General features: G+C 38.1%; 1 long non-coding RNA gene across 1 annotated transcript; it reads left to right on the plus strand.

The window, feature by feature from the left end:
* The first annotated feature begins 43,762 nt into the window (after positions 1-43,762).
* LOC132538318 (uncharacterized) lies at positions 43,763-51,804 on the plus strand. The gene is made up of 4 exons (XR_009549712.1): positions 43,763-43,800; positions 49,291-49,398; positions 50,565-50,688; positions 51,484-51,804. It is a non-coding gene; the product is annotated as an uncharacterized LOC132538318 (long non-coding RNA).
* Positions 51,805-72,089: the final 20,285 nt, after the last annotated feature.

Genomic DNA, 72,089 nt, shown 5'->3' on the forward strand with positions numbered 1-72,089 from the left:
TAGTCTTTTGGATCTCCTCTGTAGTGAATGTTTTGTTCATATCCTCTGCCCATTTTTGGATGGGGTCATTTGCTTTTTTGGTGCTAAGTTTGCTGAGCTCTTTATGTATTTTGGTGATTAGTTTCTTGTCTGATGTATGGCATGTGAAGATCTTCTCCCATTCTGTGAGGGGTCTCTCTGCTTAAACCTGGGTCTCTCTGCTTAAACCTGGGTCCTTGCTCATTGTAATGTGTGCGTTCAACCAGCGGCGCCACCACCCAGCCCCTCAGATATAAATTTTTATCAATTCTATATAACAGATCTGAGGTGACAAGCTGGCTCACTTGGATAATATACTTGTTTTGTCATGGACATAACCCAGGCAGAAGTACCCCAACACCACACTGAAAGTGTCAGTAGGTTGATGTATATTTGTTTATTTGTTCTGTTTTTGTTTTTTCTGCCTCTGTCATTCTATCTGAAACAAACAAACAAAAAAGTCAGCCTGGAATGGTCAAGCCCCAGTGACACACCCACCTCCCCCCCAAAAAATATTCTCTGATAATGAAAATTTCATATATCCACTAAAATATGTGGGTACTGAAAGATTAAAATATGACTTGAGTGGCATTAAGCAATAGCAGACAAGTAGTGACTACAGGGATAATTATAGAGAAAAATAAGCTAGAAAAATGAATATTTAAAAACTGTATTTTTTAAAGTTACCATTAAAATAAAATGCCTCACATACATGAAACCCAGCAAAATCAGCATAGCAAAATCTTTGAGAAAAGAGTTAAAGTGTACAGTATCACCTAGGTTTCAGATTAAAGTTGGAGGAGTACCCAGCTGCAGCAGACCAAAATAGCACTACCAAAGCTTTGAAACTAAATTGACATTCAAACCACAGTCCATAAAATGAATCAAGACATGTGTTCATGGTTTATGGCACACAAAATATATAAGTTAAAAAGAAACCAGATTCATTTAACATACAGCAAAAATGTGAAGGAATCAATTCAAATTCAATACAAAGAGCCAGGGAAATAGTAGTTAAATGAATAATAATAAAAAGAAAGGCAGCATATGAAATGCCAAGATGGCATGTAATTAATTATATTATAAGAGTTTTTTAAATTTTTATTTACTAATCAGAAAGGAGAGAGAGAAATAAAGAGCCAGACATGACTCTGGTATATGTGCTACCAGGGAGTAAACTCAGGACTTTGTGCTTGAGAGGCCAATGCTTTATCCACTGCACCACCTCCCAGAACCACATATTACGAGGTTTTTAAAGCAACTGTCATAGAATTGTTCTAACAGGTAATTGCTAACACCCTTGAACTAAACAGAATGAAAAATAGAAAATCTCAGTAAAGAAGTAGTAAGCATCAAAAAGAATACTGGGTGTAGGGTGGGGGTAGACAGCATTATAGTTATACAAAAAGACTATTATGCCTGAGACTCAGAAGTCCCAGGTTCAATCCCTTGCACTACCATAAGCCAAAGCTGATCAATGCTCTGGTAAAAAGGGGGAGAGAGGGGGGGAGGGAGAGGGGAAGGGGAGGGGGAGGGGAGGGGTAGAGGGAGGGGAAGGGGAAGAGAGGGAGGGAGGGAGAGAGAGAGAGAGAGAGGAGAATAATGGGGAATAGACATCTTAAAACAGAAAAATACACAATTATAATTTAAGACCCTGCCCTCTGTAATATAATAAAAATATTAGAACAACTTGAAAGCATAGCAAAAGAAATTAACCAACTGAACAAAAAAGATACATATCTTAAAAGTAAATTGAACTATAGAAACCTAGTAAATAACTACAAAATACATGATATTTGCACCATTAGAGTTCTAGGAAGAGAGGAGAGTCTGAAAAATATTGGAAGAAATATGATTGAAAAATTCCCAAATTTAGTGAAAGATATATACCTACAGATTCAATAAACTCAGCAAACTTAAAAAATAAATGACATCTAAACAATTAATAGTCAACTTTTTTGAAAGTTAAGTAGAAATAAGAAAATTGTGAAACTATCCACAAAAGTTTTACAATACTTACAAAAATAGATGAATTATCTAAATAAACAGTAGATATGACACCGCAAAAACTTGGGAATAAAGAAAAGAAACATTAGGTAATAGCTAAGAAAATGTGATAGACTATGAAATTTCTCTGAAATTTAAAAAGAATTGATAGTTAAAAGCAAAAATTATAACATTACCTGTTATTGTTGCTCAGTATATGTGGGAATATTTTATAACTATATCATAAGTAGGGAGAGTAAAATATTTAAAATGGTGATTAGATTTGTACATTCTACGTGAGTGGTAAAGTATGAATAGTTGAAGATGACAAGTTAAATATGTATGTTATAAATTATTTGACAAGAGGAACAGAAACACTACAGATAAATGAGAACAAATGGACTAAAAAATACAGAGATAAAAAGAAATCAACAACTTGGTGAGTTTCCAGGGCATAATGGATAATTCTACTCAAAGTATAGTCATGTTACCTTACAACAGTAATGTAATCTGTAATAGACATTATCAGGCAATTTCATCTTTGTGAAACATTATAAGGTATATTTATACAAACTTAGATATTATAACTTACTCCATATCTGGGGATAGTATATTGTTTGTTTACTTTGGCTGACATTTGTTGACATTAACATTATTAACTTTTTTCCAGTACATACAGTCACCTTAATTTATTTTTCAGGAACCAGTTTTCTTTAATTTATTTATAAAATAAAATATATAAAATATCAACAAGGGAGTCGGGCGGTAGTGCAGCAGGTTAAGCGCATCTGGCGCAAAGTGCAAGGACTGGTGTAAGGATCCCAGTTGGAGCCCCTAGCTCCCCACCTGTGGGGTGGGGGGGTGTTGCCTCACAAGTAGTGAAGCAGGTCTGCGTGTGTCTTTCTCTCCCCCCCTTTGTCTCCCCTCCTCTCTCGATTTCTCTCTCCTATCCAAAAACATCAGTGGCAACAATAACAATAAAAGCACCAAAATGGGAAAAAATGGCCTCGTGGATTCGTAGTGCAGGCACTGAGCCCCAGCAATAACCCTGGAGACAAAGAAAAAATAAAAAAATAAAAAGTAAATAAATAATAATAATAAAGAAACTATCAACAAAAACCATAGTATAAAAGGAGTAAAATTCCACACATTTCTCACCACCAGAGTTCCATATCCCATTTCCTCCACTGGATACTTCCATATTCTTTATCCCTCTGGGAGTATGGACCCAGGATCATCATAGGGTGTAGAAGGTGAAAGGTCTGACTTCTGTAATTGCTTCTCTGCTGAACATGGGTGTTGACAGGTTGATCCATACTCCCAACCTGTGACAGAAGCATTATTATGATGCGCAAGACTGTGTATTGGTAAATAACACATAAGTGATTATCAAGAGGTGGTGATTAAACAATTCTATATCTTGATTTATTATTATGGTTACACGCTTCCATATATGTGAAAAGATTACATAGAGCTATACAATTCTCAAAATATACATCTTAAAACTGGCCAGAGTCTAAATAATGCCCAGAGTTTTGTTAAAAGTATGTACTGCTACCAACTGCTGACTTTGACTTTGATAACAGATTGTGTAAGATACTTGAAAGACTGATTTAAGGGTATGATAACCCTATATTTTGGCAACTTCTCTGCAAGTCTTAGATTTCAGAATAAAACTATTTTCAAAAATGTGGTGAGATCAGCTGATTTTTAGTTTCATTTAATTTTTATTGAATTAAAGAGCTCATGTGGATAGATACATACATTGCTGGATAGTATGGGTCAATATTAAGCTCTGCCACTTTCCTTTGTTCTTATTCCTAAATTCCTGAAGAGAAGTTTCATATATGAGAAACTTAAGCAAAATGTAAAATGATCCATATTTTTAAATGACTCAGTCAAGTACAATATTATTCAAATTAGGTCACAATGAAATTCAGGGTTTGGAAAATGATGCATTTAATACAGAATGGAGAATGATGTTAATTCCACAGGTAAAGTGCAAAGATATTAAAACTCATAGCCTTGTTTTGTGAGCTTGATGAATAGGAAGAAGCCTGTAGTTGTTTAGAACCTTAATTATCTCTTTTTACTGACAAAAACTAAGCAAGGTACTACCTCCAAATCCCTAGGAATGAACAGTTGGTCTTTTGACTTTCTCTGCCAGAATAACTGACTTTTTATCTTTGCCAAAACAGGTTAAAAGATCACCTCTTCTCTCTGAACCTACATAATTCAAACTCCTCTCACTTACAGAAGGTACTTTTGTCTTCCCTTTTCATTCATTTTCCACTTTCTCCAAAGCATCATCACTTCAGATGAAATACATCAGTTCAGAATGAGGAAACTTCCTCTGGGTGCCAAATCTACCTCCAGTACCTTCCCACACAAAAGCAAGAAACGGGGAATTGGGCGGTAGCACAGTGGCTTAAGCGCAGGTAGTGTGAAGCTCAATGACTATCATAAGGATCCCAGCTCCACAGCTGCAGGGGAGTCGCTTCACAAGCACTGAAACAGGTCTGCAGGTGTCTATCTTTCTCTCCCCCTCTGTCTTCCCCTCCTCTCTCCATTTCTCTCTGTCCTATTCTAACAACGACGAAATTAATAACTACAACAATGAAAACAAGGGCAACAAAAGGGAACATAAAATAAATATTAAAAATTATTAAAAAAAAGCAATAAACAGATCATAACTAATTTTTTAAATTTGATTGGAAGCATTGAAGGATGGATATGCTTATGGTTAAGACAAGTTGTTTCTGGGCCAGCAGACTAGCGTGGTTGGATACTATGCTGCTCTGTATGTATGGAACGCAGGGTCAAACCCAGTTTCCACTCCACAGAAAGTTGTTTTGCTACTGTAATGGTTTCTTTCATTCTTTTTCTGTTCCTGTGGGGGGAGTTGTTTCCAATTCTTCTTGCCAATCACCCTGAAAGTGGAGATGGAAGTTGTTGTGACTCCCAGCCTCAACAATAAGTTAAACCTGGTTTTCCATAGTTTTTCAAAGGTGGGTTTCTGGGGTTCTCTTCAGTGGTGTATGGTGAGAAGGGTAGTGAAAATTAGAACTGCCATTGTTTAGGATTGCCAATTCATGGTGCTAATAAAAAAAAATCACTTTCAATTGGTTTTCATCACTAAGTTATTTTTTAAAATATTCTATGTATTTATTTTATGTAGTGAAAGAGATACTATAGAGTCAATAATTACACAAAGAGACAGAGGTGAGAGCACAGCTCAGCTATGGCTTATGGTGGTGCAGGGGACCGAACCTAGGAATTTCAGGGTCTACGGTATCAAAGTCTTTTGCATACCCACTAATCTGTACACTGAGTCTTCACTATTTAAATTCTTTTAAATTTATTTTTGTTTTTGTTTTATTTTATTAAAATTTGTTTTGCCACCAGGATCAACACTTGGTGCCAGCACTGCTTTCTTCAAAAATAAAAAAATCAAAAAAAAAATGAATCCACTGTTCCCAGTGGCCATATTTTCCTTTTTTTTTCCTTTGTATTTTTTATTTATAGGACAGAGAGAAATGTAGAGGGAAGAGGAGATAGAGAGGGAGAGAAAGACACCTACAGACCTTCTTCACCACAGAGCTGGGGCTCGAACCCTGGTCTTGGGAGGATGGTGATATGTGCACTTAACTGGGTGAGCCACTGCTGGGCCTCCACTGTTTACACTCTTAATTGCTGGTACATTCACTTGTTGCCTTTTACCTGGGGAAATGATTTTTATCACTTGCCCCTCATGCTTTCTTTTCTGCTTTTTCTTCTTTTTGTACCAAGAAGCAAACACTGATCTCACTGAGAAAAATCAAGTTGAATAAATTTGAACACCCAGTTTATTTTTATTGAAAAATCTAGCAGCATTTAGAAAGTTATAATTCTTTTAACAAGGGAGGAAAAAAGAGATAGGAGAGAGGGAGAGGGAGAGGGAGAGGAGAGGAGAGAGAGAGAGAAAAGAAAAGAAAGAGAGAAGAGAAGAGAAGAGAAGAGAAGAGAAGAGAAGAGGAGGGGAGGGGAGGGGAGGGGAGGGGAGGGGAGGGGAGGGGAGGGGAGGGGAGGGGAGGGGAGGGGAGGGAAGGGAAGGGAAGGGAGGGAGGGAGGGGAGGGGAGGGGAGGGGAGGGGAGGGGAGGGGAGGGGAGGGGAGGGGAGAGGAGAGGAGAGGAGAGGAGAGGAGAGGAGAGGAGAGGAGAGGAGAGGAGAGGAGAGGAGAGGAGAGGAGAGGAGAGGAGAGGAGAGGAGAGGAGAGGAGAGGAGAGGAGAGGAGAGGAGAGGAGAGGAGAGAAGAGAATGGGACCAGACTGCTCATCTTTGGGATATGGATGTACTGAGAGTTAATTTTTCAGGAGGCCAGGCAGTCACGCACCTGGTTAGGTACATATAGTACTAAGCACAAGAACCCTCTCAAGGATATGAGTTCGATCCCCTGGCTCCCCTCCTGCAGGGAGGTTGCTTCACAAGTGGTGGAGCAGATCTGCAGGCGTCTCTCTTTCTCCCCCTCTATCTCCTCTCTCCACTACTCTGTGTCCTATCCAATAAAGTGGAAAAAAAATAAAAAATGAAAGACCACCAGGAGCAGTAGATTCGTAATGCTGGCACCAATCCCCAGCAATAACCCTGGAAGCAAAAAAAAAAAAAAAAAAAAGAATTAAATTTGCAGCCTCTGGGGTCCCAGGCATGCAAGTCCTATGCTCTAGTGCTAAGTTGTAACCTTGACCCCAGTCTAGTTCCATTACACTTTGCAAGCAGAGATAGGCTCCGAAGGCCTATCAAGAAAGCTTTAATAGAAAAGAGGCCAGTGTAAAGTAATCATCCACAAGAGAAAAAAGAAAAGTTCACTGAAGGACAACAAGAACATGCCAGTGAACTCTATTCAACTTCCTGTTCACTAAACTGTGTGCTTCTGTGCTTGGTCTTGAGACTGGTCAACCTGCAGTAGCAGTAATGTTATTGAACTACCTGTTTGGGAATGCAAGGCACATCTCTTCCATCTGTAACTGACCATTCCCACCTGTTTAAGGTAATTGGTGGCGGCTTCCTGTTTGGGTTAATTAGTGAGGAGTGGTGGAGTATGAGAGCTTCTTTTTCTTTTATTAACTTTCACAGGCCTAGAGTATGGACTCTGCAGGAGCATGGGATGGATACTGGTTCCCTCCTGAGTTCCTGATTGGTAAAACAATGCTTGTCTCTGACAGTATTTAGGAATGTGTTGTTCAATAAATTAGTTCAAAAATAGAAATGACTAATTTTTTTTGAGCTCAGAGATAAGTCCAAAATGAACTGAAAAATAAATTCCAGATCAGCACTAATAGCAGCAGTTACAACATACATGAGGATTGGGGAAATTCCACATGATAGCACACCAGACTTTCATGCTTAAAATACCAAAGTTTCAACGTTGAAACCTCAGTGCTATGAGAAACCATAGAGGAGTAAAGGCTCTTACCTCTTTGTTTGTATTAAAATAAATGACTATATCTTTTAAAATGGTTATGTTTCCTATCCTGGGACAAAGATCTTCCAAGAACACCTAGAGAGATTCATCTCTATTTAGGTTTATATAATGAAAACCTAGGATAGTGCCTTTCAGATCATTAGTTTTAAAAAAAAAATGCTCATTAATTTTTAAGCAATGAAGTAAGAAAATTGTGTGTCTATATATGACTTCGTTTTTTCAGGGACTGAAAGTCAGTAAGATTTATACAAAACAACTTCCCAAACAAAAAAATAAAATAAATTTAGGTGCAAATTATTTTTATTATAGAATATATTTTCCCATATTTACAAATCTTTATCTTCTAGTAAAAACAAATATGGTTCTAGAGTTCTTGTCAAAAAATATCCTCTAAATCACATTTATGATAATATAGTTCACCAATATTTATCTTCTTCCTTCAATTTATTTATTTATTGTCAAATCTGGGGCTTCACACAGGCACAAATTCACTCTGCTAGGTTACCTTTTCATCAGAGAGAGATATAAAGAGTAGGAGAGACACCCAGGCAACAAAGTTTTCCTTAGTGTCCTAGGACCTTTTATTTGGTGGGGGGTGAGGGGAATGGGGGAGTTAGAACTTGGGCCACACCTATTCTCTCCAAATCTCTTACAGGTATTATTGTTTTGAAAGTGATATCAGAAACTCCTTAAATTCTACAATATCCTCAAGCTTTACCTAGTGGCAAGTCTCCCTTAGGCCACAATGATTATAAACTATTCTTTTTAAAAACCTGAAATAGAGAATTACTTGGTGGAAGTTTTGGGGAAGAGAAATACCAGCAGTGATCAAGTCACTCAAGCAAACTCGAGAGCCAAGTAGGTTCTCACATATATGTGCGACACTGACTAAAGAACTTGGGACTTCAGAAAAGGAAATTATTGTGCGTATTCAAAAGTCTTCATCATGTTATTTAGTTCAGTTTTAATTACTGGGGTCTTTTCTATATATTTTCTGACCCCTGCTTTACTGACCCTGTACTCTTAGAAAATGCCTTTTTTTTTCTTTTTAGTTCCCAGGCATTCACCAGACAGAGATGATGACTAAAAAAGAAAGAGAAAGAGAAGGAAAGATAACACAGGAAAAAAAAAATCTCCATGTGCATGTGCATGTGCTTGAACCTGCAAAGCAGGCACCTTCTCTGGCAAGATATTTTGTCAGCTCCAAAATAAAAACTACTTTTATAGTCTGAATTATGTGGCAATGGTGTAGGACTTTCAGAAGACATATTAGCTGATCTCCTCACATTCATTCTTTGTCCTAAGACTGCTATTCACTGTATTTTAGGCAAGGCATTTCTTATCTCAAGCATAAGGTTTCAGCTGCTAGAATATTTTGTGACTCTCAACCAGTTTTCTGCCTTAAAGTCGTTATACTTGTTCCATGAAAATACACTCGGGCCAAAAAAGTGGCACAATTAACATTTACTTCAATACTGTCAAAGAAGCTCTATCCAAGATAATTTTATGCTCTGCTATAGACAGACACATTGTACAACCTTTTTTTTTTTCCAGGGGATTTTCTACTGAAAATAAGAACTGAAGTTTATCTTATAAAATACAATTGAACATACGAAGCATTAACATTTTAAGAGACAATGTTACCCTATCTCTGGAATCTAGCTGCCCAGTTAAATATTTGGCAAATATTTCTTACATAGAAGTACTCAAATTGAATGTTAATATTCTCTGAACAACTTCATCAGTCTCTAAACTCCTTTTCAGGTTTTCTAAAGAATTTTGCTTTTCTATCTGTTCTCACCTCTTAAGTCCATCAAAAGTGTGCATGGTCTTTCTTATCACCTATAATAAAGCAAGATCTTCTTGAGTTACCCAAACTCCTGGGTATTAATTTCTGACTGGTAAATTGTTGGGGATGAAGGAAATAAGAATATAAAAATCATATTTTCCTCTTTTAGTTAAAACTTTTATTTAGAGAATAGGAAACTGACTTAAAACTATGTGAAGGTTTGAGGAGAATTTCTTAACTTTCTATATCCAAAGGAGGTATTCTTTTTAAGTAGTCTTAACTACAAATGTTTTAGTGCAGTCTCAGTAACAACTACTTTGTTATGCATTTAAAACAGCAACAGCAGCAACAAAGAAAAAATGAAGCTCTGTTCAGTTCTGACTAGTACTGATGTTGGAGATTGAACCTGGAACCTCTCTCAAGCCCTGTGCAGTAACATTTCACTATATCCCTGGTCCCCTGTGGACTCTTCGATACCAATAGAGATCACAAAATCCTACAGTCTCTTCCAAGACTTCAATTTTGGGGAATAGGACATTTTATTTATTTTACTCACTTCTGTCACCAGTACCAAGAGTAGTGTCAGGTGCATGATATAGCCTCTTTGAATATGTATTGAATATATGAATAAATAAAATATAACAATAATAAAAAAGAGGCATGCTTGACTGTACCTCCTTAGTATATAATCATGAACAAATGCTTTGTGAAATAAGAGGGATACTCATAATTAGCCCTAATTTCTTTCCTACTCTCAAGGTGGGTGTTCATCGGGCAGGGCATACCAACCCTTTCTAATTGATGTTTTGAAAACTCCTCTTGCCAAACATTAGTGACTTTTGTCCTGCCATGTTTACATACCTGAACCCAAGCACAGGCACTTTTTGAAGTTAATTAAAGATTCACTTATGTTAAACATTTCCGGATGATAGCAAGAGACCAACTTGACAGACAATAGAAATAATCTCTAGTACTTCCCTCTGTTATTTTTCTCAGACAGGTCTTGAAGGTTCTGATCCTAATGGGATTGATAGAAGGAAGATAAAGTGATAGGGAGATAGTGCCATTCTGGCTACATGAGAAATGCAAGTGAATTCAAAGACACAGATCATCTACTCCACCCTTTGTATATCTGAGTGAACATTATCCAGGACAAATGTAAGCCCATGACTGCTCCTCCTCCACTAACCCCAGTCCTCATGATCAACCCTGTGCCTTTTTTTGGTGTGTATTTCATTGAATTGTTGCTATGTGTTTGAAGGTTAATTTTATCACCAGCATTAAAGATAGTCTTCTCATATTGTTTCTCAATTTTTTTTCACCTGAAATTATCCCATTTTTCCCCTCCCGTAATGACCTGATTTTATATTTATCTAAAATTGTATTTAAAAACAATACAAAAAATAATACTCCTTTTTATTTTACTTAGAAATTATGTTTATCAGAGTTTCTCATCATAAAATAAACTATTATATCACAAGATATTGAGTTAGTTTCAGCCCAAAGAAAGAGGTTTAGTTAATCCTAAAGAAGTATACTATAGTGGTTCGGGAGGTGGCGCAGTGGTTAAGGAACTGGACTCTCAAGCATGAGGGCCTGAGTTCAATCCCCTGCAGCACATGTACCAGAGTGATGTCTGGCCCTTTCTTTCTCTCCTCCTATCTTTCTCATTAATAAAATAAATGGGAAATCTTAAAAAAAAAAGTATACTGTAGGTCCAGGTGGTAGCACACCTGTTTGAGTACACAAGTTATAATGTACAAGGACCCAAGTTCGAGCCCCCAGTCCACACTTGCAGGGGAAAGTTTTGCAAGGGGTGAAGTAGTGTTGTAGATGTCTCTCTGTCTCTCTTCCTCTCTATCATACCCTTCCCTTTCAATATTTTTTAAGCACTTCAGTTACTCCAAATAGCAGCCCAGTGTGATTTTTTAAAAAAAATTGGTACCCAAGCTCCATATGAGACAAATTAAAAATTCTGTATTGTTACGTGGAAAACTGAGAAATGTTATGCATGTACAAATTATTGTATTCACTGTCAAATGTAAAACATTAATCCCCCAGTAAAGGGGGGAAAAGGAAGAAAGAAAAAAAGAAAAGAAAAGAAAAAAAAAAAAAAGTCCAAAAAGTTTTAGGAAAAAAAAAAAACTAAAAAAAGAAAGAAGCATCTAAGGATCTCGGAGAGGGTAAATGGGTAGCTGATGTGAAAGTCCCATTCTCTTTGTATATGTTCACCCATTAAGGCCTCCTCTTCTAAAAAGAAAAAGACAGGAATAGTAAAAAAAAAAAAAAAAAAAAAATCTAGGCTTTAAAGAGATTTTAGTACATGGCTAGGGTTAAAACTACTACATAGGAAAGTATATAAAAACCATTAACTATTTAGCCCATTTTGGAAAGCTACTTTCTGCCCTAATCTAGCTTTCTAGCCCCATTATCAACCATGACATCATCTTACCAGACAATATTTTTAGTCCACCTGCTGTTAGCTATCAGACTCAGGCAAAAATTGCTAAGTCATGGGACTCTTGGAGAGTACCTAAAATAGACTTCCAAGCTTCTTCCCATCTGAAGATCCCTAATTTTATCTGCTCTATTCCTACCTTCGGGTTCCTGTTTATTTAACAATTTGTCCTGCTTTATATCTTTTTGCCTTTCAGCAATCAAGTTACAGATCTACTAGGATGCCATGCTGATTCCTTGGGCAGACAAGCTCACCAATGTCACCTGAAGTCTCACTTTCCAGACCCCTACCCCACTAGGGAAAGTTAGAAACAGGTTGGGGATATGGATTGACCTGCCAAAGTCCATATCCAGAGGAGAAGCAATTACAGAAGCCAGAGCTTCTGCTTTCTCCCATAAAGAAATTTTGTCTAAATGCCCAGAGGAATAAATAATAGGGAACCTTCTAATGGAGGAGATAGTACCGGAACTCTTGTGGTGGGAACTGTATAGAATTATACCCTTGTTATCTTACAATCTTATTGACCATTTTTAAATCACTAATGAAATTGTTTTAAAAACCACCATATAGAATACTATTTCTAAAGCAAATGTAAAGAAAAAAATTAGAAACAAAGCAAACAAACAAACAAACAAAATAAAATTAGAAAACAAAAGAGCTTGTTGGAAAAATTCATCAAAGTTACTAGAAATATTCTCGAAAATGTTGACTTGGGTGCTAGTAGTAGTTGTAAAGTGAAGGCAAAGGTGCCCACTGCTCCCTCTTTCCTGAAACACCGCCAGTTCCAGAGCACTTATCAGTAATAAAATAGGAAACAGAAGCATGAGTTACATTTTTAAATAGTTAAAGAATTAAATTCTCTGATTTCAATTAAAATACGTACATGATACCATTTTTTTCCCCCGTTGCTATTTCTCTGGTCAAATAAATGCGCTTTTGCAGACCCTTTCTCTCCTTCTCACACAGTTTTGGTGTCATCCCTTCTCTCAAGCATGACATTTGCTGACTTGCAATGACAATTAAGGTAAAAAAACTGTTTACTGGTAAGAGGCACATATCTCAGTCTGCAAGATTTTCTCCCAGTCCTGTTGCCTCTGGAGATTCATCCTGGCCTCCTTGTTCCTGGCTGGCTGGTGTTACTTCAGGACCTTAGGAGAAGTGATGTTTCTAATAAAAATGCTCAACACTGGGAGTCTGGCGGTAGCGCAGTGGGTTAAGCACATGTGGCACAAAGCACAAGGACCGGCATAAGGATCCTGGTTCGAGCCCCCGGCTCCCCACCTACAGGGTAGTTGCTTCACAGTTGGTGAAGCAGGTCTGTAGGTGTCTTTCTCTTCCCCTCTCTGTCTTCTCCACCTCTCTCCATTTCTCTCTGTCCTATCCAACAACGACGACATCAATAACAATAATAACTACAACAATAAAACAACAAGGGCAACAAAAGGGAATAAAATAAATAAATATTTAAAAAAGAGCTCAACACGTTGCAGATGATACAGAACATTCTAAGTGAGCAAGGACATTATTATATGTTAGAGGAATCTATAAGAAGAAATGAACAATAAAATGTTGAACAGCTATGCAAAGTTTTCCCAGTTCAACATATTTATAGGTTCATGTAAAAAAAGAAAAAGAAAACTTTCATGGGTTCACTTTGATACATTTAGTTTATTTTGTACTAACTTACTTATTTCAGAAAACAAATATCTGTGCTTCACCCCCCCCCCCCCCCCAGTTATTATGGCTTTTTGAAAGATGAACATCACACAAGACACAAGACCTTAAAAAATCAGGTACTGGGGGCCAAGAGGTAGCACAGTGGGTTAAGGGAACATGGTGCCAAGCGCACGGACTAGCATAAGGATCCCGGTTCTAGCCCCGGCTTCTCACCTGCTGGAGGGGGTGGGGTGGGGTGTCACTTCATAAGCGGTGAAACAGATCTGCAGGTATCTATCTTTCCCCCTCTCTGTCTTTCCCTCCTTTCTTGATTTCTCTCTGCCCTACCCAATAACAACGACAACAACAATGATAAACAAGGGTAACAAAAGGAAAAAAAAATAACCTCCAGGAGCACTGAGCTCCAGTAATAACCCTGGAGAAAAAAACCCAAATAATAGATAAATAAATAAATAAATCAGGTGCTCAGTTATCTAAGTTAAGAATCAGCAACCAACACAGATACATCTTAGCTGAGTGGATAAAACAAATCCTTTGAAGGCCAAGCCTATAGTTCAACTTCTGTTCTGGCTTTAAATAGCTGTGTTAGAGAAATTCTATTCCCTAAGTAGTTTTTCAGATTCTATATCTGTAAATATAAAAATATATCTAGTAAGAATTGAGCAATGTCTACAAAGCTTCTAATACTGAGCCTACTGCTTGGGGGAAATCCACACAATTCTATTACAAATAAAAAAATAGATAACATTAAATTTTCTTAGAATTCAAAATATTTGAGGAAAAGACTATTACATTGAAATAGAGAATGCAAATAAAGCTATAATAAAGTCCATAACTAAAAAAAAAAAAAAAACTAAAAAGAGGATCTGAATTACTGTTTAGTATGTGGTTTAGTTCTGGGACTGCCATCATTAATAGTCTGACGTTGGGCAAGTTAAGTTACCTCTCTGGCTCTCTTATTTCCTTACCTGTAATGTGCCATTATTAAAAGAGATTAGGTATTTCCAAGTTCTGTGAGAATAACGGGAGTCATCAAATGCATTTTGATATGTAAAACAATTCAATAAAATTGGAGTTTATACCTTGATAATGCTGCTCAGACTAATAATTGTTGTTTTAGTAGGGAATTGCTTTCAAATGATTATTTTTCACTCAGATGGAAAATATGGCCAACCATTACATTAAGAATTTTCAAAGAGATCATAAGATGAATATTTAGTTCTTAAAAGGATGGATATTCATAATACTTTCTCTTTCCCCTCTATCCCTCTTTCCTCACAGTTTCTTTTTGTCCAATAAAAGAAATAATAAAAAGAGCCAGGAGTGGTGGATGCATCATGCAGGCACTGAACTGTTGGTCTGCTTCTAATTCTGCTTCTAAGACCCCTTCTATTTTGATCATCACGTTAGGTTCGCTTGCATTGCTTAATGCTGTGGTCTATTTACATAATCATTGTTTTGTTTGAGACCTGCACTGGTTTAATCCCCACTGGTTCCCGCTCTTTTTCCTCTCCTAGTCACATCCTGTTTTCCACCCTTTAATCCCCACTGGTTTGCTGCTTTTTCCTTCTCGCCACCCCCTATCCTATGCACTTCCTCTTCCTGACACTTCTGCCTCAGGAGATATAAAGGACAGGATTTTCTAATGAATAGAGATTAGATGGATTGCACTGCATTCTCGCTCATCAATAAAGATTGAACTGCATTCTCAGCTCAACCATGAGTTCCTGGTCATCTCTCTCCCACCTGCAAAGCTAGCCTGGCATATTGGCGCTTGAACAGGGACCAGCACTGAGCCTCAGCAATAATCCTGGTGGCAGTATAAAATGAAGTAAGTGAGTAAATAAAATGGAGGTGTCGTTGCTGAGGACAGGGACTCGGTTTCAAGCTATCTGGGACACCAGAAATATTTCAGTTTAGGAGAGAGTGGTGGGGTATGAGGTAATTAGAAGAGAAAATGTGATCTTATTTCAGAGCAGAGGTTTTTGTTACCAATTCTGGGAGAAATAAGAGTAAAAAGTCATAAAACTTACAGCTAGTTTCACTGATTTCATGAAGATATTTTGATTTAAGATTAGATTTATGAAATAATCAAGATACTCAAGGACCTGAAAAAGCCTTTTGTCCCCATTCGCTGCAGGTATCTCTCTCTCCCCCTTCTCAGTTTCTCTATTTTTATCTGACAGCAATACAGAAGGACAAAAGGAGAACCATAATAAAAAATTAGAGCAGAAATCAGTGACAAAGAATTTAATGAAAGGAGTGAAATTACAACTGATGATGCAAAGATGCAAAAGAACATGCAAGAATATTATAAAAATCCATTGTTAATAAATTGAACAACCTACATGAAATTGATTCATTCATCAGCTATCAGGCTTGATCCAAGAGAAAGATGATAGTTTGAAAAGACCAATAGCTAAGTACAGAAACTGAAACACTGATTAAGAGACTTCTCAAAAATAAAAGACTCTACAAGCCAAAAAAAGACTAACAGCCATTCTTAAACTTTCAGATGAGTGAAGAGGGGGGTACACTGCCAAATACATTCTATGAGGTTAGTATCACTCTGATCCCAGGCAAGAGAGAACTCTGCCAAAAACCAGAATTATATGGGGAGCTGGGTGGCAGTGCAGCAGGTTAAGTGCACACGGCACAAAGTGCGAAGACCAGTGGAAGGATCCTGGTTCAAGCCCCTGGCTCCCCACCTACAGGAGGTCGCTTCACAAGCAGTGAAGCAGGTCTGTAGGTTTCTATCTTTCTCTCCCTCTCTCTTGTCTTCCCTTCCTCTTTCCATTTCTCTTTGCCCTATCTAACAATGACGACATCAATAACGACAGTAATAACTACAACAACAATAAAAAACAACAAGGGCAGCAAAAAGGGAAAATAAATGAATATTAAAAATAAAAATTTAATTAATTAATTAATAAAAATATAAAACTACAGACCTATATTACTGATGAACAATGATGCAACGATCCTTAACAGAATCTTGGCAAAACAGATTCAACAACATACAAAGGGAATAATCTATCATGACAATGTAGGATTTGTTTCTGGATAGCAGACATGGTTCAATATTCATAAATCAATCAATGTAATATACTGCACACCCATTTATGATAAAAATCCTTAAGAAAGGCTGGGGAGACAACTTAATGGTTATGCAGAAGACATTCATGCCTAAAGTTCTTAGGTCCTATATTCAGTTCTCAGCATCACCATAAGTCAAAGATGAGCAGTGTTCTGAAGTTTCTGTATTTTTATTTCTGTATCTCTTTCTCATTAAATGAAAGAATTAAAAAAATAAAATCTTAAGAAAAATTTGAGTAGAAGGAAAATTCCTGAATATAATAAAGGCTATATGTGATAAATCCATAGCTAGATTTTTCCCTGAAAAAAAAACCTGAAAACTTTTTCCCCAAATCAGGAACTAAACAAGGATGACCATTCTTAACACTGCTATTCAACACTGTCCTAGAAGTCCATGAAAGTACAATCAGAAAAGATATCAAAGAGCTCATACTGGAAAAGAAGAAGCTAAACTATCATTAATTGCAGATGGCATCAAAATATATCTAGGAAACATAAAAATTCCACCAAAAAAACTACTGCAAACCATCAAGAAATTCAGTAAAGTAGCAGGATACAAAAATCAACACACAAGTATATGTGGCACTTCAAAGCACAAATGATGATTCAGAGGAAAGGGAACTGTAAGAAGAGAACCATTTACAATCGAGCCTCAAAAGATAAAATACCAAGGAGTGAATCTAACAAAGGTGGTGAAGGCCCTTTACAATGAAAGCCACTGGACATTGTTAAAAGAAATAGATGATGATGCAGAAAATTAAAAAATATCCTTGTTCATAGATTGGAAGAATAAATAATTAAAGTGGCTATCACACCAGAAGCAATCTATAGAATCAATGCCATTCCTATCAAAACTGAAATGATATGTTTCAAGGGAATTAAAGAGTTATGCAAATATTTGTGTGGAGCCATAAAAATCACAAATAGCTAAAGCACTTCTGAGGAGAAAGGAGAAAAAAAAAATAGATGTATTATCTTCCTTGACTTCAGTTTATACTACAAAGAGACAGCAATTAAAACAATGTGGTACTGAACAAAAATGGATATTCAGAACAATGGAACAAGATGGAGAGCAGAAAAATAAAACCAGACATTTAAGGGCACCGAATATATGACAAAGGGGCTAAAGTTGTTAAATCGTCATGGGTCATCTCCATCAGGAACAATATCATAAAGCCACTTGTGGGCCTCTACAGGACCTTGCCCTCAATGTAGAACAACAGTGGTAGAAATTACCCCACTCTCCAAAGGGAGGCTGGGTCAACATACTCTGCTACTGGAGGAAGACAGGTCCTGAAATGATTGTAGCCTAGAATGTTCCTAGCTATGACCGTGGAATGTGATCTCAGACCAACAGTGATCCAAAGGTTACACAGACAGACTCCTTTGCTAAATATGAATAGACATGCGGCCCAGGTTTGATGGGGTTTACAGTTAACGGAATTTATATATATATTTTCCTCTATTTGGGAGCTACTCTCTGCCCTGATCCAGCTTTCTAGTTCTATTCTCAACTCTGACAGCATCTTCCCAGATAATACTTTTAGTCCATCTGTGTCGTTAAGGTTCGGGGCTCCAGCAGGCTGGGCTAGCTTTGCGGCGGTAGACAGAGACGACCAGAGACACATGGCTGGGCAGTGAAGCTTTATTCATGAGCAGGCAAACATGTACTCTCCTGTCTTTCCGCTCTGGCGGCAGAGAGAGACCCTTAAACTAATCACCACGCAGATCTGTCCTGCATCCCCTCACGCGGCCGCCAAGAACTCCGGAACTATGCAGCATAGGGGGCGGGGAGAAAGTGAGGCGCTAAACTAGCAAGGGCCAAACCAATATGAAACATACCAACATATCTGTATGTTAGCTATTGGGCTCAGGAAAAAATTAGTAAGTCATGGGCCTCTTGGAATATACCTATAGTAGACTTGCTAGTTTCTTCCAACATGAAGACTCCAAATATTATCTGCTATATTCTTACTTTTTGGTTCCTGATTATTAAACAATTTGTTCTGATGTATATTTAGTGATTGAATAATGGTCAGCTAGATTGTGGAATAAGAGGGGTACAATTCCATGTAATTCCCACCACCAGAGTTTCATATACCCTTCCCTTGTGGGAAGAATCCCTAGTCTTTATCCCTCTAGGAGTATGGGCCATAATCTTTTTGGGGTACAAAAGATGAAGGTCTGGCTTCTGTAATTGTTTCTCTGCTGGACATGGGTGTTGGCAGGTCGATCCATACTCCCAGCCGTTTCTATCTTTCATTGGTGTTGGCTGTGGTGTGCAACTATACCCCCATAATATTACAGTGTTGTAAATCACTACTAATACACCAAATACATTTCTTCTTTAAATAACAGCATGCTGAAGTGAAATCAATAAGTAGCAAAGCTTAGGCATAAAAGGGAAAACATGTATTACAGCTTCACTGCTGCAGTAGTAAATGTTTATTCTTTCGTTTTAAAACTGAACAAATTGGCATGCGGACTTCTTAAAGGAAAATATTACTAGGCTGGTCTGAAAATTGAATGTATTTTTAATTTTTGTGAGTGATCCAGGAAAAATATTGCTGGACCCACATTGTCACTAAATTATTTGACTCAGCCTGTGTGCATCCAAGACCTCAGTCTATGATAATGACAGGAAACAGACACTTAGTATATCTTACACAGCATCAACTCTTCAGGCAACTGGAAGAGTAAATTAAGAGAGCAGTAGAACTTCCTTGTTACTGAGATAAAGGCGGTAGAGAAACTGCAGCGTTTCAAACTTATCTTTCAAACCTTATCCAACAATGAAAGAAGGTCTGTTGCATTTAACTCAAAGTATATTCTCAGCTATCCCCCAGACCAGTAGTAACGTTATCTGAGAATGTGTTGGACATGCAGATTCTCAGGCCTCATCCCAGCCTTACTTAATCAGAAACACTAGAAGTGGGACCCAGTAATGTGAGTTCATAACTTAAGAGCTTCTGAAGCACTTTAATGGTTGCAAGCCACTGGTAACTTATTCACTCAGCAATTTTGAAAGAACACTATCAGCTACGTTTGTCTTCCAAAAACGGACTAATTCCCAACTTCCTCACTTTTAAAAAGCCTTCAGAAGGAATCACCATAATTTAAGTGGCTTGAGCTCTCAGAGAACTGCTGAATATGACCATAAATAAAAATTTAAAAACAATTAGAGAGGCACCAGAAGCTCTTTTTATCCTCTTGTGATCCTCTAAATGCACTGAGGACTTGCCACTTGGCTATTATAATTTTATATCCACCACTATATCCAGGTTCTTGGTTTGCAGTATGTGCTTTTCAGAACCAAGTGCCTGTCATTTTATGGCACCATGGAGTGATTAATAAAGCCTTTTATATAATGCACTGGATCACTATGTGAACACATCTTGTTCATCAAGTGAAAACGGCTCAATACAATACCTGCAGGCCAGCAAGCAAACACAGATTTTTTTTTTTTTTAATTCCTTCAGGCATGTCACTGGGGTTTGGTGCATACACTACTAATCCACTGCTCCTGGAGGTCATTTTTCCATATTACTGAACAGGACAAAGAGAAATTGAGAGAGGAGGGGGAGGTAGAGAGGAAGAGAGAAAGATAAACACCCTCAGATCTGCTTTGTAGCTTGTGAAACACCCCCTTCTGCCGGTGAGGAGCTGGGATTCAAATCCCGGTCCTTGCACAGGTCTTTGTGCCTAGTACTATGTGCACTTAACTGAAAGCTCCACCGCTGGCCCCCATACAGACTATTTCTATGCGTGCAAGTGAAGGGGTGGGGAATCGGTTTTAAGACTAAGATAAAGCAGACTGGGAAGATTATGGCCCTTATAGGACATATGGTAGGGAGAAGTGGAAAGAAGCAGAAGTGGGAAGACTACAAGACTGCTTCTAAATTTTCATCTGTTGGGAGCCATGCAGTGGTGTGCTGGGACATAGTGCAAAGTGCAAGGACCAGAGCAAGGATCCTGTTTTGAGCCCCTGCCCCCCCCCCTGCAGGTTGTGGGGGTGGTGATCACCTCACAAGTGGTGAAGCAGGTCTGCAGGTGTCTATCTTTCTCTCCCCTATGTTTTCCTTCTCTTTCAATTTCTCTCTGTCCTACCCAATAAAATGGAAAGAAAAAAAAAAAAAAAAGATCTCCAGGAGCAGTGGATTCATAGTGCAGGCACCAAAACCCAGCAATAACCCTGGAGGAAAAAAAAATTTTTTTTTCATCTGTTTAGATCTTGAACCAGGTGGTCTCTTGATGAATGTATACAGTGGCTCATCATCCTGATTCATTGACATAACCTCAAAACAGGTCATTTCCCATTCTCTGTATTTACATAAATCAAAACAGCACTTGTAAATAAACAACTGTACTTGTGATACCAGTAGTCATTATCTGCTCTATGTTCCATTTACTAACTCTTCCATTGGCATCGCAGCTCAGTATTTGAAGTTCCAGTTGATTTCCCTAAAAGGATGGCTTCCAGGAAGGTGGAGACACAGGCAAGACTGGACATTTCTCTTGCCCAGAGGACAGTCCACTTAGTGATACTATCCCCATGACACATGTTACAGTTAGTTCATTTCAGATCATTTACACGATTTCTCTCAATATAGTTTTGTGAACTATCAGGTTCATGAATTTCCCAGACCATAGGTTCACTGTAGTGCTGCTTACAGGCGTAGTAGCTGGTTTTCTCAGTCCATACTCATCACTCTTTCCTCAGTACTATCTACTCATCACTGCTCTACCTTAAATTCATGACAGTTTCTTAATGAGCCTACCATAAGCCCAACATCATGTCTTTGCAGGAGGGATGCCTCTAAGGATTGAAAGAAGAAAAGACAGACTTTCCTGGGTACTTTATTCTATTAGTTGAAGTCATGTGTTGTTTCTTGTCTGCACAACAGCTGAGAGAAGCGAACACTATTCAGTTTAATTACACTAGCTCTGATTCCTGCCAATCTCAATGTTTGCTTTCAGAACATTCAGGAAGATACTCTTTAATTTTTCCCTCTCGTTCTCTGAATATAGTGTTCCATCATTATCATCAATAACAAAGTTAAAAAGTTATGGAATTTGTCTATAATGTATCTGATGCCTTCATAACGACATTACATCTATATGATAATTTAAATCACAAAGAAATTTTGTTCATTTAAACTACACAAAAACTGTCATTTTCAAATGACACTGAAGTTTAGAGGATTACTTATTTGCCTAAGACTTTATGCTTAACTAGTGGTTGAATAAAAGTCAAACCTGATAATTTGTACAGAGCTGTCTCTTCCAGACTAGCTCTTGCCCTACTAACTCTAATTCAACCTCTAATTCAAGATCATCTATCAAAGGAAATATTCTATGATGTCAATTAAAAATTCACGCTGTGTTTTCCCTACTTCCACCACCACCTTCCAAATCCCCAAACCCAATACACCTTGAAGTTTTATTCTGGACATGCTATTTATTTCTTGCTTCTGGCTTACTCTCATGTTGGGAGTGGTCTTCTTGTAGATCAGAGGAGTCATGACATACTCTCAGTATTTTCCCTTTAGAACAACTGTTTTTTATGCTGTGACTATGTTTTAACTATAATATATGAATGAAATATGCTGAAATCATTTGAATTCCATCTGGTTACTTGACAATGCAAGATATTTAGAAAACAAGTAGGAGATTCTTGAAATAAGGCAAAGGGGCATTTGAGTCCAAAACACATGCTATAATTCCTCTACTAGTTGATATTTACTTGACTGACAGAGTGTAAGTAATGCAGTTAGAAATAGAAGAACAAAACTCTAATCACAGATTTAACTCTCATTGACTCTATAACTTTGAGGACATTTAAAATATCTGAGCATCAATGTCCTTTACTTAAAAACATTGATAGCTGTAAAGCTATATATGATCTTACTTGAAAATATGATTCGTAACAACAAATATTAAAATGAAGTGACAATTTGGACAAAAAATTTAAAGTCAAAATGACTATTAATAAATAAAGTTTCAAATTCATTCTTGGTTAACAAAAAATAATGCATAGCATGGAGGAGAGGAAAGATTATGTATTTACAAGTAGCTGCTTCCTGGTGTTTTTATATTTTCAGTTGAAACAGAAAGCAAGAAGGGTCTCAGTAGATCTATTTCACAATAACCCTAAAGTACTAAATGAACATACTTTAGAGACTTATGGTTTTTATCTGTCATATGAGCCTAGATAACAGTGGAAAATTTAGCAAACTTGGTTTTTTACAGAGGGGTGGGCAGCATTCTAGTTCTGGTATCTCACAGACTGCTCAAGCCCTTGGTTTTCAAGCTTTATGTACAGTGTCTCTGTTAACATTGAACTGATAGTCTGAGAAAGTCTATCAAACAAAAATGTTCAGGATGTGACTTGGAGAGATTACTGTCTTTCACCAACTTTATTTTATGAACTCTTCCTTATCTGACAGTGTTTTAGTTTTGTTTTAGTGTATTACACGGTAGAAGGACACTGGACCAAACCATTGTGGTGAGACTCACAAAGTTTTAAATATAATCCTGGGTCATAGAGAAGGATTCATTGTGTGTAAGAGTGAAATTCCAGTGATGTATATTCAAAATAGAACACTGTTATTAAAAATTGAGATGACCTGGGTCCATGCTCCCAGAGGGATAGAGAATGGGAAAGCTATTGGGGAAGGGATGGGATATGGAGATTGGGTGGCGGGAATTGTGTGGAATTGTACCCCCCATCCTATGATTTTGTTAATGTCTCCTTGCTTAAATAAATTTTAAAAAATTAAAAAATAATAAAAAAATAATAAAAATTGAGATGAAAATGCTTGATGTTGTTGGGAACTCATGTGACCACATAAAAAGTTACCCATTTTTATCATGAATAGGCCTTGAATTTCATCAAACATATTTTCTGTGCCTATTTGCAGTAACACATTAGTAGGTTAAATTAATAATAATTTATTTCTAAAAAGAAAAGTCACATATTGTAGCTAATTGCTAAAATGAACTATAAGAAGGAAAAAACAGGAATATTTATATATTGAACATCACCACACCTACAACATATTAATTCATAGGGGTTTCTCGGGATGCATTGGATCGACCTTCTCGTGGTGCATCCCATGAGTACCTATTCATTGGGGAAACTGACGATCCTTCCTAGCCGACTGAATCCACATGGATCCCAGTCACTTTCAAAGCCAGCAACAAGCAGCTCCTGACAGCTTTCAACCTGACGCTGTTGACTGGCTATGGAAGAAGGGCAAACGCTAGAAGAAGAACAGGGGTTTCTTTTATTTATTTATTTATTTATTTATTTTCCCTTTGGTGGCCCTTGTTGTTTTATTGTTATAGTTATTATTGTTTTTGTTATTGTTGTCATCATTGTTGGATAGGACAGAGAGAAATGGAGAGAGGAGGGGAAGACAGAGAGGAGGAGAGAAAGACACCTGCAGACCGGCTTCACTGCCTGTGAAGCGACTCGCATGCAGGTGGGGAGCCGGAGTGTCCAACGGGGATCCTTACACAGGTCCTTGCGTTTCCGCCAGGTGCTCTTAGCCCACTGGGCTACCCCCCCCCCCCCAATCCATAGGAGTTTCTAAACACTTTCTCTTTTTTTGAAGTCAGTAATCGATTCAGGCAAAATTGTAACTGGGGAAGGGGAGAGCAGAGAGCAGAGAGTAGCAACATACCCCTTTAAGGGCACACAATACAATACATAAGGAGGACCGTGGCTCAAGACTTCAAAGAAATGAAAAATTAAAAAAAAAATTTTTTAAAGACTCTGTTGCTTTGTGAACGATGGGGAAATTATTCACTTTCTGCCTAGATACTGTTAGGTATATATAAATATATTACATTAGTTTTAATTTTACTCTTCCATTGTTTGTGTTAGACAAAATTTAACATTTTGCTGGGCTGTGTGGCATAAGCTATGAACTTCTTTCAAGAAGCTTGAGTTTTAATTGAAGATAAATTATACAGAAACTATCAAGACCCTTAACTATTCCTAGAGCATTAGTAAATGCCAGAACTGTGTTAAGTGCTCTTAATCCTTAAAACAAACTTATAGGTAGGCATTATCATTATCCTCTTGATCAGCCGAGGAAGTTGAGATTTAGAAATGTAACCTACCTTCCAGACATCTACAGCTAGTAGGCAACAGAACTGGATTCTGAGCCAAGTCATGTAGGGCCCCACATCTTTACCCCTTAGTCATTGCAAATGATATTAAATCTCACTACCAAATACATAATAAGCACAACACAGGTGGAATCTGTAAGCTTTTATGAAGTCATGAAATAAAAGGATAGTTTTTATTTTATTTTATTAATAATTGAGAAATTTTTACTAATTCAGCATTTTGTATTCTTTTGATATAAGTTTCATAAAAAGAATCAGATGCTCTTATTATAATTAAAAAAATTTTATTAGTGATTTAATAGTGATTAACAAGATTGTGAGATAGCATGGGTACAATTCCACACAGTTTCCATCACCAGAATTCCAAGTCCCATCCCCTCCATTGGGAGCCTCCCTATTCTTTATCCCTCTCTAGGAGTATGAACCCAAATTCTTTATGGGGTGCAGAAAGTGAGAGTCCTGGCTTCTGTAATTGCTTCCCTGCTGGACATGGGCATTGGCAGGTCAATCCATATCCCCAGCCATCTTCTCCATCTGGTGGGGTTCTACCCTAGTGGCATAGAGCTCTGGAGAGGTGAGACTTCAGGCCACATTGGTAAGGTCAGATTTTTAAATGATGACTTTCTAGAGATAAAGCTTGAATATTTTTTCACTCATCAGAATGGCTGTAGACTATTACCAAAGAATGAAATGAGAAAACTAACAACACTAAGTGTGTTTTATTCTAGTTTCGATCTTTAAGCGATACATCATCTTCTTTATAAGCTGGTCTTTCTCTATCCTAAGCATACTTCCCTCCTGCATCACTACTTTTGCCCTACATGTGCTAAATGTCACTGCCTAAAAATCTGAAGTCAAAGAGAAGCAAATTTAGTGTAGTATGAATTCTCCCTTTTTATCTGAAGAAGTGGCATTATGTGGACAAAGGGTCCATTTTTTAGTGACTTGCTTCCAAGTTTGGCCATGACCACTTGTCATTGTCCCATTTGCCTTCGTTTTGGACCCTGTGATCCAGGTGATGGAGAGAAGCCAATACCTTCACCACTCGCACTAGGTTATCTTACCCTTTGAAATCTGTGTGACTTTCAGTTGTGTTTTCTCTATGTAGGCCAGGCTGATTGGGACCTATTGTGGGTTTTTAAAATCTGATCCATGGGGTTTGTAATGAATCTCTTCCTCTCCTTCATATTCCCTTCACTTTGCTCAAACATATCTCTTCAGCATTTGTTTCATCTTGTTCTACTGAACAAGCTCCACTCTTTCATCTAAACCATTCCCAGGTGTCATCCAGTAGTCTTTATACTGAGAAAGGTCCTCTTGCTACTTTCATTCTTCTCAGAGCCTACTGAGCTGAATTCTTTTGTTTTTGTTTGTTTTGTTATAAAACAGTGTATCTGACAATGAGAACTTCAGCAAAGATTTTAAGCCCAATGATTATCGCTATATTTATTATTTTCCTTTTCTTGTAGTGATAGTTGTCTGGTTATATTCTTTGCATTGTTATGTGCCCATAATGAATTTTAGATTTTAGACTTCCAGGGAACAGGAATTCTGTCTCCTTTACTTCCTGTTAAAAGTATACCTTTTTGAGTTGTACTGTGTATATTTGGGCAGTGACTTCTATTTAGCTATTAGAACTAATGGATACAATTTAAAGAAAAACAAGATAATGTGAGCTTTTGAACTGCTTTTGTGGAATTCATTTATTTTTCTTTCTGTGTTTTGGCTAACATATGTGAATTTTATGGGATAGCCATACAAATTCTACACATTTAAATAGAATAGTCTGAATTGGTGAAAATTTCAGATTGCAGTCATTTTAAAACGAAAGTAATTGTATTATTTTCAAGAATGTAGAAGTGATATGAATCATTTACAAAGTACTAACAATATTTGTCCAAGGAGACCTACAATATAATATAACAGGAAACCATACTGAGCACAGGAAACTCTACATTTCAATTCTAGTTTTGCCACATAGAATTTTTCATTCCTAGAGAAGTCCTTCAACTTTCAAATTGTTCCAGTCTCTTAAATCCACATCAAGGACTTGCTGAGAAACTGCAAACGAAGCACTAACTGGAGTATGTTGAGAATGTGATAAATGTGCCACCTTACTTTTTGAAAGGTTGTTTCATAATTTCTTGCCATAATCTTCCATTTGTAATGTATGCAGCAAGTTTTCTCTTCAGATTTTCTTTTCTATTTTTGTTTTTTAATCTTTGGAATGACCTGTGTATGTCCATCCCCCCATTACCCCCACCCCCACCCCCAGTCACTCAAACTCTTTCATTCTGAATGAGAAGCAAAAACAGAAGATACAGAGAGGGAAAGAGACACCATGTCACAAGAGTTTCCCTGAGAATCACAACTCCCTTGTGGTCCCAGTGATTAAACCGAGACCATGTACATGGCAAACCCATGCACTCTACCCAGTGAGCTATCTCTTTGTCCTACCCCTCACATTCTTTTAAAGAAATTTGTGAGCTAGGTGAAATAAGGATAGTGATACGGGAGTATGAGGATTAAGAAATTTTCTGATTCCTCAGGCCTGTATTCTAAGGCCTTGAGTAGGAAAGTAGAGTCTGGGAGTAGGAGGTTTGATGACTTGTTCTTTACACATCACTGACTGTAGTGGTATTCAGAATGGATGCTTTTCTGTCTGTTAATTCTTTTTCCCCCTCTATTATAATTTATCCTATAAATTATCTCAGAATTTTATTTTATTTTATTTTATTTTATCATTTTATTTATTAACCAGAGCACTGATCAGATCAGCTCTGGCTTATGGCAGTGCGGGAGATTGAACCTGAGACTTCAGAGCCTCAGGATGAGAGTACGTTTTCATAACCATTGTTCTACCTGCCACCTTCCCACCCCAGAATTTCTGTAAAAGCAGGAATGGGGACACAGCTGAAGCAGCACACTGCATAGAGATTCTTTAAAAATGGTGCTGCCATTTATTCTCAAATCAATAATGTAGAAATAAAAATGAGAAGCTTATCAGAGAGAAACAATTGTGAAATGTAATAGGCTTTTTTATGATAATCCAGAGTTTGAGATTTTGCTTTTAATTTGATTTTTAATGGGTAATGATGAAAAATGTATGATTCCTGAAGATGTGACAAGCATTCTTACCTTGGTAAAGAGGGTGAGGGATCTTCATCAATACATTAGTTGGGAAAAAGAGTTGAATTCACCACTGACCAATAGCAGATAAAATAAAATTCCAATTAAAAAAAGAATTTTTTCAAAATCTAATTCAATCACTAGTGGATGACAGAAAGTTCAGAGGGTAGAGTCCAATATTAAGGTGCCTTTGAAAGCTGAATCCTTCTTGTGTGAGAAAGCTGTTAGCTAAATAACTCCAGAAGGTCTTATGCATCTTAGCAGCATGCTTGTTTGTTTATTGTTTATTTACATTTATTCTAAAATAATCACTGAAAAATTGTTACTATATTCAGAAGTCCTTCTGATTCACTTGAAATATCTTGTTGCTCTTTAGGATAGATAAATGAGCTTTTCTTTTCACTTCTTCAAAATATATTTTTCCAGAGCCAGTCATCCCACATGAAGGTTTATTGATAACCTTTCTATAACTCAGATATATATACCTGTCATTAATAATGTGCATTTCCCCTTATATCTGTTTTAATTATTAACATCAACTTGTCCTAAATATAAATCTCTTGAAATGGATTTAGGCAACGAAGGAGATAAGTTGTATTTAATGGCTTTTAGACTTACAGAAGGACTCTGATAGGTTATGTCTTTTCTCATATTTATTTTCCACAGTAGATAGAGAAGCAGATAAGTTTTTTATTCAAGTTTGATTCAGAAGCAATGTAAACAGACAATAGCCAAATACTAAAAGAAAAATAGAACTCTATAAATGTTCAAGTGAATTAATCTGTTAAGAAAATTGTCCTAATTAACTTGTATATATATATATATATATGCACAAAGCACAAGGAACAGCGTAAGGATACCAGTTCTAACCCCCCGGTTCCCCACCTGCAGGGGAGTTGCTTCACAGGCAGTGAAGCAGGTCTTCAGGTGTCTATCTTTCTCTCCCCCTCTCTGTCTTCCCCTCCTCTCTCCATTTCTCTCTATTGTATCCAACAACAACAACATCAGTAACAACAACAATAGTAACTACAACAATAAAACAACAAGGGCAACAAAAGGGAATAAATAAATAAATATTTAAAAAAACCACTTTTTGAAGGGCCAAGGCAATAATACCATTGGTAGTGAAATAGACTTTTATGTCTCAGACACTAGATGTCCTAGATTCAATCCTTACCAGCATCATAAATGTTTTATTTCTTTTAATTAAGCTTATGTGTCTTTAAGGGTCAATGAGTAATAATATATCTATTGAACTTCTTCCATGATCATATGTCTTTGTTTTAGCAAACATGATGTTTTCTCCTTTATTCACATACCTCACACTTACTTGTAAATCTTCCACTTTCCCAGGGAAAAGCAACAGATTTCAGTGCTTCGTTAGCCAAAGTTAAGGTAGCTTTCATTTAAGTAACAGTGGTTTTTAGAAGTTGTGAGTCTTCCTCAAGTATGTAATAGACTAGATATGGCTGAGACATACGCATCTTAACTCTAAGAGTTCAGAGATTAGGTGGAAATTATTGGTAGAAGTAGATTTTTTTGTACTAACGTAGGATACAGTTTTTAAAATCTGAACAGCTTTATTGAAAAGCAGTGAAATTTCTGTTCTTAGAAGTTTGTTGGTTGACAGATCACACACAAACACACACACACACACACACACACAATTATATTGAAGAACATGCATATTTGATTCTTAAATTCAATTGTTGAAATAAGATGGGACCATATAAAGTTGTTTTATTTTTCTTTGTATTGTATGAACATCTCTTAAGTTTCTTTATTTTTTTTATTGTTATTTTTAATCTATTAGTTTTTTTTAAGGTGATCTGACTGGCCATGTAGCTCTGTAGTAAAGAACTCCCCTATCTTGGGGAAAATGTTCTAGAAATTTCATATCCACTTTCCAAGGATCCTAGAAGAGAAATTCTTAGCCTGAAAGTAAGAGGAGAAAAAGGGAATAAATTGGTACAGTGACAGATACACGATACACACCATTTCATTATAACTCCCTTACAAGTTCTGGTATTGTCTTCATTTTTTTTTCTATGAAGAAATTGCACTAGGTTATGTTGTAAAACATCTACAAGCTGAATTGAACAGTGCAACTGAGAGTCTAATCTGAATTCATTCTCTACTTGGTAGTCTCTTCTCCCAGCCCCTTCATTATGATACAAGATAGCTACACAGGGAGGCTGGTTACATTACTATTAAGTTGATTAATCAAATAGATTAGTCAATTATTTCAATAATTTTATATCATTTTATTGGGTGTTTATGGTTTACAGTACAGTTATTGACACATGGGTAAAATTTCTCATCTCACTATGACAGATGTCTGCAAAACACTCTCACCCCTAAGGTAGGTCCTTTCCCACCAGGAGCCCAAAGCCCTTCCCTTTGCCCCCTTCTTCTTCTCCTTCCCCAGAGTCCTTTGCTTTGGTGCCATACAATAAACCCAGTCCAAATTTTACTTTGTGTTGCATTTGTCTTTGTTTCTTAAATTCTGCCTACAAATTACAATATCCTATACCCATTCTTCTCTTTTTGGTTTATCTCACTTAACATAATTCTTTCAAGCTCCATCCAAGATGTGGTGAAGGAGATGACTTCACATGCATCTGAGTAGTATTTCATTGTGTCTACATGCTACAATTTTCTTAGCAACTCACCTGTCATTGTGCACCTGGTTTGCTTCCAAGTTTGTGTGATTGCAAATTGTGCTGCTATGAATGTAGGTATGCACAGAATTATCTCCATCCTCAAATAGCCTCTTCTAGTAAATGGGAGTTCCATTAGGAGGTAAAATAATGTCTGACAAAAAGATACCAAATTAAAGTAAGTGTGAAGTCATATGTCAGCAACATTTTTGACCTTTCAAAGGTTTAAAGGTGGGTTAGAGGTATGCACAGTTCTTTGTTTATGAGTTAGTTCTGGCTGCTCTCCAAGTCTCAAGGTAAAGAAAGACTTTATCACTAGTGAAACAACAAATATCACCAACACTGGTATTATATCTGTCTTTACAAAAGTTTGCCAAGTAAATGTTCACATAATTTGATTCTTTTTCTTTGGAGTTCTATTCTAGTTACAATTTTAGTTGATTTAAGAAAATCAACAGTTATTCTTCTCCCAGAAACAAGCACACTTAGAAACATAATATTTTATCTTTGAAGGAGTAATATGTAATTTAATTCTCAATAAGCAAAAAGATCTACATTTGCTTGATTTTCTCAATCTTCTCAATCATCATCCATTCAGTACCAGTAAAACTGAAGATAAGAAAACCACTGAACTACTACATGTATTTCTTTCCAACCAAAAATCTGAAATCTAGTGCTCCCAACCCTCTTTTTCATAATTCCAAGAACTACTTGTTATTATGCAGTGCTTAATAATGAGCACTACTTTCTGCTCTGACTAGATGTTAAATTCAGTGTTCAAAAGTACAAAGAGAGAGTACTATAATAGTTGCATTCAGAGATATCGAGTTCTTGTCTTTGTATATCCTGAACAATACAGCAACTTGTTTGCAACTTTATTTTTCTCTATGAAAACGGAAGTTGCCTGTCAAAGTCTTACATGCTCTATCTTCATACCACTTGGCCCGCAGACCTGGCTAATGCCTCTCAGTGAACAGTGATTCACATTTCCATTAGGCAAACCCAAGTTGACTTGGTGGGTTGCCTTTCCACTGCCTAATTGCTGCTTTGGTTGATGAGGACCCAAGTTTGAACCACAATTTCTGAGCTCTCATGAAAATTTGGCTGAGCTGAAAACTGTCTGATAAAATGTCTTCTCATGCTCATGCTAGTTCTTTCAATGAATCCTAAACCTCAGTAACCATAATGAATTGAATTCACACAATACAAAACCTCAACATGGGTCAAATCTGTTCCTGGAGTATAATCATATAAATTTTAAATTATAATCAGAGTTCAGGCCAAAAAAGATCCTGCCAGCTTAACCGAAGCAATGGCATTTAGGAGCTCAAGCATCTGAGGATAGGAAGCTCGTTTGGACACTCTGCAACATATGAATTCCATTTAGGACCCTTTACTTAAGAATAGATCTGACTTCTATGTGAAAGGAACATGAAACAAGCATACTCCTCTCAGCTGTATAAATATCATTTGGCAAAATATATGAGCTGGCATGCCAACAATCAGAATATAGCCCTTTCATCTCCCCTATACCCTCAGCAAGGCTGTCTGCCTATATTTGACCTCCTTTCTGGTTTTTTTGTTTGTTTGTTTTTCACTGAAGTAGCCAGTAACTTTTAAGGTTTATAGGTATGGAATCATCCTCTCTATCAGTGTCTTTTGTATGAAATTACTCAACGTTTGGATTAATAATGACTCAAAACCCTTTGTTGAAAATGATTGAAGGGTTTATTTTCTGGTGAGCAGAAAATCTGTTTATGAATGACTATGAATGAGGATTTCTGAGGAGTTTTTTTTTTTTTTTTTATCAACAGGTGCAGTACTGTTGTGTCATATCTAAGTAATTGTTTACATCTATTGATAATTGGTGTCACTTGGTAGCACCAAAGGGTATCAGTTTCTTTAGTGGAGCTGTGATACATGTAAGTTAGATAGATCTCTCTTAATAGAATGATAAGAAGGACCTCTTAGGTTTCGCACTGTATTTGTGATTACTCATCTTCTGAGATCAAACATAGGGCTTAGACTAGTCCAGCCATTTCTGTAGACACAAACCTAGATATAACAAACTTATTATAGTGAGGTCTGGAGACGGAAATCTAAAGACTAAGAAGTAATTCTGGGAAAGTGGATTGTCTCTGTTTCCAATTGCTTGGCTTAGAAGGAAAACTGACAGGGATAGACTGTTTCCATTTGGAATTTAGGAGACTAAGAGATGACAACTATATGGAAATGTAATGAGGAAAGGTTTAATCATTCTCTGTAATAGGTAGTTCAAATGCTAATATTCATTCTATGAAAAATGGAATATGGGGTGTTCTGTCATAACAAAGTGTTATTCAGTTGCATGGAAATAGTAGTGAAATGAATTCTCAGCAAAAGCTTGAAAGTATTCTATATCCTCTGGATCTTGTGTGCTGTAAGTGGGTGAAGAGTTCAGGTAATTATCAAAACAATTTAAATCTTGTACTTTATCTCAGTTATTAGAGCTTTCAGGTAGAAGTTTTCTGAATTAGATTATCACTAGAATCTGAAATCTTTGCTTTTTATGAATAAAAATAGTCATAGTGAAAAAAAAAAGTTAGTGCTTCCTACAAATAAGAAATCTGGTCCAATATTGGTTACCAGAAGAGAATGGGGGTGGGGTGGATATATTAAGTAAAGCAAATTAACTGTATAGTAGGATTGGACTTTAGTAAATTATGTGCCTGCTGATTTATATTGATAGACACCTGAAAGTGATAGAATGTTATGGTTCATTATTAGTTTAATAAGATATTTTTGTCCCAGAGGACCTGGTGGTGGTTCACCTGGTAGACTGCACATGTTAGCACCTGCAAGGACCCTGGTTCAAGCCCTGGTCCTCACCTATAGGGAGAAAGCTTCACAAGCAGTGTAACATTGCTGTAGGTGTCTCCTTATCTCTCTCATAGCTTATATCTCTCTGTCTCTCACACCGTATGCAAAATAAATGGGGCCTGAACTGGTGGAAAAGGGCTGCACCAAGCCCTGGCAACAACCCTGGTGGCAAAACAAATAAATGCAAAAAGCATAAAAACCATTTGGCCTAAACCCTTTTCAAAATAAATGTGCTCACAGCTCACCCTTAAAGATGGCAGTTTTGCAGAGTTTGAGACCTTGAGATTCTAAGTTTCAAGTTTTGTTCTTCTAACAATTTGGAGAAATCCAAAACCGCATTGTCTTTTTTCTGACATGCAACTTGCTGTTTAAACAAACACCCACGGTCCTTTGTTTCCTTGCTATTCTCCTAGCCATTCCAGGCACCACATAGTTTTAGATCTTTGAAATGTTTAGTTCACAAGATTTGTGTGTCCTAACATGGTACTGTATTTTGCACTCGCTTTTTTTTATTTGCCCTAGGAATGTGAGAATGCGGCATGCAAGACCTCTGCAGACTTGAGCCTCTAACACTTGCAACTCTTGTATATGAAGCCTCCGGTCCAGTGAGAGGACACATCACAAACATATTTTTCTCATCCTGACAACTTTTTTGCCGACATGGTCATGTTTTTTCCTCCTTCACTCTGATCTTCTAGTCTTGTGAAAGAATAGAAAATACATGTATTCTATGGAAAAGAAGAGATAAATAAGTGAAAGAAAGAATATATTATGTCTCTTCTGAGGAAATAGCACACCATGAACAATGGGAAAATTTGAGTGGGATTTTGGTCTTTCTGAAAAACAAATCTCTCCACTCAGCAAAGAGTACAACATTCAACCTTTTCATGGAAAGATTTAGTATTCTTTTCAAAGCTGCATATCAAAAACCCACATACAATAGAAATATTCCCTCTCACTGGAGCATCAAAGAAGACAGAACTTGTACACAAGCTTTCTCAAATGAAGCCTTTTCGTTGCAGTCTCAGATTTACTCTCTGGGGATCACTGACTTAAAACCATGAAGAAGAGGGTGAGGGGCCATCATACCATTTCCATTAAAAGCAGTTGTTGAAGGCTATTTTTCCATCTACTTCTCTTCCATATTTTCAGTAAAACTAGCATTTCAATAAAATGAGGCTCCCTGCAATAGGCAGACAACTTTGCAATTCCCCCTAATGCCAGTTGTTTTTCAAGTGGGTGGTGGAATAACTAAGAACATTTGTTACTGGGGCAGAGCCTCTTCAGAACCTATTAAAACTTTCTTTATGTGGTGATAGCTTTTTTTTTTTCTATATATAATTTAATTTGATTTCCTTTGGGAGGAGACCAGTGGTCACTTAAAAGTTACAATCACTTCATCTACATAACCATAGAAGTAAAGTTTTTTTTTCCCATTTAGCACAAGAGCTGTTTTACTGAACTTATTCCATGTGCTACAAATGCACAAGGAAGTATAGTGACTTACACATATATATGTGCATACACATACTTTTTTTTCTATGACTGTAATGTGCCATGGTAGGCAGATGTCAAAAGTGGCTCCCAAAAATCTCTGCCTCCTAGCACTCATGCCCTTGTGTAATCCACTCACTTCGTGTGTGAGCTGGACTGTGTGACTTGTCTCTAATGAATAGAGTATGGCTAAAGAAATGGCATGCCACTTTTACAATTAGGTTACAAAGAACTGTGAACCATTTTGCTAGCACTTTTGTAGACACATTCTATTGTGATATTATGAGTGTTCTGTATACAGGCCTGCAGGGAAAAGTATGGAGCAAGGCCTCCCACCAACACTTGCAAAGAACTGAATGTAGTTTCTTCACTAGATGACTATAATCTTAAAGAGATTTGTAATCAAAGCATACGGTTAAACCATATCTGAATTCTTGACCCATAGAAACTGTAATGTAATAAATGTATCCTAAGAAAACAGTGAAAAAATTAGTTGAGAACAATATAAAGTACAAAGTCATTATTTTGGAAATATCATCTTGAACATAGACACAGAAAGATATTCAAATACAGCAGAATATTTTCTGCAAAGGGAAAACACCATTTAAATGAAAATGGAACATTGCCAATATTCCAGAAGCATCTATGTACCACTGAAATCATTAAAACCTTATCTAAGAGAATAATTATGTTTTTATCACTATAGCTTTGCTATATTTGATATCAAGCCTTTGTATTTATTGTATCTGCCTTGCTTTTTCCCCCAGCCACTGCATTTTTCATAATTATTAGTGCTTTAGTAAGAGCATTTCATTTATATTTCACTGTATACTACAATTTTAAAGCCATTTTACTGTCATACAGTTGATATTTGTATTTATATTTTTTACTATTTTCTTGAGAAACTGCTACTATGAGCATTCTTTTTTATGATAGATGTATAATTTATATATTGGAAAGAAGGTACAATGACTCAGATATTTCCAGTAGTAAGGAGTACCATTGAACTGTTCCAGAGTGTAGAGAAAATATGCAGGTTTTTTTGTTGTTTGTTTGGTTGATTCATTCTGCACTATGAATCCACTGCTCCTGGCGGCCATTTTTTTCCATTGTTGCTGTTACTATTATTGTTGTTGTTGCTGCTACAGATGATGTTGGATAGGACAGAGAGATATTGAGAGGAGAGGGTGAAGTAGGAAGGTGAGAGAAAGACACCTGCAGACCTGCTTCACAGCTTGTGAAGTGACCCCCTGCAGGAGGGGAGCCAGGGGCTCAAATGGGGATGCTTGAGCTTGTCCTTGTGCTTCACATTATGTGCTCTTCTTCTTCTAGCGTTTGCCCTTCTTCCGTAGCCAGTCAACAGCGTCAGGAGCTGCTTGTTGCTGGCTTTGAAAGTGACTGGGATCCATGTGGATTCAGTCAGCTAGGAAGAATCCTCAGTTTCCACAATGAATGGGTACTCACGGGATGCACCACGGGAAGGTCGATTCAATTATGTGCTCTTAATCCAGGGCACTACCCTCAGGCCACCAGTATGCAAGTTTTACTGAATTCCTCCCCATAAACCACCACAAACAATGAGGATAACCAATTGTGACCTAATTTCTGTTACTTGAAAATCTCAAAGTTGTAGCATTCTAGTGGTTTATAAATATTACTGAAAAAAATATTGCTGTGATTTTTATAAGCTATACATTTTATATGCTCTGAATTATGTCATAATTAGAAAAAAAAGTTACTTGCGGTTATCATCTGGACATTTTATACATGAAAATAGCATATACTTTCATTTCCATTGGGAATGGAATATTGATATTTGTGTGTATGTTCTGCTTTAAGACACTACCTAATTGTTTCCCAAAGTGGATGTACCAAGAACAACTTTATCAGTAGTGTATCCAAGTTCTGTCACTTCTCATTTTCATCAACATGTGACATTGTCATACTTATTTTTCAATTTTAGTCAATCTGAAGACTATATACAGTGGGATCCAATAGCAGTGTAGTTGTTTTCCTTAAAATTAGGTCATTAAGCACTTTTTTCATCTTTATTGACTTTTAAATGCTTTCATTCATAAAATATCCATGTGCTTTTATCCTCTGTATCATACATTTTAATCCTACTTAATATATTAGAACAAATTTTAAAAATTCAGATCTTAAACAGCAACAAAAAACAGCTGGAGAGGTTGTGGGGTCAAAGGAACCCTCCTGCACTGCTGGTGGGAATATCAGTTGTTCCAACCTCTGTGGAGAATAGTCTGAAGAACTCTCAGAAGGCTAGAAATGGACCTACCCTATGATCCTGCAATTCCTCTCTTGGGGATATATCCTAAGGAACTCCACACACCCATCCAAAAAGATCTGTGTACACATATGTTCTTAGCAGCACAATTTGTAATAGCCAAAATCTGGAAGCAACCCAGGTGTCCGACAACAGATTGGTGGCAAAGAAATTTGTGGTATATATACACAACGGAATACTACTCAGCTGTAAGAAATGGTGATCTCACTGTTTTCAGCCCATCTTGGATGGAGCTTGAAGAAATCGTGCTAAACGAAATAAGTCAGAAACAGAAGGATGAATATGGGATGATCTCACTCTCAGGCAGAAGTTGAAAAACAAGATCAGAAGAGAAAACACAAGTAAAACCTGAACTGGAGTTGGTGTATCACACCAAAGTAAAAGACTCTGGTGTGGGGGACTGGGGGGGAGTACAGGTCCTAGAAAAAGGATGACAGAGGACTTAGTGGGGTTGTATTGTTATGTGGAAAATGGAGAAATGTTATGCATGTATAAACTATTGTATTGATTGTCTAATGTAAACAGTAATTCCCAAATAAATAAATAAATAAATAAATGTGACTGTTCTCAGAAAAAAAAAAAATCAGATCGTAGATTTACTCGGCACTATTATGCTGAAAAAAAATCATTATGCCTACATCGTTGCGGGAGTATTTTGATGAGTTTCCTAGGGTTGCACTAATAAAATACCACAACCATATAGCTTATAACAACAGTGTGAGGGATAAGAAGTCCAAAATCATGTTGTTCCAGTGCCACATTCTCTCCAATATCTGTAACAGGGAATTTATTCTGTCTCCTTATAACTTGTGGTGGTTTTTCTGGTAATGTCTGACATTCCTTCACTTAAAGCTACAACACTTCAATCTCTGCTTCCATCACTGCATAGCTTTCTTCTGTCATATGTCCATGTGTGTAGTCAAATGTCCTTTTTCTAAGTAGAATACCAGTAACACTGGATTAAGGGCCACATTATTCCTTCCTTTGAGATTGCCTTGAAACTGATAATGTCTGTAATAGCTCCCTCCCCATGTAGGTTATAGTCAGAGGAATAAGATCCTAGTAGATCTTCTGGAAAGACACAATTCAATACATAGCAAGAATTTTGGTGATGAATTCGTGATTGTTTATATTTGGACATGTCTCAAACTTTCCATCATATTCCTGGGCTTCCTGTTTCTTTTTTTTTTTGTATTATTGAAATACGTTGTTTATACTTTCGTCATAGCTGCACACTCTGAATTACTATAATTTTAAAACAAATCTTCATATGCCAGTAGTATATGCTTCCCAACTTCATATTATTAGTGGTTCTTCAATCTGCCTTGAATTTCCTATCTGGAATAATTTCCTTTTTCACTGAGGAATTTTCAGTGCAATATTTGGAAGTATTATTATAACAAACCATCAGTTTTTGGTCATCAGAAAGCAACTTTATTTTTTTTCAATGTTGATGAATATTCTCCCCAAATATACAATCTAAAGTTAGCACTCCATTTGTTTCACGCTCAAAGAAAGCACTATAAATTCTCCTACCAAATATTTATTACTTAGGCCTAGACACCGTCCTTTCCTACTCCTCCTTTACATTCTCATTCACTCTAGTTACTCAACTAACAATACAAAAGAAAGTAAAGTTTACTCTTACATCTTTTACTACTTTGACAAGGCATCAGCACTATTGTCAACACTTGCCAATCTTTAGAAGCACTGTATAGAGTTGACCAAAAGATATACTGGCAAAAAAAATATGTATCAAGAAAAGGGCAGTTGCTGTCTCTATTATAACTTGATTAGTAGCTCAAACAACTAAATGCAAAATCAAGCAAAAATAACCTAGAGGGTAACTTAGACCCCACTAAAATCCCAAGTCTACTCCTAAAGTTTTTTAAAAACTTTATTTACTTATTATATTTGATAGAACAGAAAGAAATTGAGAGGGGAAGGTAAAGAAGTAAAGAGACAGAGAGCACCTGTAGCACTGCTTCAACACACATGAAGTTTTCCCTCTGCAAGTAGGAACCAGGGATTTGAACCTGTGTCTTTTTTTTTTTTTTTTTAACTTGAGTCTTTGTGTATGACAGATAATACATGCACTGAGCCAGGTGTGCCACCACCCAGCCCTGGTCTATTTCCTCTCTAACTCAAGGCCAGACTCTGTAAACCTAATGCCTATTTGGATTCAATGAATGGCATTGAAGGCTTTAACAACTGGGAGAAAAATCTAAGTTCATCAGACAAAGAGGGGACTACAGAAACTTGGTAAAGGCAAGAAACTGGCTCACTTAAGGATGGCAATTTTGGCCAATATTAGGCCACATCATCATCTTGGATCTTAGACAAGGAACCCTTGGATTTCCTCATAGATACTATGAGTCTAGAACTCTAACAGATCACTTTCTTTACTACCCCTGGTTATTTCATCATAAACATACTGTTGGCCGCTCTAGGACCCTACCTTCACTATAAGCTAGCAATGAAAGGACTGTCTCACTATCCAAAGGGAGACTGGTTCATTCTACTCTGCTACTTGAGGAAGATTGGTTCTGTAATACGTGCAATCTAAAATGTTCCTAGGTGTGAACATGAACTGTAAGCTCAAACTGACAGGGATTCCAAAGTCATACAGACTCCTATGCTAAATATAAATATATATGGGCCCCAGGTCAAATCAATGTGATAAACACTTAATTTTTTATCTTTATTTTTATTTATTGGATAGAGACAGCCAGGAATGGAGGGAGGGGAGAGAGAGAGAGAGAGAGAGAAGATAAGACACCTGCAACACTGCTTAACCACTTGGAAAACTCTCCCCCTTCAGATAGTGGTTAGGGGCTCAAACCGGGTCCTTGAACACTGTAACATGTGTGATCAACCAGGCACCTGTAAACATTTTTTTTTCAAGTTTGGGAGCTACTCTCTGCCCTTATCCATCTTGCAAGTTCTATTCTGAACTCTAACACAATCTTCCAAGACAATAACTTTAGTCTACTTCTACTTCGATCAAGGTCAAGCAAAGATTACTTAAGTCAGCCCCTAGGATCATACCTAAAATAAGCTTCTTAGCTTACTTTCACTTTAATGTCCCCATTCTCATCTTCTCTATTCCTACTTTTTGGTTCCTGTTTATTAAACGTTTTGTCCTGATTTACATCTTACTGCCTTTCAGCCATCAAGTTGTAGGTGCTACTATGGTTCCATTCTGGCCTCCTTAGGCCAGGTGATCAGGCATTGTGTCCATAACCCTCAACTCTGGTGGTGGGACCACTATTATACAATTTTTATAATTCACTAATAAAAAATTAAACACACACACATATATATATATATATATATATAATCCCATTATCTTTACTATTATTGCTTCTCCCAAAAAGTCAAATGTAAGTTCCTTTAGGGTTATTGTGCCTTTTTTACTTTTTACTAGAGTTTTTCTCTTTGATTTTTACAATTTTTTTCAGATGGTCATGTATGACTTTATTAGTTTTTACCTATCTTGAAATTTCTGGAGCTACTTGCCATAGTTAAATACTTTTCATATGTTTTGGAAAAGGATTAATATTGAAATATAAATACTTGAGAAATACTCAAATACTGTTCTTTCCCCTCAAGTTGGAGGGCTCAAATATGTTATCTAGACCATTTCCTGTATTCACCCGCTGTTAACTGTCTTTTCTCTATATTTAATCCTTCTTTCTTGATCTTCTACATTATGGATATATTCAGACATGATTACTTAAATTCCAGCTAAGAAGTCTCTTTTCTGCGGTATCTAACATGTTAACTACATCTAGCAAGTTTTTAGTTTTGCAATTTTATTCTTCAGTTGTACAATTTCCACCTGATGCTGTTTTTAACCCTATGTCAGGTCTTATGTGCTTTATATTCCTTATTTCATTTGAATTCTCACAAATTTCCTGTGAGGAAGTTACTCTTCATATCTATATTTTTCAGAGGAGGAAATAGAATTTAAAAAAAGAGATGAAAATGTCAATACTGCATGGCAAGAAGCAAAATCTTTTGGGATTCAAATCCAGAAACAATGAGCAACCTTTCATAGATATGAAATTCTACCATTACAGGATAACTTTGAATTTTCTATAATTTCATATCTATGAAAGGCAAGCACTTTACGTACAATAACTTATCAAAACCTCATGGTGACCCTCAGGTAGGTATTATTGTTGTTGCCATTATACACACAAGGACACCGAGGCTCAGAAAAGGAAAAATTTGTCTCAGCTTTCATAATTGTGAAGTAAAAATTAGGATTCCATCTAAGGCAACATGCCTCCAAAGTCCATGCCTGTAACTACTATGACAAACTTTTTCCCAGAAAAAGCAGGGAATTGATACACAACACAGGCCAGAGAGAGAATGACATCTTCGATCTGTTCCCTGATAAAGATAAATAGAATAGGATGACTACATTTAGATGTAGGGTCTGTGAGACATTAGCAGCCTACCTGGTGTATATCTGTAGACATGAGACTGGAGGAGGAGGGACTACAAAGGGACTGAGTGGATCATTGTGGATCAACAATGGCAGAGAATGTTCCATCTTCTGAAGGGAGGATGGATAACATACTCTATGTTCCACCTGAGGAAGATGGGTTCTGAAACTGGGGCAGCTTGGAGCATTCCTATTCATGACCACAGAATGTGAGCTCAGATCTACAGGGATGCAGAGGTCACATAGGCTCCTAAGCTGAATATGGGCCCCAGATCAGGTCAAATAAGTGGGGTTTACAGTCAACAATATTTATACATCTTTCCCATATTTGGAAGTTACTCTCCTCCCTGATCCAGCTTTCCAGTCCTTTTTCTAGCCATGGCATCATCTCCCCAGATAATAACTTGGATCCATCTGCATATCATATTTCAGGATCAGAGGGAAAAAAAACTAATATAGCCATAGGCCCTTTGGAATATAACTAAAATAGACCCACTAACTATCTACAAAATGGAGACCCCCCAACTCTTCATATTAATTATTCCAGCCTTTAGGTTCATGATTAGTCAACAATTTGTTCAGCTTTGTATGTTAACTCTCTTTTCAGCCACCAGGTTTCAGATGCTAAGATGATGCCACCAAGACTTCCCTGGTCAGACAACCCCACCAATGTGTCCTGGAGCCCCACTTACCCAGAGCCCCGCTCCACTAGGGAAAGAGAGAGGCTGGGAGTATGGATCAACCTGTCAACGCCCATGGTCAGCAGGGAAGCAATTACGGAAGCCAGACCTTCCACCTTCTGCACCCCATAGTGATCCTGGGTCCATACTCCCAGAGGGTTAAAGAATTTGAAAGCTATTAGGGAAGGGGATGGAATACACATTTCTGGTGGTGGGAACTGTGTGGAGCTGTACCCCTCTTATCGTATGGTTCTTGTCAGTGTTTCCTTTTTATAAATAAAAATTTAAAAAAATTATCAGTGGTTCAGAGAAGTGACATTTTGGTGTTCAGAGATATGGACTAACACAAATTTGAGAAGACGTAAAATTGTACCACAGAGATAACAATGATAGTAAAATGGCATTTATTCAACAACAACAAAAAAAAATCAAAGAAAAGTATAATGAAGAAAGAAAGGTGATTTGGAAGTCTGTGGGACAGGAAAACAAGAAAAGGATATGTGAAGGACAGGATTCTTCAAATAAATTATGAATAAGTACATGTTGCATATACAGCTTGTGAGAGCGGATTCTTTGGAATGTGGTTTGCACAATCCAAATGTTGGGGACACAGCTGTCAACAGCACAGTTAAGAAGAACCAGAGAGTGTTTAATGCTGAGTCCTGGCAAGTTTTTAAGGTCAGGAGGCTCTGACCACTGCGGTGGTACTGAAGACTCGGCTGATAATTGCTAGGTTGGAAAGATAAGTATTGAGAAGGCAAAGATGTGGTCAAGAGGTCCACAAGGGTCCCAGCAAAGCAGTAGGAATCAGAAAACTGGAACAGAAGAAATAAGGTAAACTGCCTTTATGCTGGACTGTAACCCCTAAACCACTTCCCAGGCTCTCTCTTAAAGCAGTGGTATATATATTTAATAAGTGCATTGAAGCATTTTGTTTTTAATAAATGACATTAAGCAAAGTTCTCCTGTCAGCAAATAGAACTGCCATTTCTATCCCTGTGTTTTTGCATGTAAATAAATTGCTCTTTTTATGTAACCCAGTTTGAGATTCCTGTAAACACTGGGGGAAAAAAAGCTTGTTTTTCAGTTTTCTTGAGAGAAACCACATGAAGAACCCAGGCACCAGAGTGGCATCTAGATTCCTCCCCCATCCTGGAAATACAGAACTGAAAATGGCTTGTAGTAAAAGGATTAATAAAGGAACACAGTTCTGCCAACTAGTTTTTGAAAAGGCAGAATTGAAAATACTCTGCTTTTCCCTGGTAAAAGTCTAACAGCATCCTTTATAGTTAAAAATTCTTAAATCTAAATTTGTCTATTAAAATTGAAGTCTTTCCCCGTTTCTAGGGGGAGCAATGAACATGAAACAAGATTGCTAATCAAAATTAGGTTTCTGCCTAAATCTCACTTATATTTTCTTATTTCAAAACCTATAGTGATTTCCCAGTCAGGTACTCAAGTGTTATATATTTATTTGTTTGTTCTTCATTTATGGTCTTATGCCTCAAAAGCAAATACCATCTCTGTTTTGCCTAACTTTCCAAAACAGGAACAGAATATGTGACTGTCAACAGACATTTGAGTAAATTGGAGAAAAGGTATGGTCTACAATTTAAAAAAAAATTATTTATTTTGATTTATTTTCCCTTTTGTTGCCCTTGTTGTTTTATTGTTGTTGTTGATGTCATCATTGTTGAATAAGACAGAGAAAAATGGAAAGAGGAGGGGAAGACAGAAAGTGGGAGAGAAAGATAGACACCTGCTGATCTGCTTCACAGCCTGGGAAGTGACCTCCCTGCAGGTGGGGAGCTGGGATCTCCAACCAGGATCCTTACACTGGTCCTTGCGCTTTGCCCCACGTGCACTTAAACTGCCGTGCTACCTGCCCAACTCCCGGTCTACAATTCTTTTTTTTTTTATTTACTTATTTCCTTTTGTTGCCTTTGTTGTTTTATTGTTGTAGTTATTACTGATGTTGTTGTTGTTGGATAGGACAGAGAGAAATGGAGAAAGGAGGGGAAGACAGAGAGGGGGAGACACCTGCAGACCTGCTTCACCGCCTGTAAAGTGACTCCCCTGCATGTGGGGAGCCGGAGGCTCAAACCGGGATCCTTCTGCTGGTGCTTGCGCTTTGCAAGCTTAACCCGCTGCGCTACCACCCAACTCCCTACAATTCTTAATCTATACAAATTCTTTGTCTAATTCCGGTATTGGCAATAAGGTATTCATTTAATATCTACCACTGCCTTGTTAGATGTAGTCAGTAAATTCACTTTATAGAATCTCCAAGAATTGCTCAAAATAGTACCCCAAGTTCTTTCATTTGTACTAGTCAAGTCTCTATCAACAGTCTCTGGTTTTTCTTTTATTAGTTTATCTCACACAGTTATTAACTGCTTAAACTTTAAGAATGCTATGTTCAAGGCAGGAATGAACCATCTGATACTGGATTAGGATTAGAGCCATGGCTATTCATGATTGCTTTGGTATTGATATTGATGGAGCCATACAGAAAAAAATTATGTGTTATGCATGTGTGGATTAACATGTAATTCCCAGATATGTCTCTGTCTGCTAAGAGAGACTAAAAGCAGTTATATTTCATTCTCAAGAAATGAATACCCCACTCAAATATTGGTTTCAATTACGTGTGCACAATAAAATTAATTCATGGTCTATGAAAAAATAACTGATATTAGGGTCCAGTTAAGTAATATGCCAAGTAACCTGGATCATCTTGTATGACAGAAAATAAGGAAGTGCACAGAGTGATGTGGGCATGTCAAAGGGATATGAACAACTAATGAAGAGCTTTCAAAGATATGTATACATATATGCATATATGAACAAGATCAGAAGGAAAAACACTAAGCAGAATTTGGACTGGGGTTGGTGTATTGCACCAAACTAAAAGACTAGAGAGGGGAGGGTTTGGGTCCTGGAACATGATGGCAGAGGAGGAACTAATGGCATTTAAATTGATATGTAGCATACTGAGAAATAGTACCTACATTCAAATGTTACATATATTCAAACCACTTTATTTTACTGTCAACTGTAAACCATTAATCCCCCAATAAAGAAGTTAAAAAGATATATAAATGATAGCACTGGACTATAAGACAAATATAAAATAAATATTTACCAACCCTTGATCTAAATACATGATTGAACACATAAATAAATGAAGTAGGGGTGTTGTTTTCGACAGGTTAAGTTGTTTTCGCCGGGCTGGCTTCACGGGCGGGTAACAGACGACCAGGGACTCATGGCTGGGTTGTACGCAGTATCTCTTTATTCATGCAGGACGCAGCACAATCTAAGACGAGCTAAGCTAAACTCAAGGTACAGTACCGTAAAACTCACAATGCTGTCTTTATATATACTTGCCAAGTAGGGTGGAAACAGGATGTGACATAGAGAGGGTGGAGAGAAAAGTGACTGGCGAAAATCAGAGTGTGACAAGGAGGGGGCAGATTAGGCGAGAATCCTATCACTGAACCACAAATGCCCTGGAGAGAGGGTGGAACTTGTTAACAGTGGTTATGTAAATAGAATGAAGTGGTTATGTAAATAGAATAGTGTTAAGCAGGGGGGATTTAAACCAAATGAAACAGAAGGGGTCTCATGCATACCAACATAGGGGAAAAGAAACAAGCAATACAATACAGTTCTAAATAGTTTGGGTAGACGTGGTCCTCAAAGAGGAGGAGCCTAATGCCCCACCCACTCCTTAAATACGAATGCTGAGGTTCAGGAGGTAGGTAGTGCAGCAGGTTAAGAGCAAGTGGCATGAAGCAGAAAGACCATCATAAGAACTGTGGTTAGAGCCCTGGCTCCCCACCTGCAGGAGCGTCGCTTCGCAGGCGGTGGAGCAGGTCTGCAGGTGTCTGTCTTTCTCTACCCCTCTATCTTCCCTTCCTCTTTCTATTTCTCTCTGTCCTATCCAACAACAATAATAACCACAACAATGATAAAACAACAAGGGCAACAAAAGGGGGGAAAATGGTTTCCAGGAGCAGAGGATTCTTGGTGCAGGCACCAAGCCCCAGCAATAACCCTGGAGGCAAAATCAATCAATCAGTCAATAAATACAAATGCTATTTAATGGCTTCCTTTTTTTTTTTTTGCCTCCAGGGTTATCGCTAGAACTGATGCCTGCACTACAAACCCACTGCTCCTGGAGCCTTTTTGTTGCCCTTGTTGTTTATCGTTGTAGTTGTTATTGCTGACGTTGCTGGATAGGACAGAAAGAAATGGAAAGGGAAGGGGAAGACAGAGAGCAGAGAGGGAGAGAAAGACACCTGCACATCTGCTTCACTGCTTGTGAAATGACCTCCCTGCAGTTGGGGAGCAGGGGTTCGAACCCGTATCCTTACAAGGGTCCTAGCGTTTCGTGCCATGTACGCTTAACCCGCTGCACGCTCAGTCCCCAGAGGCTTCCTTATTTTAAAGACTATACTAGCACAATGCACGAAGCTCAATGACCGGCTCAAAAATCCCGGTTTGAGCCCCCCGACTCTCCACCTGCAGATGGGTCGCTTCACAGGCGGTGAAGCAGGTCGTCAGGTGTCTATCTTTCTCTCCCCTTCTCTGTCTTGCCCTCCTCTCTTGATTGCTTTCTGTCCTTTCCAACAATAACGACAGCAATAACAACAATAATAACAACAACGATAAACAACAAGGGCAACAAAAGATGAAAATATTCTCCAAGAACAGTGAGTTCATAGTGCAGGCAGCTAGCAGCGATAACCCTGGAGGCAAAAAAAAAAAAAAAAGACTGTAATAGAGACATCTGGTAAATGCTGAGTTAATCAAATCATCAAGACTAACATAATCAGTGACAAGTTTTGATAATGCCTATTATTAATATATATTGAGAATGATGTATTACCACTGCTATTTCTCCCCAAAACCTATAAGATTGTCCAATTGTAAGGGAAAAAAAAAACAAAACACTGCTATTAGGTCAAAGTTTCAGAACACCAGCAAGATCAATTTATGATTACTAAATAAAGATTAGCACAAAAAGAACTCACACTAACGACTGATGGGAATGAAAGATCATATGGTCACTTTGAAACTTTAGTAAACCAGTTTAACAGGTTCTTACGAAACTAAACATATTCTTATTAAACAGTTCAGTAATCATGTCTCTTGGAATTTACCCAAAGAAAATTAAAGTTGTGTTTACACACACAAAAAAAACTTGTATATGGATACTTGTAAAAATCTTTATTTATAATTTATTTATTTTGGTAATATGTACACTTAACTAGATGAGCCACTGCCTAGTCCTCTTCGTTTGTTTTGAATAGAGACAGAGATAAGTTGAAAGGGGAGCAGTAGAGAGAGAGGAAGAGAAAAAAGGAGAAATACGAGTAGCACTGCTCCCCCAGCCTCCCTGCAGGTGTGGACCAGGAGCTTGGACCCAGGTCCATGTGCATTACAATATGTGCACTCAATCTGGTGTGCTCCCAACTGGCTCCTGGTGATTTCCAAAACTTAGAAGCAATCAAGATGCCCTTCAGTAAGTAAGTGGATAAACAAACTTTGGAACATCTATATAGTAGAAATTTTTATTTAGCAGTGAGAAACTGTAATGAAACAACATCTAAAAAAACATAAATGTATTTTGCTAACTGAAAGTATTCAGTATAAAAAGAATAGATACTTTTACAACATGGAATTCTGGGAAAGACAAAACTATGTTGACAATAAAAAGATCAATGGTACCAGAGATTTGAGCCAGGCAAATAAATGAATAGAGGATTTGTGGGGCAATGAAACCACTCTGTATGATAAATTATAATAATGGTGGGTACACTTTCAATATATGCATTTCCCCGAATTCACAGAATGTACAGCACCAAAAGTGAAATGTAATGTAAAGAATAGACTTTGGGTGGACCATGTTGGCTCAAGAATTGTAGCAAACATAGCACTCTCCTATCGAATGTTCATAGTGGGAAGTCTATGCCTATGAAGAGATATGGGAGTTCTCTGTACTTTATGCTTGACTTCTTGGGAACTTAAAACTGCTCTAAAAAGTCTACTTAAGAGGGAAAGGTACATACAGCAGCTAGGATGTAGAAAAAGGCAGTCAGGGGGAGTCAGGCGGTAGCATAGCCGGGTTAAGCGTAGATGGCAGAAAGCGCAAGGACCAGCCTAAGGATCCCAGTTCGAGCCCCTGGGCCCCCACCTTTATGGGGGGGTCGCTTTACAAGCAGTGAAGCAGTTCTGCAGATGTCTATCTTTCTCTCTCCCTCTCTGTCTTCCCCTCCTCTGTCCATTTCTCTCTGTCCTATCCAACAACAGTGACAGTTGGATAACAACAATAGTAACTACAACAATAAAACAACAAGGGCAACAAAAGTGAATAAATAAATATTTTAAAATCTTTTTAAAAATAAAAGAAAATGGCAGCCAGTGCTATTTAAGTTATGTGGTTATGGAAGACAAGTATGGTAAGATGCCATATGAGCAGAGACTTGAAGAAAAGTGAGGAAATAAACCACACAGGGATTTGGGGCAAAGTATTTCAGTGGCAGCTAGTCTGTAATGTCTGAAATACAAGGAAGCAGAGAGACTTAGGGTTGTCATGGAATAAGAGAATGACAACTCCAAGACAAGGGCTATGCATGTTGATCTAAATGAGAGGGAATATTATTGGAGGTCTGGGATAATGACATGATCTGACTCATTTTAAAGGACTCCCTCCGGCTGCTGTGTATGGAACCATTTGCTGGAAAAGGAATTTATAAAAATTATTTGAAATAGTAGAAGTTTTATAAGATCAACCATGGATGGAGGTAGTGGCAGTCTGATGAGAGAGGGAAGTGTTGGAAGATGGTTGGTTCCTTCATGTGCCTTGATAGTTTGACTAAAAGGGCTTGATGAAAGATTTAGATCTACAAAATGAGAGGGAGAGTAGAGCCAAGAATTTTTTTCAATGGATTTTTCCAGAGAAACTGGGTGAAAGTGAAACTGTGAAGACAGTGTAGATTTCCAGAACACAGTTCAGATTTAACAACGTGGCAGAAACAGCTCACCAAAAACAGTTCACTAAATCTACATTCCTTCCATAGACTTCTATCAGGGAAGCAGAACCCCAGCTGGAGTCCACATTTCATGATCCTTTTGTGGAGAAGTGAACCACAACAGCATGACTGTGTGACCAGTTTCCCCAACACCAGGTAAAAAGAAATGATGTGTGTCTCATATTGGCGAAAGCTTTTGAAAACTATATGTGTCTTCTCCAAGAGATCATTCTATTTTTTCAAATGACTATAGTAGAAACTGATGTCCTAGGGAGAGGTGAACCACAACAGTATGACTTGTTGAGTCATAATGGATGATTTACTACCAAATAGAACTGATAATCTAACAGGGACTACCTTGGCAATCTTACTACTGTTGCTCAAGATGGTCAGTAGAGAGAGAGTATGAAGGAAATGGTTTAGAATTGTTTGCTTTAAACCAGAGATAGCTCCCAAGTATTAGGATGTAAATTAATCTCTATTAATATCTTTAGTGGGATATTGAAAGCACACTTTCAATAAAATAGAAAAAGTAGAAGATACATTACTTGAAGCGCTGTATTTGTGACACTTTTTAAAGCATGTGTGTGCTCACTAGAATGATGACTTATTTCTTGTGAGCAATCAAGTCGATGAGAAAACTGTTGACTTACATAACTCGCGTCCAAACTTTGCTTTGCCTTTGAGCCAATACTAATGCTTCATAAAGTTGTCTTTTGCTATTTAGTTATTAAATATATAAGCAATATAGGGGCCAGACAGAGCAGTGGCATACCTGGCTAAGTGCTCACATTATAATGTGCAAGGACCCCTGGTTCAAGTCCCTGGTCCCCACCTGCAGGGGGAAAGCTTCACAAGAGGTGAAGCAGGGTGGCAAGTGTCTCTCTATCTCTCTACTTCTCTATTTCCCTCTCCCTTCTCAATTTCTCTCCATGTCTATGCAATAATAAATAAATAAAAATTAAATAATTAAATAAAAATAAATACATAAGTAACATAGCTTTTGTTTTCACTAAGATAGTTTATTCAACTTAAATGAAATATTTTGTCCTTCTAAGTAAACTGTAAAATGCCCCATATATTGCAATCAGACATGACTGCAATAAAATTTCTAGTCCCACAGAACCCTTTTCAATATGACTTTGTCACTTTTGCATTAAAAAAAAAAAAGATCTATGTTCACTCCTCTTGAATCTGGCTGACCCTGTGACCTGTATTCAGGAATGAAATCCAGTGGGAATGATGTTTACGGTGTAAGATTGGAATTTAAAAGGTCTGCAGGTTACGCTCTTATTTCACACAATGTTTCCCTTGGAGCCCAGTTGTTATCTGAAGAACTCTAAGTTACCATGTGAAGAAGTCATTCTGGAAGAGAAGTTTCTGCACAGCAGTGTGACTTGTGGGTGAGATATTTTTTGAACCTCCAACCAGCCCACCTGAAACAATGTAAGACACTTTCTGAGCTAACCTAGAAATTTTTGGAAAATAACAAATTGCTATCATTGTGAGCCTCCAAACTTTGGAGTAATTAGCTGTGTATCACTATGCATTAGTAGATAATGAAAACAGCAACTATGTATATACTACAAACAGTTATATTTATCTGTTTAGTAAAATAGATAAAGTAGAAATAAATCAGCTGGTAACACATCAGACATGCCTGCTTGAGGCTGATCCTGTGCTGCATGTACCAGTGGTACTCTGGATTCTTCTATCTCTCTCTTCTCTCAGTCCCAAGGGAAACTGTCTCTTTTATGGCATTACGGACATGTTGTATGATGGTGGAAAAGGTCCTAAGTTGAGGATAAGAATGTTTTACAGACATTTATCATGAAGAGATGAGAAATGGTTCCTATGCATCAATAATTATATTATAAACTATTAAATCCTCAATAAAATAATATAAAATAAATATTTTCAAAACAGGTAATGAGGGGCTGGGCCACAGCATCTGGTTGATACTACCATGCAAGAACCCAGGGTCAAACCCCTGGTTTCTACCTACAGGGGTAAAAGTTCATTAGTGATGAAGTAGTGTTATAGCTACTCTCTTTCTTCCCCCTTTCTCTCAATTTCTCTTAGTCTCTGTACAATAAAAATAAATTAGGGTGGGGGTAGATGGCATACTGGTTATGCAAAGAGACTTTCATGCCCGAGGCTCCAAGTCCCAGGTTTAATCCCCTCCAACCACCATAAACCAGGGCTAATTTAGTAAGAATTATCATACGTTACTTTTTTCAGACACCAACTTGCAGATGCTACCATGATGCCAACCTGACTCCCCCGGGCAGACAACCTCATCAGTGTACCCTGGAACCCCATCTCTCCAGAGCCCCGCCCCACTAGAGAAAGACAGAAACAGGAGTTTCTATGGAAATATGGGAGTATGAATCGACATAACAATGCCCCATGTTCAGAGAAGAAGCAATTACAGAAGCTAGACCTTCCACCTTCTGCACCCCACAATGATCCTAAGTCCATGCTCCCAGAGAGATAAAGAACAGAAAAGCTTCCAGTGGAGGGGATGGGATATGGAAATTTGGTGGTGGGAAATGTGTGGAATTTTACCCCTCTTATTATCCTATGGTTTTGTCGATATTTTCAATTTTTTATTTTATAAATAAACTAAATTAAATTTAAAAATAAAAGTAGAAAGTATTTAATTAATGTTTATAATAATATCTTTAAAAAGTAAAGGGGGCAGGTGATGGCGCACCGGGTTAAATGCACATAATAGGAAGCTCAAGTGCCTGCACAAGGATCCCGCTTCCAGTCCCCGGTTCCCCACCTGCAGAGGAGTCACTTCATAAGTGATGAAGCAGGTCTGAAGTTGTCTATCTTTCTCTCCCTCTCTGTTTTCCCTTTCACTCTCAGTCTCTCTCTGCCCTATTAAAAAAATAAATGAAGAAATGGCCACAGGAGCAAGGGATTTGTAGTGAAGGTACCGAGCCCCAGGAATAAACCTGGAGGCATAAATAGATTAATTAATTAATTAATTAATTCAAAATAGGTAATAAAAGAAGATGATGACAGGAGATCTTCACCAACTATTTGATTAGTATCTTATCTACTCTAGGCAAAATAAAAATAGACAACCTAATATTTCCTTAAAATTTGTTGTTGCTGCTTTCTGAGACTAGCCAGGAAACAAACCTCTGGACTTAGATGACCTTTTCAACCCTGAGACTCTAGGAAATGTTCCCTGCTTTATGAATTTTTTTTAAATTTTGTTTTGAAATACTCCTTTATGAAATGTATCCAAATATATTAATTGCCCTGGCCAGATGGAATAATAATTCCCATTCTCTTCTCATAAACGTAGGGCATTATAAGTATTTTAGTGTTTCTAATACCACTGTGTAAGAGTATATATTTTTGTTTGGTGAACAACTCTAGGATAAGAGATTTACTTTATGGTTCTTTGTCTCCTCTGCATCTAGATCATTACAGTAATATAGTATATTCTTTCCTCTTCTTTCATCAGCAGATTCATTATTCCAAGATGAGTTTTTTTTGTTTTTTTTCTTTTCAGATAGACAGAGAAAAACAAAGGGATAGAAGGATAGACACCTTAGCAATGAAATATCCTCTAGTGTGGTAGTGGTGGTTTGTGGCTCAGACCTGTGTCTAATGCCTAGTAAAGCAGACATACTATCCAGACAAGTGATCTTACTAGCCCAAGATTATGTGTAATGTTCTAGTGAAATTAAATATTTTAGTTGTAAAATATACATAAAAGTGTTCATTTTGCAGTCATCAGCACACTAGGAAAGACTATTAGGAAAGATGTTTATCTCCTACGTTTATTTTGTGTTCAAAGATACTTGTCTTCAGAAATCTTCTATGCAGTCATGGCAACCTTGTCCATACTACTAATAATCACAGAAATGTTTTATTATCTGTATTGATATTTGAGCAGTTGAGATCCCCAAATTGTTAAATGAGCAAAAACTCTACTATATCTACTTAACTGCTTAAATGAAAATGACTACCTTTTGCCAAAGTTTAAAAATAAAATCTTTTGCAAGAATTATACTCTTATTTATTGCGAATTCTCCCTGCTATTTTATTTTATTTTATTTTTTCTTCCTTCAGGGTTCTGCTGGGTCTTGGTGCCTACACTACGAATCCACTGCTACTGGAGGCCATATTTTCCATTTTGTTGCCCTTGTTATTGTTGTTGTTGCTATTATATTGCTATTGCTATTATAATATATTGTTGTTACTGTTATTATTGCTGTTGTTGTTGGATTCTTCTTCTTCTAGCGTTTGCCCTTCTTCTGTAGCCAGTCAACAGTGTCAGTTTGAGCCTGATGTAAAGTTTCGAGACCTCCTTTGAATCTGGAGAGGTGGCAGTCGTGGATAGGACAGAGAGAAATCAAGAGAGAAGAGGAAGACAGAAATGAGGAGAGAAAGATAGGCACCTGCAAACCTGCTTCACCGCCTGTGAAGCAGCCGACCTGCAGGTAGGGAACAGGGAGGCTCCAACCAGGATCCTTACGCAAGTCCTAGAGCTTTGCTTCATGTTCTCTTAGCCCACTGCACTACTGCCCGTGGGCACCCTTGTTTCATCTTTTTAATAAATAACTGCAAAAATTACACTGGTTTTATTGAACTTGTTAAGATACCAAGACGAAATTCATTATGAATTGGGAAATGCTTTAATTCTGTGGCATGGTTCCATATTATCAAGAGTTCTAAAAACATCATTACAATTTTCCTCCCCAAAGAGTTGGTTCATAAAGAAAGCAACAGGAGAGGAAGTGGGAAGATCATTGGGTAATTCTCATTGTTACAGTAAATTCTAGGTTAGCTTTGACTTCTTGGATTTGAAGATTTCCCCATCATAAGAAGAAACATCTTTAACAAATTAGATGCATTGTAGTGGTTGAGTATAGGAATTCCCTGTCCCATAAGAATGTGCAGTGGATTCATAGTGTGGGTACTGAGCTCCAGCAATAACTTGGGAAAAAAAAGTAAAAAAAACCTTAACTACTACAAACAGAGTATTTTCTGAAAAGCAAAAAGGAAAATGTTTTCATTTTAGATGTTTAATTTCTCAATTTTCAGCCACATCTTACTTGACCTTTGGGCTAATGGTGTGCTGAAACCAAAAATCATTTCCACTGTTGGGTTCTAGGAGTTCTGGAAGTGAGAATTTGTAAGTATTTCTTCAGAAGTATTTTATTTGTGCATAAATTCTAATCCAGCTCATGATAACCATTTTGCATGTTCAAATGATTATTATCATTTTTATTAATGTTGTTTTTGATTGGAGGATACTATATATTTATACATTAAAATTAATAGCATACTAAATCAAAGGCAGTGAAAACAATAGTAATTTCAGAAAAGGTAAATGTGTAGATAAAATTACTTCTACTAAGCAACCGGTGGCACAGCTATATACAAATAATGTCAAAGGACATAAATTATGGTGATGTTGAGTATTATACAGCAAATCCTAACAAAGGGATTTTTCAAAGTTAACTCAATTACCAAATAATATGATTATAACAATAACTATCTATTGTCTTCTTGAATCCTAAGACAGCAGGAACCTCACATTTCCACTATAGAGCCTATATTTCCCCCAGTCCTGGAACCTCTAGGGTGGGGCGCACTTTTCTGCATGCTTCTCTCAATTCATACCAAATAATATTGCATCCACCGATCCCAACCTAATCAGCACAACAAGTACTACCTCAGCATGCTTCACTTCAGACTGTGTCCAGAGAAGTCAGGCATGGAATGTCAACCTTTCACTCTCATTACTTGGGTGAGACCTTTCCTTTCATAGTATTCTCTAATTCCATTCCAGGCAGTTCACTTCCTAATAAAGTCCCAAAACCTAGATATAGACTAGGTCCCGTGAGATAGGGCATATGTTCACACGTATCCATAAAGTAGGGCAAAATATATACCTGAAAGCAAAAATACACAATAGTCTGCAGTGAGTCATAATGAAATAGTATTTAATTAGACATAGATGCCCTGATGCCCTCCTCACCTACTTCCTATTACAGTTTTCTCACTCACTCTAAAGCTAACCTTAGCAAAGCAAGGACTGCAAAAGCTGAATAAGGGCAAGAGACTGGCATCCTTTAATGATGACTCTTTAGTCATTATCAAGCCACCCCATCAGCTGAGGCCCTATTCGGGGAGTCCTGAGATTCCCAAACAGACATGATGGGCCTAGACCTCAAATAAATCTCTGTTTCCATTGTTACCCATCATCTCTATCAGAATCAACAAAATAGACCTCTTGGTGGGCCCCACATAGGTCCTTGCCCTCAACTTAGATAAACAACTGTAGAGAATGTTCCATCCTCTGAAGGGAGGATGGATAACATACTCCATGCTACACCTGAGGAAGATGGGTTCTGATATTGAGGCAGCTTGGAATGTTCCTACTCATGACCACAGAATGTGAGCTCTGATCTACAGGGATGCAGAGGTCACATAGGCTCCTAAGCTGAATATGGGCCCCAGACCAAATCAAATGGATGGTGTTCACAGTCAACAATATTTATACCCCTTCCCCATATTAGAGAGCTACTCTCTTCCCTGATCCAGCTTTCTGTCCTTTTTCCAGCCATAACATTATCTCCCCAGACAATAACTTGAATCCATCTGCATATCAGATTTCAGGCTCAGAGGGAAAAAAAAAACAGAAAGAAAACTAGTATAGCTACAGGCCCTTTGAAATATAGCTCAAATATGCCTACTACCTATCTATAAAATGGAGGACCCCCCAACACTTCATTTGCACTATTCTAGCCTTTAGGTCCATGATTGTTCAACAATTTGTTTGGCTTTGTATCTTAACCCTCTTTTCAGCCACCAGGTTCCAGATGCTAGCATGATGCCAACCAGACTTCCCTGGACAGACAACCCCGTCAATGTGTCCTGGAGCTCTGCTTCCCCAGAGCCCCACCCCACTAGGGAAAGAGAGAGGCAGGCTGGGAGTATGGATCAATGAGTCAACACCCATGGTCAGCGGGGAAGCAATTACAGAAGCCAGACCTTCCACCTTCTGCATCCCACAATGACCTTGGGTCCATACTCCCAGAGGGATAAAGAATAGGAAGCTATCAGGGGAGGGGATAGGATATGGAGATCTGGAGGTAGGAATTGTGTGGAGTTGTACCCCTCTTATCCTATAGTTTTGTTAATGTCTACTTTTTTAAATAATAAAAAAAAAGATAATTTGATCCTTGGTGGATTGGAAAGTTATTAAGATGTAGGTATAATATCCTTGATATATGAAAGACTGTCTGTCTTTGCTGACTATAAGAAAAGTTCAATCAAATAAATTTATTTTCCCTTCTGCTGAAATACAACTTGATTAAGTGAAAATAAATTAAATTATTTAATGAAATCATAATATGAATTAGAAACAACAACAAAAAAAAAACTTCTACTTTGGTGTCATCATCATAGCATTTCCAGAAAGGAATAATTCATGAAATGAACATATGGAAAGACCAAAATTCTGTCTTTCATTACAAAAAAGAATCACAGAATAATCTACTGTAACTTAAGAGACAGCACAAATACAGAAAGAAAATACCTGGATGCCTCATCATTTGGGGTCCTAGTCAGGAATTGTTGGGCTCCTCTACAAATGCTATGGGCCTAGAACTCTTAACAGCTCCATTGCTGGTCACTTCCATCAGGAATGTCATCACTAGCCTTCTTGGAGGCCTCTCCAGGACCTTACCCTCACTACAAACTAGCAATGGTAAGAACAGCCTCACCCTAAAGCGAGGCTAGGTCATCCTATTCTGCCACTTGAGGAGCAAGTGATCCTGCAATGAGTGCAGCATAAAAGGTTCCCATCTTTGGACATGGAGGTTCAACATGAATATACACAGGCCCTAGGTCAGATCTGTGTGGTAAATAGTTCATTGTATTTATATATTTTTTCAAGTCTGAGAGCCACTCTCTCTCTGCTCTAACCTGGCTTTCAGGCTCTATTCTCCACTCTGACACCATCCACCCACACAATGTTTCTAGTCCACTTCCATGTTAGCTATCTAGCTCAAACAAAGATTACTAAAGTCCTGTGATCCTGGGAACATACCTAAAATAGATATCCTAGCTTCTAATATAAATATAAGAAGGCAATTTGGGGTCTGACAGAGGTGCAACCAATACAGAGCATACATTAGTGTACGAGGACCCGCAGGGGGGAAGCTTCCAGAACGATAATGCAGTGCCACAGTATCTCTCTTTATCTTTCTATCTCTATCTCCCCTTTCTCTCTCAATTTTACTGTCTCTATAAAAAGGAAAAATGGCCACTGGGAGTGGTGGATTAGTAGCGCAGGTTCTGAACCCCAGCAATAACCTTAGTGAAAAAAAAAAATAGACACAAAGAATGGAACATAATCAACAACTATATCAAGAATGTGAATTTGGAGCAGAAAGAGGAGTAGAAAGGATGAAATGAGTAAAGTAAAACATAGTTAATTTGGTTTGTAAATGTCTATAAAAATGCATAAAATGCTGTCCTTTCCGGATTCAGACATAGGAAATTCAGACAGAAGAGATTTGAGCTATACACAAAGGAAATATAGGATGCAGATAACATATAATTATGATATGGTTTTAAAATTGCAGTTAAGTGCAGGGTCAACCTAGGATAATTTCTCACAGTTTCCTCCAACCCACAGGAGATGATTCTGTAAGCAAGAGAAATATAGTAATAGCATATCTGTGGTCAAAAGTGATTCTTCTTTCCTCTATATCCAGAACACATCAGAGTTTCAATAATGGAAAAGTGACTCAGAAGCTAGCACCTCTCAATAACAATGGACAAGTGTCTACCTGATTGCATGGGTTTACCAGGGAAATTTTTTTTTTTTCCTCCTCCAGGGTTATTGCTGGGCTCGGTGCCTGCACCATGAATCCACCGCTCCTGGAGGCCATTTTTCTCCCCCCTTTTCTTGCCCTTGTTGTAGCTTCCTTGTGGTTATTATTATTGCCCTTGTTGACGCAATTCGTTGTTGTATAGGACAGAGAGAAATGGAGAGACGAGGGGAAGACAGAGAAGGGGAGAGAAAGATAGACACCTGCAGACCTACTTCACCACCTGTGAAGCGACTCCCCTGCAGATGGGGAGCCGGGGGGCTCGAACCGGGATCCTTACGCCAGGTCCTTGCGCTTTGCGCCACATGCGCTTAACCCACTGCGCCACCGCCCGAGCCCCCAGGGAAATTTTTTTTAAAAAAGAATATATGAACTCTCATCTTCGGAGATTTTCATTCATTGAGTCTGGGTCAGGAATCTGCATTTTAAATCATGTTCTTGGTTAATTCAGTTGTTCAGTCAGAATTACAACTTACTGGGCTAAAAGTCACAAGTTCTGAACTCAGTGTGACTAATGCCTTCTACCAGATTGTGGATTCTGGCTCATAATGTCCACAGGATGGACTGGTAAAACGCATGGTGTATAGGTGTGTGAATGTGAGGGCAGCATGTGAATGCAGTTAGAATACGATGGACTATGCAAAAAGTAGCAGTTAAAGAAGAAATTAGCAGGGCTGCAGAAATAGCTTCGTGGTTCTGTAAAACGACTTCCATCACCCCCATCTGGCTCTCCACCTGCTGGGGGCGTCCCTTCACAGGTGGTGAAGCATGTGTCTATCTTTCCTCCTCTCTGTCTTCCCCTCCTCTCTCCATTTCTCTCTGTCTATCCAACAATGACGACATCAATAGCAACAACAATAATAACTACAACAACAATAAAAAAAAAAAAGGGCAACAAAAGGGAAAATAAATAAATAAATGACTTTCTTGCCTGAAGTATCACAGGTCCAGAGTTCAATTCCCAGCACCACTAAAAGCCAGACTTGAGTAGGATTCTGGCTAAAGATGCCAATTTAAAATAAATAAATAAATGAGTTTAAAAATAAATAAACAAAAAGAAGAAGAAGAAGAAATGGACACTAAAAAGCAAGCCTAGAATTCACTGAAGAGGGAACAGTCAGAAAAGAAACATCAAAAAAAAATTTTTAATGACTTATAGAAGTTACTATAAGAAAGTTACTATAAGAAAAAAAGTAAATACAGTTGTGAAAGATGGAATGGCAATCCAGCTAATACTAAAGAGTCATGCACGGGGGCTGGCTGGTGGCACACCCATTTAAGCGCAATTAGTACTAAGTGAAAGGACCTGCTTAAAGATCCAGGTTCAAGCCCCTGCTCCCTACCTGCAACGGGGACTACTCATTTACAAGCTCAATTAAGTCAATCTGCAGGTGTTTATCTTTCTCTCTCCCTCTCTGTCTCCCCCTTCCCTCTCAATTTCTCTCTGTCTTATCAAATAAAAAAATGGGAAGAAAAAAATAATAAATGGCCTTTGGGAGTGGTGGATTCATAGTGCCAGCACCCAGTCACAGCAATAACCCTAGAGGCAAAAAAAAGAGTCTTGCATTACTCTCTTCTCTATGTTGCTAGTTCCTCAGCTCAAGTGCCTATAGTTTTATAGTAGGTTACCTGCCCACTGTTCACTGTCTCTCACCTCTTTGTTTTTTTAATTTAATTTAATTTTTTTTTTTATTTATAAAAAGGAAACACTGACAAAAACCAGAGGATAAGAGGGGTACAACTCCACACAATTCCCACCACCAGAACTCCATATTTTATCCCCTCCCTTGCTAGCTTTCCTATTCTTTGACTCTCTGAGAGTATGGATCCAAAGTCACTGTGGGATGCAGAAGGTGGAAGGTCTGGCTTCTATAATTGCTTCCTCGCTGACCATGGACGTTGACAGGTTGATCCATGCTCCCAGCCTGTCTCTCTCTTTCCCTAGTGGGGCAGGGTTCTGGGGAATCAGAGCTCCAAGACATATTGGTGGGGTTGTCTGTCCGGGGAAGTCTGGTTGGCATCATCCAAGCATCTGGAACCTGGAGGCTGAAAAGAGAGCATATAAAACCAAACAAATTGTTGACTAATCATGAACCCAAAGGCTAGAATAGTGCAGATGAAGAGTTGGAGGGGGGTGTCTCTGTCTTGTAGATAGCTAGTAGGCATATTTTAGTTATATTCCAAAGGGCCTGTGGCTATACTAGTTTGTTTTTGTTTTTGTTTTTCCCCCGAGCCTGAAATCTGATATGCAGTTGCATCCAAGTTATTGTCTGGGGGAAATGATGTCATAGCTGAAAAAAAAGGACCAGAAAGTTGGATCAGGGGAGAGGGTAGTTCCCAAATATGGGAGAAGTGTATAAATATTGTTGACTGTAGACCCCACTGAATTGATGTGATCTGCTACTGACGTTGCATGTCTTGTTTTCAAAATCCACTAACTATATTCAGTGGAAGATGTTGTCAGTGTGTAATTTAGAGCTATCCTTTTTTTGAGTTCAAACCCTGTGATTTGCCAGCACTGGCATTATTCTTATCCTCCCCTTAGCAAAAAAGGGCAATCTATCTCCTTTTTTCACTGGGGTAATATTGACTTACAAGGCTAAATAAGTCTTAAGGGGTTCAATTTCACATCTTTTCAACATATATATTTTCACACTATACACACCACACAAAAAAGTCAATATCCCTTTACCACAGACTCTTAGAACTGTTTCTCCTGCCTTTTCTATATCCTCAGTTCTGCAGTTCCAGTCTAATGGCTTATTTTAATGGGTTTTATCTATTGTATCTCCTTATATCCCATATATGAGTAAGATCATCTCATATTTGTCTTTCTTCTGGGTTATTTCATTCAGTATGACTGTAATAAAAGGAATGACTTCATCTTTTCTTATGGCTGAATAGTACTTCATTATGTAGCTATACCACATCTTTCCTTAATCTGGTAATCTGTCATTGGGCACCTGAGTTGTTTCCACATATTGGCTGTTATACTAGCATTGCACTGAAGATAGGTATGCTTACAGTATTCGTTTTCTAAGTATAAACCATTCTCATTCATCATTATTTTCTTCTTTTATGTAGCTGGAAATAGAACTGTTTTCTTAATTTCTTTCTTTTCTTGCTTGTCATTTACATGCAGAAATGCAAAGGATTATTATATAAGATGTTATAGCCTGTTATTTTGCCATTTTGTTGTATCGGTTTGCTTTTTCAAAAATATTTAGTGGTATTTTTAGGGTTCTTCCATTTACATGATTATGTCATCTGAAAAATAGTTATTTTATTTCTTCTTTTCCATTCTGAATCCTTTTTATTTATTTTTCTTGCCTGAATTCTGTAACTGAAACTTTCAATGCTTTGAGAAATGATAGCGATTGAGGTCCAACATCCTTGTCTTACTCTAGATTTTAGAAGAATAACTTTTGTTTTTCACTATGAAAATGATGTTACTTGTGGGTTTGTCATATAAAATCTTTCCTATGTTGAGATATGTTCATTTTATCCCTGTTTTATTGAACACTTTTTAACAAAATCAGATGTTTCATCCTGTCATAATTTTTCTTTGCTTTTGTAGATGTGATTATTTTTTTGTTAATAGAGTGTTTATTCTCTATCCATTATTATTATCAAGCACTAATATTATGAGACCCCACCCTTATAAATTAATTATTTTGGAATCTCCAACTTGTAACCTCCCTTAGGTTAAATTTCTGGGGCTAGCAGATTACTTATGCTGTGAGTACTCCCTCTCTATTTAGAATAACTATTTTATTTGTAAAAAGACTACTGAAGGGAGGAGAGAACTCCCCTAAGACTCACAAAATGTAACTGTAAGTCTCCATTGCTACTGTCCTCAGAATCTGGAGCAGCAGGGGTGGGGGGGAGAGTCCTGTGCGTAAGGGTCTTGGTTCAAGCCCCAGGTTCCCCACCTGCAAGGGAGTCACTTCACAGGTGGTGAAGCAGGTCTGCGGGTGTCTATCTTTCTCTCCCCCTGTCTCCCCCTCCTCTCTCCATTTCTCTCTGTGCTATCCAATACAACAACAATAATAACTACAATAACAAAAAAACAAGGGCAACAAAAAGGGAAAATAAATAAACATTAAATATTAATAATATTAAATTAATAAATATTTAATATATATAAATAAATAATAAAAGCCCTCAGGCTCCCATAGCCTACAGGGAAGGGATTGTATTGTTATATGGAAAAATGGGAAATGTTATGCATGTACAAGCTATTGTATTTACTATCAAATGTAAAGCATTAATTCCCCAATAAAGAAATAAAAAAGAAAGAAAAAGAAGTGGTTGAGGCGGTAAATTTCATATTTGGTATATTTGATATTTGTTCACAATAAAAAAGTCAAATCCCGAGAGTCGGGTGATAGCGCGGCGGGTTAAGCGCAGGTGGCACAAAGCACAAGGACTGGCATAAGGATCCTGGTTTGAGCCCCCAGCTCACCACCTGCAGGGGAGTCACTTCACAGGTGGTAAAGCAGGTCTGCAGGTGTCTATCTTTGTCTCCCCTCTCTGTTTTCCCCTCCTCTCTCCATTTCTCTCTGTCCTGTCTCATAATGATGACAATAGTAACTACAACAATAAAAAGAAACAACAAGGGCAACAAAAGGGAATAAATAAATTTTTTTTAAAGTCAAATCCCAAAAATAAATAAAACAGAGAACCCAAATCTTTATTTGCAATATTCTTGCCTTTAGGTTCATGATTAGTCAACAATTAGTTCTGCTTTATTTCTTAACTCTTTTTCAGCCACCAGGTTCCAGATGGTACCATGATGCCAATCTGACTTCCCTGGGCAGACGACCCCACCAATGTGTCCTGGACCCTCACCTTCCCAGACACCTGCCCCACTAGGGAAAGACAGAGAGGGGCTGGGAGGATAGGTTGACATGCCAGTGCCCATGTTCAACGAGGAAGCAATTACAGAAGCCAGACCTTCCACCTACTGCACCCCATAATAATCCTGGGTCCATACTCAAGAGGGATAAAAAATAAGAAAGCTATCAAGGAAGGTTGTGGGACATGGAGTTCTGGGGGTGGGAACTATGTGGAAATGTACCCTCTTATCCCATGGTCTTGTCAATATTTCCATGTTATAAATAAAAATTATGTAAATAATTTTTAAAAAAGGCATGTCATCCTGCTCAGGTAGTGTAGACCACGAGAGGAGAGGAACAATGCTCAGTGTAGATGTGCGCCACACTAGCATTAACCAGAACACATGACTGCACTACTCAAGTCAATGTAGTATATACAGGATCTGAACAGGAAATGAGTTCAGAAGCTATCTCAGGGAGAAAAAGAGAGAATGAGTGCTTACAACTTCAGGAGATTCCTGCTACTTATTCAAAAACCTCAAAGGTCCTTGGCATCAAAGGTCCTTGGTAGTGTCCTTTTGTGAAATATATAGGAGCTTTGCAGCACAGAAAAAAAAAAAAAAATCAGGTGTGCCTTACTCTTTCTTCTTTACTTCTTCCCTATGTCAGTAAGTAACTGGCAATGGAACTTGCTCATTTACTTCTTTTGGTGGTGTCATGCAAAAACATAGGACCAGATGAATCAGCCATCAGGGAAGACTGATCTTTTCCATATAGAGCCACCTAGTAGCTGATGTGGCAAACTAAATAGCTGTGTTGAGGCCTCTGGTGCTGGAGAAGAAATTGGAATTTAAAGAGGGAAGAAGTAGATGAGCAATGCTGGGACTTCCAGCATTGGCCTTTGAAGAGTTGGAGGGATTAGCTGGTTAAAGTTCAATGTGAAATAATTAAGTCCTAAAGGAAATATCTGAAATGTTTGAGATAATGGCTGCAGCCCTATGGCAGTATAAAACCCCCATCTCTTCACCTGAGGAATTTGTGGAACTCATTTTCAAAAGAAGTTAAACATATCTTTTAGTTCTCTTGGTTGAAGATGACAAAAGCAAATGCTGTGATTTTTCTCTAAGTTGTTGGACAAAGGAGGGATACGGTTCCATTATGTCTGCCCCAGCCCTCTATTTGGCATTGTGGTAATCTGCCAGGATCTTTGTCTCTATGTGAGGGATGCCACATACCACCCTGGTTCCCATCAGCCAGTGGTCTGTTTCCTCTTTGTCTTCCTTCTGAACCACCACTGCATGCTTTCCACCTCCCCAAATGTGCTGTCTTGCATTATTCAACTAAAAAGACACTTTACCAGCACCAGTGTTCTCAGATGTGGTTCATTCAAATAGCATCCCACCAACAACTTAACAGTAACTGGCATCCATCAGCCTCTGACAATCTGAGAGACAAGATTGCTTCAGGCTTAAGCAAACAACAATAAGGACATGTGTAGATTCTGGAAGAACACACACCAAATCTAATAAAGACTTGGTGCCACAAAAGACAGTGTCAGTGCAAGCTGTTAGAGTTCCTCTGTTTTCTTTCTAATTTTTCTTGTATTGATTTGTTTCTTGTATGCTATGGTCCCAGGTCAACATACCAAGTGAGTTGATTAACCTTTGGTTGTATTCCCTACTTTTGGTTTAGAGCTGGTATAGGGAGATTGTGGGATTTGTTGGAGTATTTCTCAGTTACTCTACATATGCCTGGGCTTAGTCACAGGGAAGATGGGTTAAAGAGATTGGTAAAATTTCCATGGAGCAGTCCATAGAGAAGAGACTTAAAGCCCAGGCGTCACTGCTGGTAACTGAAGAATTTCATTAAAACCACACAAGTAGATTTATGAACAAAATGGTTATGTTCATGAAGTATAGAAAGGGCTCTCTGAGCATGTGTGAAAGCTTCTCAGAGATGGGACTGTTTGAATCAGTCTGGAGAAAAGCAGTATAGCATTGTTACCCTGTGGAAACTAGACTAGAGATTATGATGCATTTATGTTTTCTTTTTCTCTTTCTTTTTTCTTTTCTTCTTCTTCTTCTTTTTTTTTTTTTTTCCTCCAAGGTTATGGCTGGGGCTTGGTGCCTGAACTACTAATCCACTGCTCCTGGAGGCCATTTTTTTCCCTTTTGTTGTCCTTGCTGTTTATCATTGTTGATATTACTATTATCACTGTCATTGTTGATAGGACAGAGAGAAATCGGGAGAGGGTGGGAAGACAAAGAGGGGGCAAGAAAGATAGACACCTGCAGACCTGCTTCACCACCTGTGAAGCAACCCCTCCTGCAGGTGGGAGGCCTGGGGCTTGAACCAGGATACTTAGGCAGTTCTTGCACTTCATGCTGTGTGCGCTTAACCCACTGAGCTACCGCCAAGCCCGTCCCATTTTTGTTTTCCAAAAATAGTCACATTAAAAAATTATTGAAATAACATTGTTGTCATAAAATTATATAGATGTCAGGTATACATCATTAGAAATTGAGTTTGTGCGCAGGGGTAGATAGCATAATGGTTATGCAAAGAGACTCTCATGCCTGAGGCTCTGAAGTCCCAGGTTCAATCCCCCACACCACCATAAGCCAGAACTGAGCAGTGCTCTGGTGTTTCTCTCTGTGTCTTTCTCTCTCTGCATCTCTCTCAAAAATAAAATAAATAAATAAATACAAGAAATCGAGTTTGTATATAGTACTTTAAGTTTACCCAGTATTGTTATGCCAGTGGTAATATTGCAAATTTCAGACAGCATGATAAAAAAAAAGCATTTTATTTCAGAAAATATTAAGCACAGAGGGAAGCCTTCTTTGTTTGAGAGCAAGATACATGGAATTACTCTGAAACTCTAACTGATAGCATTTTCTGATTTCATATTTTCTTATTTGTGAGGGGTGGGAGGTAGGAGAGTGGGGGGTAGAGTGTTCTGAATTCTTAGATTCTTCAACATTTTTATATTCCTTCACATTTTTTTTTCCTCCAGGGCTATTGCTGGGAATCTGTGCCTGCATTACGAATCCATGGCTCCTTGCAGCCTATTATTATTATTATTATTATTTATTCCTTTTTGTTGCTCTTGTTTTTACTGTTGTAATTATTATTGTTGTTGTTATTGATGTCGTTGTTGTTGAATAGGACAGAGAGAAATGGAAAGAGGAGGGGAAGACAGAGAAGGGGAGAGAAAGATACATATCTGCAGATCTGCTTTACCGTTTGTGAAGGTGGGGAGCTGGCACCTTAAACTGGGATCCTTAGGGTGGTCCTTGCTCTTTGCACCAAGTGTGTTTAACCCACTGAGCTACAGCCCAACTCCCTTTTTTTTTTTTTTCCTGTTATTTTTACTAGACAGGACAGAGAGAATTTGAGAGGGAGGGGGAACTGTGAGGGAAAAAGAAAGACACCTGTAGACTTGATTCACCACTTGGGAAGCATCCTTCCTGCATGTGGGGGAGCCAGGGCTCGAAGTGAGTTCCTTGTACATGGTGATATGTATACTTAACCCATATGTGCACCACCCATCAGGCCTCCCATATTCTTTTTTTTTTTTTTTTTAACATACATAGTTGACATAGTGAGTGGGGGAATAAGACACTCAGGTTCAGATTTGCTATAAGGCAAGTGTTGGTTCTTCAGAGACATGGTCTGATTGTAGGAAGAGACTGTAACTCTGGGAGAAAGACAGGAATTCAAACAGGAGTTTTTTGTTTGTTTGACTGATTGGTTGGTTTTTGTTTGTTTGTTTGTTTGTTCATTTTACCACTATGGTTTTTACTGGAACTAGTGCCTGCACAACAAATCTACCTCTGGGTGGCAGCCATTTTTCCTGAATCAATCAATCATCTCTTTATCATCTACCTATTTAATCTTTCTTTTATTTGATAGGACAAAGAGAATTGAGGGGGTGGAGGCAAGGAGTGAGAGAAAGAGAGAGAGACAACCAGCACTGCTCTAGCAGTTGTGAAGCTTCCCCCCACAGTTGGGGGACCAGGGGCTTTAACCTGGATCCTTGCACATGATAAATTGTGTATTCAACAAGATGTGTCACCACCCAGCCCTCACTAGCCAGGATCTCTTGAATTCTCTTTCAGAGTGAGGCTTGCAACAACCTACAACTGCTCCTTCCCACAGGCTCCCCCAACATTACTCATGCTGGCCCTTGCCTCTGTTTTCCCACACTGGCAAACCAAGCACACTGGGGTGCACATTTGAATGTATCTTGAGAAAGACAAAAGTGAGGTAAAGGGAGGGAAACAGCAGCCAGAGGACTAGCACATGATCTTCTATTTGTGTCAAAATATAACTCAGCTTTCATTTAGCCTATAGCCTGAGTTCAAAGTTGCTGTGCAGAGAAGGGCAGTGGATTTGCGTAGGTGGATGGAAATAGTTCTTGATTTTTCAGTCAAGGGAAGGTGGAAAAGAACCTACCTTCTATGGGGCCATCAATAAATGTCAGCTCATTTTGCCATTCTGTGTAAATCTGGCTTTTGGTCCTTGACCTTAAATTATTGATCCTGTCAGAAGGCAGCTGTTGCTCAGCAAATGGCCAGGAGTGGGGGTTGGGGTGTAGGGCCAAGAGGTGACCATCCTGACTCTAATTTCGGCTTTCTGGGGGTGAGCAAAGGCAGTGAGAGGTCCTGTGAAAAACATCTAGGCTGCCTTGCTGGCCGCCCTCCAGTAAGATCTGTTCACAGGCCTGTTCTCAGGCAGCCTCATTCCAGAGGGTCTAACTGAGAACACAAAATGCACTGCAACTTTTTTTTTCTTCAGCCAACCTCAAAGGGATCCATTTATGGACAGACCCATGCCTGCCTCCTTAAAAAAAAAAAAATCTTGTTGAGAAGCTGACCTCCCCTGACCTGAGTTGCCTAACAGGTGACCCCCTCAGAGACTGGGTGGTTGTCAAAGCAATTCTGTCTCTGAGGTCTCAGTGGAACTGAAGACAAATAAAGCTTTCAGTCTGAAAGGACACAGGCATTGCCTCAGAACATGCCCTTGAGTTTGAGGGTGTGATAAGACAGTGAGACTCTTAGCCTTACAGAATTGTGGCTGGTTCTGAAAAGACACTGGAAAAGCATTAAGTTTTCTTTTTATTTTTTTGAGCGTAGAACTTTGTCATGACTTATTTCTTTTTCTTTTTCTTTTTTATTTATAAAAAGGAAACGCTGACAAAACCATAGGATAAGAGAGGTACAACTCCACACAATTCCCACCACCAGAAATCTGTATCCCATCCCCTCCCCTGATAGCTTTCCTCTGGGAGTGTGGACCATTAAATTTTAACAGGATGTGTAATACCATTTGGAAAAAGTTGGATTTTTGTCTAGATATACCGAGATGCCTTCAATTTCAAAAGCTACTCTAAATGCAATCTCCTCCGTCAATAGTTGGGGAGAATAAAGTCTGAGTTAAGTCAGGACTTTCAACATCACTAGAAAAAGAAATGATTCACTGGCTTAAAGAGATTTTTTTAATGATTTATTTTTATTAATGAAGAAGACCAAAATACCACTTACTCTGGTATCTTCAGACCAGGTTGTGGGATGTGGGGAGAGGATTAAGACTGAATTTGGAACTTGAGGCACGTGAATTCTATATTCTACCACTAAACTCTCCTGGGCCCAAGAGATCATGATGATGATAATAACGAATAAATACTATTATTATTATTAACAGAGCACTGCTGAGTGTGGGGCTAGCGATGCATGCGTGAGAGATAACCTAGGAACCAAGCTCGTGGCAGCAAGGCAATTCACATCTTTATTCATTCGAGTGCCCCAGAGTTGGGCGGTAGTACACCTGGTTAAGACACGTGGCATAGACTGCAATGACTGGCATCAGCCTCCCGGTCTGCCTGTGTGCCACTCCAGGCCAGAAAAGGGAAGACACAAGTCAGAAACGGAAGTGGCTTGACAATACCATACAGGGTTAGGAAAGGGGCAGAAAAAGGTGAAAGGGGCTGGGAATGGTAGCGGGCTTCCTTAGCAACTATTGCTAGGGGTTAACTGGCAGGATTAATAATACCCTGAGGGGAGTTAGGAAGGAGGCCTTTAGTCATTTGTAAAACAAAGCAGAAGATTGATATGTAGATAATAAAAGGAGGAGCCATAGTATCAAGGAATGCAGGGTGGAGCAGGCTTAATGTTTTAAGGAATGCCGGCCTCCAGGAGGTGGGAAGATGCAGGATGTTTTTGTGGGGCAGGGAAGACTTAAATGGATGCCAACCTTTTGAGGTTCATGTGTCCCCCCCTTTTGCTCAACCCCTCTGGGGAGAGAGAGAGAGAGACTTACCAGGAGGGACTCACCTCTCAGGTCAAGCCCTGCCAGGCTCCACCACATCCCCACAACCTCCCTACAGTTAACCATGGTAGGACCATGGCCAGTGCCCTCAGGGTGGAAAAGGGTGAGGCGAGGTTGCTATCTCTGCCATGACAATTTCTGGCACTGAAATGTGTAGTGAAATGTGAAGTGGAGGAACCAGTAATTAGGAGCTGAATCATTGTCACTCTGGCTATTGAGCTGAATAGCTCTCATAGTTCGATCCCCATGCAGTAGTGGAGGGTATTTCTGTGACGGTCTGAGCTGGCATAGGGAAAATCTGTGTGCATGTGTGCAAGCAGAACTCTGTCTTTTACTCTGTAACTATAACATGGCCCTCAAAATACTGATCACGGAGTCAGTGCCCACTAGAACCAGACTTTTCAGGTTACAGTCTTTATGTTGTTAGTACTAGATCCCGGGCAATTTAAGTCAAAAAATATTTTACAACCTTTATACAATTCTTGGGGTTGTATCTGGTTGAGTGCACATGTTACTGTGGTCAAGGACTAGGGTTCAAACTCCTAGTTCCACCTGCATTGGGGAAGCTTCACAAGTGATAAAACAGTGCTACAGGTGTCACTCTATCTCTTTATCTCCTCTTCCCTTACAATTTCTCTGTCCTATCAGATTTAGTAATCAGAAGAAAGGAAGGAAGGAATGAAGGAGAAAGAAAAGAGAAAGGAGGAGGAAAGGAAGAAAATGCTTGCACTACTTCTACTAACATGAACTATGGCTTCTCACAGAATTGTCAACTGTTCCTTCCCCTTTATAATCAAATATCCATGAACACTAAAAATTTAGTGTGATAGTATGTACTGTTTTCCCACATAATTTTTTAACACTAAAACTATAAGGCAGTGTTAGCTCTTTCTAGCTTGTGACCTGTGGAGAATTTCTCTAGCTAGTACTTGGAGAATTGAAATCCCAACTGTTAAGGAAAGGTAAGGACCAGAGAATTCCACCAGGATCTGGAACTTTTCTGACCAGGAAACTTTGTTTTGCTTTTTGGCTGAAAGAGAAGAGAATTTATGAACACTTGAAGAAGTCAGACTTGTTTCCCTTACCTGAGAGGGAAGAGACATACAGAAGTTGTAATAGGTGTGGGTGTGACTTAGAAAGAGTGAAAGTGGGGTCTTAGAAGTTCTGTTGAGGTCAGAAATGACAGGAAATAGCTAGAGGGACAGAAACATTGCTAGGTGAACTTGCAGGCATGTGAGTCAAGGGTTCCCCTCTATGTCTGTCTCTCTGTTTCTCTTGGTCTAAAAGGTGAATGTTCTCAGTTTTTCTAAATAAAGTTTAAAATTCCTGAAAATCATGCTTACTCCTCAATTCTTTGTTGAGATGATGTGTGACTAACCTTTAAACTTGTGGGGAACAAGTTTGGCCCATAATTACCCCCTCCTCCTATACAGTTCATATAATCCTCCGTGTGTGCTTGCACTTTTCTGGAATACAAGCTTAAACGTTCCCAAAAAGTATGTGTTTCTCTCCTATTCTTTGAGAAGCTTAAGTATGACAAATCCGCAACCATGGGGGAGTTTCAGCCTCTTTCTCTCTCAACACAACCACACATCAGTACTTCAGGTTATCTCCTGCAGATACTGAGGTTTTTTCATTGGTAGGGTAGGCAAATTTAACAAATTTGAATGCAGGACACAGAGTTAAATTTATTTCAGATACATAATGACAAAACTGTTAGTTCGAGTGTGAGACATGTTCCCTAAACTAAGAATTTCTTCTGTTGATCTGAAATTCAAAGTTAAGAGTATCCTGTGTTTCATCTGGCAACCCCGTCTTGCTTAAGATCATTTTATTTAAATGAGCCCTTTTTGCTCTTTTACTGCTGAGGTTTGGTTGTTTGTTTTGTTTTGTTTTGTTTGTTTGGGGACTCTTTTCTTCACTATTAGAACATACTTCTTAAAGGACTGCCAATCTCCAGCTCATTATCAATGACATCATTAGCATCACCATAGCTCTAAATTATGTTAAAACAGGATTAAAACTACTGACAAATTGTAAAGACAAGAGACTCCTAAGGAAGTTAGGATCAAATTATGATCAAGAAAGGAAAGGAAGGAAATGCCAGACTCAGCCTGTAGATAATGCTTAGCATAGTGAATGCTGTGTAATGGAGTCAGACACAGAATACTCCTGGGAGACGATGGGCACTCAGCCTCGCATTTCACAGATGGAGAAACTTGAACACAAAGGGAGTTAGTGACTTCTTGAGTGGGGCAGGAAGCAGCTGTGTAAAGGAACAGAGAAAGAGAAGAAAAAGAAAAGCTTTTGAAACACTGTCTTACCTGGCAGAGTTTGGAAAAGACAGGCATCAACAAAATGTGAATGTTTATTGATATATTTTTCTTCTAGATAAATGGGAACATTTTTTTTTCCTCTACAAACCTATACAGAAGTCATGCAGATGGAAATAACACATTCTACAATTTGGAAGGGGTAGTAGAGCACATTTAGCCACATCCTTTCATCAACTAAAAAGTTGAATGACTACCAAATTGTATAACTTGTAGGTCTTCGTGTGTGTGTTGATCTAACAATTTGTGCCTTTAGACATGTTTTTTATCCAACAGCATTTTTTTCTGTCACTTTTGCCAAGGCTTAACCACTCTGACTACTCTGTGCTCTGTGATAACTTTTTCAGATAAAGGGAGACAGAGAGAGAGAAAGAGAGAGAGACTATAACACCGAAGCTTCCTGATTTTGAACATAGGTTATGTAGATGGCAAAGCAGTCACACTTTTTAATTAGTAATTGATCTATATAAATT

This window comes from Erinaceus europaeus, chromosome 4, assembly GCF_950295315.1.
Source record: "Erinaceus europaeus chromosome 4, mEriEur2.1, whole genome shotgun sequence".
Lineage (NCBI taxonomy): Eukaryota > Metazoa > Chordata > Mammalia > Eulipotyphla > Erinaceidae > Erinaceus > Erinaceus europaeus.